We start from the raw sequence: 59695 nt of genomic DNA on the forward strand, positions 1-59695 counted from the left end.
CAAACACATCCTTCATGCAGCCTGGCAGCACTTCAGACTGAGGAGGAAAAACACCAATAAACAATGAACACGAAAAGAAAGATTTTGTTGTCATAAGAGTTACAATAATTACAAACCGCACTGTAAAGACCACCGCTTGACTAGTTGAGCCCGCAAGATTACCTTGGTCAAGCAAAACATTCTGGTAGACCAGGTAAGTGTAAACAAGTCAAATAACCGTACGACTTCATTTACGGCAGTAGAGTCTGTTAACCCGCAGGACGTCATTGGGGCTCATTGTTCGAGCTTCACCAATCACGGCGTTCCCATCAGGAATGGGAATCATGGTTGGCTCATTGTTCCTAGAGAAAGCTTTCCTAAAACCACACACATAAAGAAAAAACAGTAAACTCTGAAGATTACGTTCCCCCTCCAATAAATACAAATAAAATCAAATTTGCACTGAGCTACAAGAACACTTACCTTGAATAGTGCATCACAGAGTTGTAATCATAGGGAGTTGCCAGATTATTGGTTTCTGTTCTCTTGAAGTTGTGCTGCCGTGCTGTTACAGTACACAGAAAAGTATTAAACACTATAAATGTAAGGTAAATACACAGTGAAATTAATCTAGACTCAATGTAACATGCCATGTATTATGCATTTTTGATTTGTTCAACACTTTATTTTGATGGTCGCTTTAACACATTCTGTTGACTATAAGTAACGCTGCACCTACATGTCAACTAACTCTCACTGGAGTATTAGTCTGATTAAAATCTGCTAACTCCTTTTTGAGATGGTGGCCCAAGATTATTTGATTTTTCAAAAGAAAAATACCAGGTATGATGTTCTCAAAAAGGATTTTGATGTGTTTGTCACGGTCGCTGCGGTTCTGTTCATGATGGAAGCCGAGAGCATGAAGGAGCTCGTGTTGAACAATATGGTGATAGACACACCCAGGACGCTGGAGAGAAACAACCTGTCCTCCACCTTGGCGCCCCAAATATGAATAGCAACTGTGGACCACACATATAACACAACAGCAATCAGGTTGTACATTCATGTTTTGGGAAAGCACGTTCACTACACAGAAATGGGAAAGAAATCAGATTTACCCAGAATCAGACTTTATGTAGAGAAAGTGCCTCTGCCCTTCGTGTGGTATGAATCGAATGCAGGAGACATCCGCAAAGGACCGTAAGCCTTGTTTAATCACTTGTATTTCCTTTGGAGCTGTGGCAGAAGTAAACTATTAAAAAGATCATGTGACTCTGATGAGATAATATTAAAAAGAGTGATCGTTGTCACTTACAGTACTGGTTGGACATCACGTAGGGCACATAGACTAATCCATCTCTGCTTCTCCTCCATTTGCATCCACGAGCTGTGCACGGATCTGCATTCTTGAACCCTTCTGATACAGCGATGTCTCCAAACGTGATCAAGGGCCCATCCACTTGCTGTCCTGTGTGGTACAGTATAATGCACAAAATCATTCAGGAATTCAATGAAGAGGAATTTGTTATACTGTTATACAAAAGATGTGCCTATACTATCAAATCATACAGCTTTCATACTCTTACCTGCATGTTTGTTGGACTGGATTATAGCTGACACTGGCATGTCGTCTTTCTCAGTGATGTTACCTGAGACATGAATCAATACATTATTAATAAAACACTATAAAAATTAAAAGTTAGCTTTTATTTTTCTTTCTGTGCATCTTACCAGTCTTCCCAGAGATCGTTTCGAATAAATCCTGTTAATGAATTTTAAACACGTTTATATTATAGATTATAAACTACTCTTAATGGGAAACTGCTGATTATATAATTTTTCATTGCAGATCTTATTGTCTGTTCTCACCTCAGTAGGACGACTCTGAGTGGGAACAGAGTCCAGCAGAAGAGAGACCACCACCACCAACAGGTACATGATGAGAGACTTCTGAGAAACTGTTCTGGATCAAACAGAGCTGTTATATACTCTTCTGAGAGTCTTAGATTATCAGTTATTTACTATTTTTTTATCACAAACCCCAGTGTGTTCTGTTGCAGCGCAGGCCTGGAAGAATAAATGAGCAGACACAGACAGTCGGTGCACTACCAAAGCATTCTCAACTTTATTAAGGAAGATGGTTCATATTTATACAAACAATATCCACCCAGATGTCTCAGACATCCAATCAAAGTATTCAGAAGTTACACATTACCCTATATGGATAGAAATAAATATAGTTGTTGGTTATAAGATGCAAGTAAGATGTACATGTGTGAGTATGTGCGTGTTGAGCATTCTAGACTGTGGTCTAGCAAGAAAAAAAAAAAAAACTGTGAGCACATATTATCGCGACTACAGTCATTTCAAGAACAGCAGATAGAGAATGCAATTTTAGAGTACTTCTCTTTTTAATTTCCCAGAATTGTGAGAAAATATAACAAGATGTCATGTGGTGGTGTTTTAAAATGAGCAGGAAGTTATATATATATATATATATATATAGAAATTCATGTCCCTGTTACGCTTAATGTTGTCACATTTTCTTGGTTAAATAAACATTACATAAAAATAGAGTACAAATACAATTCTATTTTGTATTTTATTAACATTATTTTTATTTTATTTAATAATTAAAATCCTAATTATACATTTTATAGTGTTTTTATGTATTTTTACATTTATTCCAAAATAATAACTAAAGGCAGTAACAATTTGAACAATATATTGGAAACACTTTACAATATGGTTTCATTAGATAACTACTTTAGTTAACTTGAACTAAGAATGAACAATACTTCTACAGCATTTATTAATGTTAGTTACAGTGGGTATGGAAAGTATTCAGACCCCCTTAAATTTTTCACTCTTTGTTATATATTGCAGACATTTGCTAAAATCATTTAAGTTCATTTTTTTTCCTCATTAATGTACACATAGCACCCCATATTGACAGAAAAACACAGAATTGTTGACATTTTTGCAGATTTATTAAAAAATAAAAACTGAAATATCACATGGTCCTAAGTATTCAGACCCTTTGCTGTGACACTCATATATTTAACTCAGGTGCTGTCCATTTCTTCTGATCATCCTTGAGATGGTTCTACACCTTCATTTGAGTCCAGCTGTGTTTGATTATACTGATTGGACTTGATTAGGAAAGCCACACACCTGTCTATATAAGACCTTACAGCTCACAGTGCATGTCAGAGCAAATGAGAATCATGAGGTCAAAGGAACTGCCTGAAGAGCTCAGAGACAGAATTGTGGCAAGGCACAGATCTGGCCAAGGTTACAAAAAAATTTCTGCTGCACTTAAGGTTCCTAAGAGCACAGTGGCCTCCATAATCCTTAAATGGAAGACGTTTGGGACGACCAGAACCCTTCCTAGAGCTGGCCGTCCGGCCAAACTGAGCTATCGGGGGAGAAGAGCCTTGGTGAGAGAGGTAAAGAAGAACCCAAAGATCACTGTGGCTGAGCTCCAGAGATGCAGTCGGGAGATGGGAGAAAGTTGTAGAAAGCCAACCATCACTGCAGCCCTCCACCAGTCGGGGCTTTATGGCAGAGTGGCCCGACGGAAGCCTCTCCTCAGTGCAAGACACATGAAAGTTTGCTAAAAAACACCTGAAGGACTCCAAGATGGTGAGAAATAAGATTCGCTGGTCTGATGAGACCAAGATAGAACTTTTTGGCCTTAATTCTAAGCGGTATGCGTGGAGAAAACCAGGCACTGCTCATCACCTGTCCAATACAGTCCCAACAGTGAAGCATGGTGGTGGCAGCATCATGCTGTGGGGTGTTTTTCAGCTGCAGGGACAGGACGACTGGTTGCAATCGAGGGAAAGATGAATGCTGCCAAGTACAGGGGTATCCTGGATGAAAACCTTCTCCAGAGTGCTCAGGACCTCAGACTGGGCCGAAGGTTTACCTTCCAACAAGACAATGACCCTAAGCACACAGCTAAAATAACGAAGGAGTGGCTTCACAACAACTCCGTGACTGTTCTTGAATGGCCCAGCCAGAGCCCTGACTTAAACCCAATTGAGCATCTCTGGAGAGACCTAAAAATGGCTGTCCACCAATGTTTACCATCCAACCTGACAGAACTGGAGAGGATCTGCAAGGAGGAATGGCAGAGGATCCCCAAATCCAGGTGTGAAAAACTTGTTGCATCTTTCCCAAAAAGACTCATGGCTGTATTAGATCAAAAGGGTGCTTCTACTAAATACTGAGCAAAGGGTCTGAATACTTAGGACCATGTGATATTTAAGTTTTTCTTTTTTAATAAATCTGCAAAAATGTCAACAATTCTGTGTTTTTCTGTCAATATGGGGTGCTGTGTGTACATTAATGAGGGAAAAAAAATGAACTTAAATGATTTTAGCAAATGGCTGCAATATAACAAAGAGTGAAAAATTTAAGGGGGTCTGAATACTTTCCGTACCCACAGTATATGCTATTTACACAAAGTGAAAATAACTATTCTATTTACACTGTTATAATAGCAGGATTTTCTGCTAATTTATACTACTTATTGCAAAACTTGGTTCCGTGATACCTTAAACGAGCATTGTGTGAATCACGCTTGGGGAATGATGTCCAAAAGCGCTATGCTAGGGAGAGGCCCTTAGGAGTGTCTACAGATCTCAGGTCGGGATGGCATGAAGGTGAGGTGGGTTCAGTCTCCTGGCTTCTCTCAAGAACTTAATGACTCAGCTGCGAAAGCTCCCATTGAGGGGCGAGAGATGAAGGCTCCACATCTCGGGTTGGGGGTGCCATAGGGATCCTCTCGCTTGGGAGAGAAAGTCCTTCCTCAGTAGGATCTGCCAAGGAGCTGCCAATGACAACTGTACCAGCTCAGGGAACCACGATTGGTTCTGTCAGAATGGTGCCACTAGAAGGACTGAGCACCTGACCTACCTAATTTGTCTGATGACCTAAGGGAGCAGAGCAATCATGAAAAAGGCATACCGGCGAGCATTGGTCCATTTGTGGGCCAGTGCATCTTGTTCATTTGAGAAAGGACTGCTCCCTTCAGTGTGCCTACAAGAGGCGGCACCTCACCATTCTTAGAGGGACCAGGTTCTGAGACCACCCTGGCGAATTATAAAGGCTACCATAGTTATGTTGTCGAAACAGAGGAGGATATAGTGCCCTTTTAAGGCTGGAAGGAAGGTTTTGAGGGCCAGAAAAACCACCATCCTTTCCAGGAAGTTGATATGCAGGCTGGACCAGTATCCAAACACCAGTCTGCCATCACACAGTGCCCCCGACCTGAGTTGTAGGCATCTCTCATGACTACCTTTCTTTTGGAGGTCAGTCCCAGTTGGATGTCCGCCCGGTACAGGCATGGGGCCTTCCAAGGGGCCATGGCTTCAACTCAGCAGTGGGTCACCGTCCCTTATACCAAGCACGGGATGGGACACAGGCTTTCAGCCAGTATTGAAGGGGCTGTTTATGGAGCAGGCCCAGTGGTACCACAGAAGATGCGGCTGAAAAGCCTCTACTTTGAACGCTGAATTCTCAGTGAGCATTGTGGCATGAGCAGGCCTGTATCTGTGCCGAGTCGAGAACTTCCCAGTATACAGCCCTTCCATTCGGACTGTCTCTGGCTCCACACACGTTTACGAAGTATATGGTCGTGGCTCTCTTGTCACTGAGACAGAATTATCTCAACGACTGGCTAGTATAAGCCCGGTCGGAAGAGCACTAGCTCTGCTCCTCAGTCACCTGGAGCGCCTTGGGCTCAGAATCAATTCAACCAAAAGTTCTCCCAGCCAGTGAGTCGCTTTTCTTGGGTAAGCCATCCTCTCGAACGTGAATCTCAGTAACAGTCTGTGATAAGGGGCTATCAGAGAATGTAAACATTGTTGTCCTGGACCGAAGTTTGGATCACACCCCTTCCCAGGCCTGAAGCCAGGCAGCAAGGGGTCTGAGTCTGTTGAGTGGCAGATCGCTGCACAAGAGCCGGGGCTGACATTCTTGTCATTGCAAAGACAAGTGCTCTGTCCGCTACAACAGTGATGGATTGTGTGGGTGTGCACACATCTAATGGGGCAAACCCAGTATTGGCGATAAACGCATGCTCCAACACCCGGATCAGGACCAAGAGATGAGAGGCACACACAAGCCTTCTTATATAATAAAATATCTAACTACATAATACTACTATTGTTAGAAATTGCAACAAAATTAAAATAGAAATATAAACTTTTGAACTGCGGGTTTCGTCTGGTCAGAGGAGAACTGGCCCCCCGACTGAGCCTGGTTTCTCCCAAGGTTTTTTTTTCTCCATTCTGTCACAGAGGGAGTTTTGGTTCCTTGCCGCTGTCGCCTCTGGCTTGCTCAGTTGGGGACACTTAATTTCTAGCGATTATCGCCGATTTGATTGCACAGATACTATTTAAACTAAACTGAGCTAGACAATGACATCTCTGAATTCAATAATGAAATGCCTTTAAATGAAAATTGAGTGTTTAATCTTATCATTATACATTACTGACACTCTATCCTCCAATTTGATACTGTTAAGTGCTTTGACACAATCTGTATTGTAAAAGCGCTATATAAATAAAGGTGACTTGACTTGACTTGACTTCTTGGAAGGAGGTCTCACCGCAGCGGGACTCAGCCTTTCCCTCATCACTCCTGATGCATGAGGTGTGCTTCGGCTGTGACTCTGGGACCAGCCTGGGGTTCGGGAAGAGGGTAGTGCTGTCTGAGCTCAGGCTCTGCTGTAGGAAAGTGAGGGTGGTCAAGACTGAAAAGTAGGTGCAAACTGACCACTCCATCCTCAACATACTTGGCTTCTTCTTTGGAGTCAGCGAGGAGATGATCTGCACACTGAAGGAGAAAGATTCTGATGAAACGGCACTCGTCAGAACATAGGCAGTCGGCCATGCCCATTTTGGTAGACTGAAATTCCATTGGTTTGTGCAGCTGCACAAATGTTAACAAATCAGGCTTCAGTATTCAGAGAAAATGTAGTTTCCCCCAAGCATGATTTACATAATGTGAAAGACCATTTCAAAAGGGAACTCGTGTATATCAGTTTTATTTCTCAACATTTTGTCATTTATACTTACATCCATCTTCTTCTGCAGGTGAAGGCTAGTTATAGTCTCCGCTGCCCCACTCAGGCGAGGTATTCAGGTTAAGGGGCGAAACATCTGAGATCCCTGCTGACGATGCGGAAGGTTTTCAACAATGTGGATGCTCCAAGGAATACCATCTCGGAAGAAGATCTGCATCACCATGGTTAGTTTAGTTCCTACAGTTGCAGCTTGTGGCAAAGCATCTCTGATGTTTACTTCACCTTATTGTCGAGACCATGGGGAGAGGCCCATTGGCGGTGGGGGAAGACCCACGGACATCCGTGAAAGAACGGACGACAGCTCGGAAAGACGGCATGCAATAGTGTCAGGGCTAGCACCCCAAAGCACTGCAAAAAAAAAGCTAAGAGTTCTGAACAAAGAGAATACCCCCAGGCGGACCGAGGAGGGGAGGATAATCTGCCATCGGACGGATCAATGGTCAAAGACCCGGACAATGGAAAAAGGACTATGAGAACGGATATGGAAAGACAGAAGGTCGAAGCCAAAAGAAGATGCAACGTCTGTGGAGGGCTTTTTAAGAATGAGCGTAGTGTTAAAATCCACCAAGGCAAGTCCAAGTGCAAAGAGCAGAGTCAGCAACGCAGAGCACCTGAGCTTACGCAGAGTAATCTCTCTAAGTTTGTTAAGGGTGTTCATCAGTCGGTGGAGGAGGTCCAGGGCCAGGAGGCAAACCACAGTGCCCCAGACCTCCCTGCTCAACCTACTCGGAGCATAGGAAAAGCCGGTGAACCTGAAAGTCCGAAAGACTTCGAGAGGAAACCATGCTTGAATTTACCACCAGCAGCAGACTTCAGATGGGCCCAACTGGATAACGATCTAAATACCATCCTGGAAAATATCCTGAAAGGAGATGTAGTCAAGAAGATTAAGACCATGGTTGAAGTTGTGTACCAGGTGTGCCACAAAACCTTTGGCGCGAAAGAAGCTAAGACTCTCAGGCCACCAGCAGGGCCTAGCAGGAGACAGTGGCAGATCAAGGAGCTGCGAGAAGAATTAAAGACATTCAGGAGAAGGTGGCGGGAAGCAAGCGATAAGGAAAGAGTGGCCCTGGATGAGATTAGCACAGAGATGCGGAAAAGGCTAATCCAGCTTCGGAGAGCTGAGACCACACGGGAGAAACAGAGGGAGAAGCGTAGAAAGAGGAAAGCCTTCTTCAACAACCCTTTCTAATTTACAGCAGACCTATTAGGAAAGCCCAAGGGTGGGACTCTGTCTTGTGCAAAGGAGGAAATAGAAAACATTGTGGCAGCCGCGCATGGAGACTCCTCCAGAGATTTTCCTCTGGGTGAATGTCCTTTCCAATTGCCGATTCTTATACCACACACCCCTTTTAACATGGCAGATTTCACCATGGATGAAGTGAGGGTAGTGGTGACAAAAGCACGGGCGGGATCAGCCCCAGGACCATCAGGCACCACCTATAAAATCTATAAATGCTGCCCACTGCTGCTGAAGAGGCTCTCAAAGCTCCTACGGACACTGTGGAAGAAGAAGCTGGAACCCGGGCTCTGGACTCTAGCTGAGGGCTGCTTTGTGCCAAAAGAGCTCAATTCCACAAGACTCGACCAGTTTCGTGAGATTTCCCTGCTGGATGTAGAGGGGAAAATCTTCTGGTCCATCATCGCCAAAAGGCTAACAACATACCTGCTCGCCAGTGAGTTCATCGATCCCAGTGTCCAAAAAGGAGGAGTACCGGGATATTTCGGCTGCCTGGAGCATACAGCAGTGATTAGCCAGCTCATCAACGAGGCCAAGAGTAACAATCCAAGATCAAAGGATCCGATGCCTTGGAAAGCAGACCGACAGCTCCCTAAAGGACAGGGGCAATCTCACTAATACCAAGGCCCAGCTGAACACCTGGCTTAAGGCAATCGAGCACAGCCAATTACTCGGGAGGTTTAAAGTCTGGTGCTTTCAGTATGGCATCATACCCCGGCTGCAATGGCCCTTCCTACTTTATGACTTTCCCGTGTCTCAGGTGGAAGGAATGGAAAGACTGTGCAGTAAGTTCTTGCGGAAATGGCTGGGAGTCCCCCAATCATTCAGCGCAATCAACCTGTACAGCAAGACCTCCAAGCTTCCCTTGCCAGTTTCATCGGTGGTCGAGGAGTTTAAAGCCGCCAAGGCAAGGGCAGTCAGTACACTCCTCTCATCTGAGGACGGGAAGGTAAGACGCGCAAGCAAGACCATCAAATGCGGCAGAAAGTGGAAGCCCCAGCAAGCCGTGATGGAAGCAGAATTCCACTGGAAACACCAGGAAATCGTGGGCGTGGTATGCCAGGGACGCCTGGGCCTTGGACATTATAGTGAGAAGAGGTGGAGCAGGGCTGATGCCAGAGCCAGAAGAGGCCTCGTGGTGCAAAGAGTCCGTGAGGCAGCAGAGGAGGAGCGTCAGGTGAAAGCGATCGGGCTTGCCTCTCAGGGTCGATGGACGCAGTGGGACCAGGCACAGGAGCGACCGCTGTCCTGGAAGGAACTGTGGCAGATTGACCAAGGGAGGTTGAGCTTTCTCCTGCGCTCGGTGACCGACCTGTTGCCAACACCAAGAAACATAAAGATCTGGGGTGGAGAGGAAGACCCATCATGCAACCAATGTGGAGCAGTCTCCTGTACACTGAACCATATTTTGACTGGTTGTCCAAAGGCATTGGCAGAAGGGCGGTACAGATGGAGGCACGATAAGGTCCTCATGGAGATCGCCAAATGGGTGGAACAGCAGCGAGTAAAAGCCAATAACAAGCAGGCCCATCTCCCCGAAGCCATAACCTTTGTGAGGGAAGGAGCTCGTAAGATCGGCATGGTGGTCAAGAATCCACCCTCTTTCTTGCAACGAGCCTCTGACTGGGAATTGAGTGTGGACCTGAAGAGGAAGCTTGTCTTCCCACAGGACGTGGCAGTGACCTCCCTTCGACCAGATATGGTCTTGCTATCCAGGAGCACAAAAACCATCATAGTTGCTGAGCTCACGGTGCCCTGGGAAGAGAGGCTAGCCATGTCCCACCAACTGAAAAAAGCTAAGTACCAGGACCTGGTTGACGAAGCTGTTGTAAAGGGGTGGCACGCAACCAGCTACCCTATTGAAGTTGGCTGCCGCGGGTTCCCAGCAAAATCAGTGCGCTATTTCCTCCAGAGGGTGGGCCTGGAGCCGAAACAACTGAAGAAAGCCACCAGGGACATAGCCGTAGCAGCCGAGTCCAGCTCAAGATGGCTGTGGTTGAAGAGAGCCCACAGTTGGAACCCTTCTGCAGATGAAGGCTAGTTATAGTCTTCGCTGCCCCACTCAGGAGAGGTGTTCAGGTTAAGGGGCGAAACATCTGAGACCCTGAGATCCCTGCTGACGATGCGGAAGGTTTTCAACAATGTGGATGCTCCAAGGAATACCATCTTGGAAGAAGATCTGCATCACCATGGTTAGTTTAGTTCCTACAGTTGCAGCTTGTGGCAAAGCATCTCTGATGTTTACTTCACCTTACATCATACATCTCTAGACTTTAGACTTTATTGTCCCTTTAGGGAAAGTCTTCTTCACAGCATCATTCCATTCCACAGACAGTGTCACCATGACACAACATCATGTCATAAGTATTACACATGTCAAAAAAACTATGTTAGCAAAGTCCGCCCTATATAATTGTCTGGTCTTTTCGGTGAGGCCTTTTGTTCAGGGAATCGACCCCTTCTGCACTTTAGTACCTACCTCCTGAAGGAAGTAGGGTGAGGTACCAATTTAATGGATGCATAATGTCCTACTCAACTGAAGTCACTATACGTGTAATGGCCCTATTATTTAATTCTGTCAAATTTGACATGGGAAGACAAATTATTTTGGAAGCTATGGTAGTTGGCCGTTGTAATAATCCAGTACATAGTTGTTGTCTGTAAGCAGAGCGAGGATGGCTGTGTCATCTGAGTATTTAAAATATGTGGTTGTGGGTGATGGACTTCCTCAAAATAAATTTTCTCTCATATGTGTGTGCAAGCATGTGTGATGCCCAAATATGGAAATACAACTTTCAGAAACTACACAGAAAAGAACAGAACAATATTTGTCTCTAACATCTCTGTAAAAATTTTGATTTGGAAAACTTGTTTCATTAAGTGATTTTATTTAGTCATTATTATTAAATTATTTAACTATTATGAGTGACATCAGCTGTGTCCCAATTCGAAGGCTGCATTCGATGTGAACTGCAAAGTTCTGACCAAACATAATTAAGTTTGATCATCTTAATCGAGTTATATTCTCTGTGATTGCGTGCAACGATTGAATGTTATTATACTGTGAACAAGAACAGGAGGTTAAATATAAACAAAATAAATAAATAAATAAATAAACAAAATAATATTAAAAATAAAATAAAATCAGTCCAAGTAGGCTATTTCTCTGGCAGTAACTTGAGCTGGCCAGCCTCCACTTTGAAAAACACGGTTCTAGCCGCCACGTTATTTTGTGGTGCACGCATATACTACGCGTTACGGTAATAGCGTGTTAAAACAGATCAGAGGAAAAACGATCTTTAGCTTTCATTTATTGGGACAGTTTCTCCGTCAATGAATGAATGAATGAATGAATAATAAGTTTAAAACGGTCTGATATAAATAAATAAATAAACCAATTAATATGAAAAAACTAAAAGCCTTTTACAACTTGCATATAACCATTTTATATCTGTAAATTCACATAGTTATAAAAATAAAACCCCGTCTCCACAAAAAAGGTTTCACTTTAGATTAACAGTACACCAGCCCAGGGTGTCACTTAGTCAGTTTTAGGACTGTCTGACGTAGAATTACATAATAACAGTCCTCCAAAAACTCATATGACCAGTTTTGTCTTTGATTTTGGATAGCTCTAAAAATGAAACTCCCTGTTTCCACAGAACAGTTTACTTTTGACTGACAGTATATCTCACCAGAGTGTCACTCACACATTGACTAGACTTTCTGGCGTATCATTTCAAAATGAAAGCCCTCTAAAAACTCTCATGTATGCTGTTTGTTCTGTGAATTCAGATTAGGTAATAAAGGAAACCCCTTGTTTACACAGACCACTTTGAATTCAGATTGATAGTACACCACTCCAGAGTGTCACTCCAGCAACGTCAGGATTGGCTGATGTTGAACTGCAAAATAAAAGCCCTGGGGTAGTGGGCTGTGGTTCTGTGGAACCAGGGACTTTCCTTTTTAGAGCTATTCAAAATCAGACAAAACTGGTCATATATGAGTTTCTTATGTAATGCTACATCAGACAGTCTTAAAACTGACTGTGACACCCTGGGGTTGTGAACTACTAATCCGAATTGAAAGTGGTTTGTGGAAACAGTGGATTTTATTTTTATAACTACGTGAATTTACAGATGCAAAATGGTTATACAGAAGGGGTTCAGATAAAAAAATCGGCAGCCGATTTTTTGCTGAACCCTCTCTCTGGTTATATGCAAGTTTTAAAAGGCTTTTATTTTGTTATTTCTCATCAGACAGTTTTTTTCATATTAATTGGTTTATTTATTTATATAAGACAGTTCTAAACTTATTCATTCATTCATTGACAGAGAAACTGTCTCAATAAATGGAAAGCTAAAGATCGCTTTTCCTCTGATCTGTTTTAACACGCTATTACCGTAACGCGTAGTATATGCGTGCACCACAAAATAACGTGGCGGCTAGAATGACCGTGTTTTTCAAAGTGGAGGCTGCAGTGATCAACCTCACCTACCTGTGATTTTCTAATGATCTCGAAGACACTGATTAGCATGCTCAGGTGTGTTTGATTAGGGTTAGAGCCAGATTTGAGTATCCCTGAGCTATGGACACCCAATAAATATACAAATTACAACGTTTAATTTTTACTTATTTTAATTCCTCTGTAAAACCAAATATTTATTTTAAATGGTAAAAAAGAACATATTTGCTATTATAATTGCCCATAATTATTTTTTTTTTTAAAGTTTGATTATTTTGATGCCCATCAAAAGGAACACAACACAACACACATGAGAATACAGTTTCTTTTTATAAAAATTAACATTTACATCTGTAAACATACAAAAACATAGACAGCATTCTGTTAAAAATCTTTTCAAAAATCACTATTTACAGAGGCGTATTTTCCTCCTGACTGTGTTTGTGTTATTTGTAGAGCGAGAGCTGTGGGCAGTGGTAGAGACACATGTAGGAGTCACACAGTAAACGGCGGACAGGATCTCTGAGCGACGAGGCGTCCAGACGAGAGATTTCCTCCACAGACAGACTGAGATAACGGCCCACCTCCGGACACGAGCGCACCTGCGGCACGTTAAAGCCGTTCTCTTCTCCTGCGCGCACACACACACACACACACACACAGGGGTCATGAACTGAGAATCCAAAATTCCCTTGATCTTTGGACATATAAGAGGTCGTTGTGCTATAAAAGCATCCTGCAAGTTTCAGAACTCAATACTTTGTCATTAGTCTAAAAACAGCTCATATTGAAGGCAGTCTGCCAAAACAACAGCTTGTGGAATGTTCTACTCTGATGTAATAGTGTGGATAAGCTCCGCCTCCGCAGATGATCAAAGCCTGCTTCAACATCGCTGCCTGTTTAGTCCCGCCCACCGAATCTACATCGCTGCCTGTTTAGCCCCAATTTTTCTAAGAAAATGAGCATTAAAGCAAAATAATAATAAAACAATAAATAAAACAATATTGTATTATTAAGATAAAAATAAAATCACAATAAAGACAAATAATAAAAAGATGCAAATAATTTAATACATATTTTTGATATGATTAAAAATGAATAATACTAAATGTATTTAAATATGAATACTGTAATGAATCGTTACCCTCTCGGTCGGCCATGCTGTCGAAGAAGAGCCAGTCCGTGGCCCCGGGGCCGTGTTTGACGAAGCTGACGTAGTGGCTCGTCTCGATGCAGGTGACTGCGAACAGATCCATCAGCTGCCGGGCCCCGTGAACCGGCCCTTCCCAGCAGCCCCGGGGCCCCCGCACCTCCACTGGCCGGTGCATCTGACGCTTCTTATGAGCGTGAACCTGACGCAGAGAGAGAGTGAGCGAGTGTGTGTGTGTGTGTACAGCTTTATATATCCTGGTGGGGACCTAAACCTGAATATACACAGACTCATGGGGACTCGTGTCACGGCGGGGACCTAAATTGAGGTCCCCACGGGTAAACAAGCTAATAAATCTTACAGAATGAGTTTTTTTGAGAAATAAAAAATGCACAAAGTATCCTGTGAGGGGTAGGTTTAGGTGTAGGGCGAAAGAATATACAGTTCAATAACCTACTAGACTTCATCACGGGATGCATGCATGAGCTCTGTGGGTGTGTTTTGTTTGGTTTTCGCGATATACTCGATAATGTCAAATCATGCATTGTTAAAACAACAAATACAATATTAAATCACAGACAATATATATATTGCACACCCCTAGTGTGTGTGAGTGAGTGTGTATTAGTGTGTGTGTTACCTGTGTGTTACAGGTGTTGCAGTACTGTTTTAACTGTCCAGGTGTGATGTCAACATCCTCGTAACACTGCAGACATTCCCACTGCGCCACCGACTGACAGATACTGCACTGACGCAGAGCTGCACACACACACACACACACACACACACAATAAAGATTTTCAAAATCATACATACACACAGTATATATACACATATACATACATACATATACATATATATATATATATATATATACACACTATAAAATAAATATAAAATAAAGAAAACTAAGTTCTTAAAATACTACAGAACTAAATAAGAATATAAATCATAAATAATGAAAATAAAGGGAAAAAATAAAAATAAAAACAATTGAAAATTAATAATATAATATAATGAAAAAATAAACAAAAACAAACATGAGTCAAAGAATAATGAAATATATCATGAATGATGATGATTTAGTAAAAAAAATTTTTTAGTAATAAAATTAAATCTCATATACAGTACATTTACTATAAAATAAAGGTAAAAATAAATACTAATAAATAAAGTGAATTTTAATGTAATTTTTAAAATAGGTAATTAAATAATGCAAATATTCATAAATAATGATAATTCATAAATGTAATAAATAAATGAATCATGAATTAATGAATGTTGATATGATTACTCTCGTCCAGCAGGTCGGTGATGTCGAGGCTCAGAGAGGGCAGGATGGCATCAAACATCTTGAACTCTTTACCGAATCTGGGCATCAGCAGCGGCAAACAGGACGGAGCCTGGAGAAAACAACAGGAACGTCTGTGTATCTCACACTGTGATGATTAGATGTGTGTGTGTGTGGGTGTACTGGTTTTTGTGGTTTAAGGGACAAAATTTGTATAATAACAGGGGTATGACAGAGGTATTACAATCTGAAGGTGGTTTATGAGGACACTGCCTATGTCCCCGTAATTCAAAAAACCTTTTTTTTTTATCTAAAAATGCCTGTAGTCTCCTGTAAGGGGTAGGTTTAGGTGTAGGGTTGGTGTAGAGCAATAGCACATACAGTAAGTACAGTATAAAAACCATTACGCCTATGGAGAGTCCCCACTTTTCACAAAAACAAACATGTGTGTGTGTGTGTGTGTGTGTGGTCACCTCCGTGAGCTTGAGTCCCGAGTGCATGAAGGAGGACTCGAGCAGCGTCTGGACGCTGGACACACGCAGGAGCCCCGGAGACACCAGCGGAGAGAGAGCGGGAGAAACCGGAGACACCGGAGGAGACGACAGAGAGACGGACGGAGGAAAGAGCTGATAGATGAAACACTCCTGCGCCTTCTGACTCACAGACCTGCACACGCGCACACACACACACACACACACACACACACACACGAGTCAGGGTTACGGTAAAAAAATACAAAAACATTATCATACAGATCAAAATCACTAAGAGCTATTTACAGCCAATAACCAGAAAAACAATCTGGTTACTAACGAAACCTCGGTTCCCTGAGACGATTCCCGTTCTGATCTGGCTAGGACCAGCCAATCGTGAGGTAGTTTAATATGCGGATTCGAGGGGAAAGAGCTGCGCCTATGCACTTCATAAAAGTGCACGGGGCCAGAGACAGTCCAAACGGAAGGACTGCATACGGTGATGGGGAGCTATGTGGATGTGAAAGTATGCGTCTTTCAGGTCTCCGGTCAAAATCCAGTCCTCGGGGCAAATGTGTGCGAGGATCTGTTCGGTGCATAAGCAAGCGGTTTAGATGTCCGAGATCCAGAATGGGTTTGAGCCCGCCATCTCTCTTTGGAACAAGGAAGTAGCGGCTGAAAAGTTGGCATGTTTGGGGCCAGATTTCTTTGGTATTTCTGATCCTTTTTTAAATATGTAAAACAATTTGGATGAATTTGTCTTTTTTATCAGATTCACCAACTGTTATAACATCTCTAGTACTTTCCTTTCAGGAAGACAAAGCTAAGCTAAAGCTTCTGGTTGCAAAGCAGTTGGAGAGTTTTTTTTGACTGCAACAATAATAAGTGAATTTCGTAGAGGAATCTTAAAATCGAAAAAAATAATAAATGAAAGGGTTACCTACAGCATTCATCTGATGTTTCTCTTCCAGCTTACACTCCACGTGCGCACATCCATGTTGCTGAGTAACGAACCCGCTTGCGGCAGAATCACATAATTTCTAATTTCTGATTGGCTGGTAGGTGGCATTTAACTCTGTATAACTCGAGAGTCGAGAGAGCTATGAACTCGGCAGAAACCTTACCTCCGTATTCCCTCATCTATTAATCGTACAGTAATTGTAGCGGGACAAGTTGTCCCTTCTCAGCGTGAGAAATACAAGGTGTGGTGTGAGAGCGTGTGAACTGGTTGAAATGCGTGAGTCTCGCGGTGAATGCGTGAGACTTGAGAGCCCTGCAGACACAGACACAGACACACACCTGATCTTCAGCAGCGGCTCGACCCGGAGAAGCAGGAAAAGCTGGTTGAGGAATTCCTCTGGATCTGAACACACACACACACACACACACACACACACACACGCTGTTGAACGGTCACTGTTTCTTCAAAACTGGAATAAAATACCACTAGAACAAATAAAACAGAACTGAAAAAATATACAAATATTAATTATGTCATATAGGAATTTCTAAGGAAGCGCACAAGCACACACACACACACACACACACACACACGCACGCACACACACACACACACACACACACACACACACACACACACACACACACACACACACACACACTCTCACCTTTCTCCTCGTTGGTGAATCCTGAATCTGCGGTTTCTGCTTTCAGTAGTTTGCGTAAGGCCATGGTTTTACTGGCACACACATATCCGTACCTGCAGGACACACACACACACACACACACACACACACAGAAATGAACATCTCTCACTGCCACAGTGACTGGAGATGTTTTGTATTGTAATAAGCGTGTTTTACCGCCTCAGAGGGTTGACGATCTCGCAGCGCAGCAGATCCTGAGCGCTTTGACTGATGGGATTGTTCTGAGGTCCAGTCGGCCAAAACAGCAGCCAATCGAACGAGCTGCAGCACGAGAACATGCTGACACACACACACACACACACGGATTAGCATTAATTAGAGTGTGTTACTTTTGTCACTTACACTATGACCTAATGCTGAAACTTCTGTTTTCAAGTATTTATGACAGTGTTATTTCAGTATCATTGATACACTATTATAGTTTTTAACTGATTGTTTTGAATTAAAGTTTATTTTTGTAATTTCTGCTTTCACTTTTAGTAAACTGATCTATGTGTTTTTTTGTCATTGTTTCAAAATACTGTATATTTCACTTGATGTTTATTTTATTATAATAAAATTATTATTATATTTAATTGTTTTAATTTTAGTTAACTATAATAACCCTGTGTCTTGATGCGGTTTAATGCATGCAACACAAAACTGCAGATGAGTATGTGTTTCTGATAAACGACGCTTCTGGAGAAAATGCCCTCCATCAGGCATCATTACTCGCCTGTTTTCATGAACATTATAATAATTCTCCTGACTGCACTGCTGTGAGCGTGTGGCACCTGAAGAGAGACGCGTCCAGGTAGCAGGAGTTGAGGTGACCCTGGATGCCCTTCTTGAAGCCCTCATACGCGAGACGGGCGTCTGGACCGGACAGAGGAGGTGTGTGCTCCTCCACACGCTTACTGCTCCAGTTAGCAAACGCTGGAACACACACACACACACACACACACACACGCTCAGCACACGCACTAGCGACACACAACACTGCACTGGTGCTAAATCAGATGCATATCTAAGACAATATTCCTGCAACATTACATATTTAGCAATTTTATGCTTTATATTACACTATACATATATTATGCATTAATGGGAAGTATACACAAGGTGAAATATGTTAAATCTGTTTTGCACATAAGTGAAGCGGTGCTCACCGATGGAGTTGCAGCGATCGACCTGATTGATGGGCAGCTCCGGCTCAGGAAACCTGGAGTCACGTCTGCAGTTCCTCAGCTTGACGAACAGGCCTTTGTTAGCAGGACAGCGGAAGTAACGCTCACCCAGATAACTGCCATCCGTAGCGGCGGACAACTCCTGATCCTGAGAACACACACAGTTAACACATCTATCATACAAAGAAGTTTAGTTATTTAAGAAATGTAATCATTTAATTACCATTTTTATGAATGTAGAAATATATTTTATACACACATACTCATTAATTATAAACCAATAATACATGTGTCTATGTAATAATATTTAATATACAATGTATCATTTATTTTATACATAATTTCTATAAATATATGAATGTGCTTTACAACACATGTATCCATGTATACATTAATAATCAGTTAGAGGTAGGAGTTTATATGAATGTATGTCTGAGGGGAAATTACTGTCTTTAGAAAAGTTTAGATGGTATTTTTTTTTCATCTTGCCTCTGTATAATTCATATTAAAGATCATAAGTGCAGCGCTGCTTTGTTTACAGCGGAAACCATGGAAACGCTGTAAGCGCCACCTGCTGGCAGAGACTGAATCTGCGTCTCATTCAGCTCGTCTGCTGTTTCGGTTTCATGCAGATATTTTTAATGTATAGTTTCACAAAACTGAAGTAAAATCATTCTGTTTTTCTCATGTTGCATGTATGCAGCATCTTTGTTTGGATGATGATTAAAATGCAGTGGTTGCCTCTAATTTGAAATGGAAAGAGCTCAGACAAAGCCTTATTTTGTTTATATGAAGAGATTTGTTTTATTTGTGTTACTTATTTATTTGATTTGGGGCTTGTTTTAAAATTTCAATTTAGTTTTGTTATTTACATTTACATTTTGTTATTTAGCAGATGCTTTTATCCAAAGCGACTTACAAACGAGGAGAATAAAAGCAATCAAAACCAACAAAAGAGCAATAATATGCAAGTGCTATATTATATAATATTATAGTGTTATATTTCAATTTCACAAAGAAACGTGCAGCATTTTGTCCAAGCAATAATAAAAGGACACATTTAATTTATAATTTGTCTTAAATCTGATTTTGTTAAAAAAAATCGTGAATCGAATCGAATTGCGAGTTGAGTGAATCGTTACATCCCTACTATATACATATACACACACACACATATATGTGAAATATATATATATATATATATATAAAAAATACTTGTTTTTAATTAATATATTTCATAAGAGTTTCTTTTTGCAAAACAGTTGTTTCTTGTATTTAAATGTATTATTATTAATAACTATTATTTTCCTGGTATTATTATTAATAACTGATGTATTTGAGCGTTGTCAGTGTACCAGCTCGATTCCAGCCACTGGTTCTGGGACGTTGTTGATTTGTCCAATCCAGCGAATGACTCCGAAGATGGGCGGGTCATTCACCTCCACCATAGACCCCACCTCCAGCCAGGGGCCAGGCTCCGCCCTCTGCTCAGCGATTGGTGGAGATGGCAGGTTGTGGAAGCCGTTGGAGGGACGTGGCTGGTCGGTGGGCGGGGTCAGGGGCGGGGCCTGTGGACCGGTGGGCGGCAGCAGAGCAGGTTTGGCTGTGGTGAGAGGAGGAGGTCTCAGAGCTGCTTTAGGGCCGGAGGAGGACGGAGGCTGCAGGGCTCTTCTGGCCGTCTCCAGCATCGAGGGCTGGATCAGCGGACGCGTCTCCGGCGTCGAGGACGGCTCTCTGCTGACCGAGGACGGCTGCGGGGCCGCTTTACTGGGGACCAGCAGCAGAGGCACTTTAGGGAGCGGTTTGGGACTCGTTACAGCCAGAGGAGACCGCTCAGATCTACATTCTGTACAACAAAACACACACATACATACATATATATATATATATATATATATATATATATGTGTGTATATATATAGTTAATAATACACACTACAAGAAGTCTGGAATAATTATGTCTCTTATGTTCACCAAGTCATTTATTTGCATCTTGCATTAATAATAATTTTATAGTGATATTATATCATAGCAGCAAATCAGCATATTAGAATGATTTCTGAAGATCATGTGACACTGAAGACTGCAGTAATGATGCTGAAAATACAGCTGCGCATCACAGAAATACATTACAGTTTAACAGATATTCACATAGAAAACAGCTAATTTTACATTCTAATAATATTTCACAATATTTTTACTGTATTTTTGATCAAATAAATACATCCTCGGTGAGCAGAAGAGACATAATAAAATTATATATGAAATTATTCCAAACATCATATGCACTTATTTGATAGTTTTCTGGTGTGTTTTGTTCATTCGAAGCTTGACATGGTTTGATGTGTCTTATTAGGTGCATTACTCGTTACCTGCGGTCACTTTAGAGAGGGGCAGTAAAGCTCCAAACTCAGGTGAAGAGATGGAGCACAGTTTGGTGTTTTTATAATATCCATCCCATAATCCCGCTGGATGATCCTAAACACACACACACACACACACACACACACACACACACACACACACACGTTAAACCAAAAGTTACCTTTCTGACTAAACTTTACACTGACCTCGGGACGTCGCTCACTCACCAGCAGAAGTCCCACGAAGAGCGTGGCCGGGGCCCGGCTGGGCAGGGGCCCGCAGAACTGGACGGTCCCGCGCTGGACGCTCTGGTCCTGTGTGAAGCAGACTCTCTGACCCACGGCGAGCGGCTGCGGGACGGACTCTGCGGCGCGGGACAGGACACTGATGCCGGACGACCGAGGGAGCGTGACCTCGCTGACCGGCAGGAACAGACCGCAGCCCTCCGGACACATGAACAGCTGATGCCCTTTATAGCTGCCATTGCATTTCCCCCGGCCTGCCGCCCATCCCTGAGAGAGACCGACCACCACAGAAGAAGACACGGGTCACACACACTCTAACATACACCATTATCATTCTACAAATCTTAATATTATATTTGTGACCCTGGAGCACAAAACCAGTCATAAGGGTCAATTTTTTGAAATTGAGATTTATACATCATCTGAAAACTGAATAAATAATCTTTCCATTGATGTATGGTTTGTTGGACAATATTTAGCTGAGATATAACTATTTGTAAATCTGGAATCTGAGGGAGCAAAAAAATCTAAATATTGAGAAAATCTCCTTTAAAGTTGTTCAAATTAAGTTCTTAGCAATGCATATTACTAATCAAAAATTAAGTTTTGATATATTTACGGCAGGAAATTTACTAAATATCTTCATGGAACATGATCTTTACTTAATATCCTAATGATTTTTGGCATAAAAGAAAAATGAACCATACAGTATAGAGTATATTGCTGTCTATTGCTACAAATATACTGTACCTGTGCTACTTATGACTGCTTCTGTGCTCCAGGCTCACATTTATTCGTTAAATAATTGAATGAAAAATATGCAATTAAAGTAGGTAACAATTTAATTTAAATTAAAAAGAATTAGAGATATGTAAAATATATTTAAGAAAATCTTTATAACACAGTATTATTCACTATACATACAATTAGATTTAATTAATTATATAGATTAAATTCAAATATGAAATTTTATAACTGATAACATGTATTTTGTTATAATTCTACATAAGATCTAATCTAATAATTATTCGTTAAATAATTTAATGAAAAACATGTAATTAAACACACATAATAATTTAATTTAAAAATAATTGTTAGAGCAAGAGATAGGTAAAATATATTAATATTTGTATAACATAGTATCCAAATATATATATATATATATATATATATATATATATATATATATATATATATATATATATATATATATATATATATATATATAAAATTGATAAATTATATAGATTTAATTCAAATGTGTCAACTTTATAATTGTTAACAGGTATTTTATTATAATTCATTATATATAGATTTTATTAATTAATACATAAAATAAATATTTTATAAGAAGAGATGTAAAATGTATTTAATATATACACGCACAATTATTTGTATAATTATTTATATCTAATTAAAATATGTAATCATAATAAAAGCATTTTATAAATAATAAATATTGTATTACAATTTATTTTCAAATATATTTTATTAACATTTAACTGATATATTGAAAAATAATTTTAGAAAAATATTTTATTATAATTTGTTATTTCTTTGTTACTTTAAAAAATTTGTTTCTTGTTTTCAACAAACTACACTAAATTGATTTATTATTAAACGCATAATTTATTTAAAAATGTTTAAAAAAAAACTGAATTCATATAAATATATATATATATTTTTTTTTTCACCTGAAAGGTCTGATAACAAGAAAACAAGATAACAAAATATTGATCAAGAAAATGTTGTTTGCAATGTATTGTTCATGTGACGTTCAAACTCACTTTCAGCTGAACCCCAAAATAAACGGCGGAGCTTCCCCTCGTCAGCGGCCCTCTGTAACGAAGCTCAGCCTCTGCGAGCTCTGATTGGCTGCGGCTCCAGATGACCCTCACCTCTGACCCCAGCACTAGCGAAGCCATTCGCTGCAGGATCTGCGGCCTGGACAGCAGCTTGACACGGGCCTCGAGGTCAAGCACGGGTTCGAGGAGACCGGCGAGATCAGCTGGGACTTCATTGAGAGCCTGCCTCTCCACCTTCACCACGCAGTCTTTATCAATCACCTGAGAAACAGAGCTGCTGTCACTTTAAGAGCTTCCTCCGAGCACAGAACAAGCTGTTCTGAACATCAACACCTGACATCAAGGAAAACCACAAACGATTCTCAGCTGATGGTGGCAGATAGAGGAATAGGGGTCCGTTTTGGACGATTTTATTTTGTGAAGAACGATTATTGATAACAGGCTAAAGTTTGATCAAAATAAAGATGCAATCATTAAAAAAAATTCAAAAACACCAAAGATTGTTTGTGCTTAGGACGCTTAACTCTTTTAATGAACCAGAGAGTCTTTCTAGAATTCATTCGTTTAAAGTACCTGTCCTTTTCCTTTATTTGCTGGTTTTCTTCATTGTCAACAAAGAACACAAAACGTTTGCAAGGTATTGTTAATATGTGCTCCAAATTACGGGTGTTTCCGTGCAAAGTCTCATTATGAACAGCAACTGATGAGGATGGCACATAAAATAATCGGAGACAGCACACAAATTCACCTTTCTGCCTGAAGCAACACGCTTTTGTAACAGATTTAGTTTTATTAAATCCTTGATTTTACCAGAATAGTCCCATCGAGATGCAAAATCTCTTCTTCCAGGGAGTCCTGGCCAAAACGGCACCACAGAAAAAGTTACAAACACATAAAACTAACAACATTTAGCCCTGCACTCATGCCATAACAAATCAGAAAATTACAGAAGTTTAACAGTAGATCCAGTGCTAGAATTGCAGGTATAAAAAAACTAAAGCTCACAGATATAATTGACCTAACAATGCCTTGCAATAAAGCATGTGCATTTTCCATAATCTAACACTGAGAGGAAACAACTCTATATAATCCTCTTTCTTGCTTCAAAAGGAAAACAGAAAGTCTAAGCTTTTTTATTAACTTATTAGATTTTTTTCACTTTTATCTCTGTTTTTTCCTCATATTTAGTATGTATTTGGTGTATTTTGAGTATCTGTACGCGTGTGTTAAGTGTTGTATGTGTGTGAAGCACCAGCACAGTCTCACCTTCACCCAGATGTGTTCTCCTCTGGAGCTCCGGTGCGCTCCTCCCTCCTGCTGCTGACACAGATGCCCCCGCTGCAGCCGAATGGTTCCTTCCAGATGGTCCTGCACTTTGAAGTCGGATGCTACCATGTACATTTTGGGGGAGCGTTGTCTTCTACTGTGATGTGCGTCGCCGGACATACTGATGTGAACACCTCCGAACCTGTGCGTTCACGAGACAGTCATAACATCTCACTCACAGAGCTGAACAGATCAGATTACTGAAGTACTTGTAATCAGATTACATTACTTTTTAAAATACTCGTAATCAGACCACAGTTACTTTTTATGGATTACATATTATTTACACAATAGCAATAATTTATTGATTCTTTCTAATTCCTCTTTTAAATGCTCCTTTCTAAGATAGTCTACAGCTTATCTACACTCAGTAGTCTTCAGTTGTGTGGACGTTCACACAGAGATCAGTCATTATTCAGGAGGATACACAGCATTTAAACACTGGGTTTACAAAAATCATTTCAGGTTTAAGAAGTGTTTCAACATTGCCGACACATTCATCTTTATTTGAAATATCACATATTAGGCTACTCTGGAAGGCGTTTGTCTTTCATACACATCAAAATGTACAAATTCACCAACTTTTTCTGTCATCTGATCCTCTTTCACTTAATATATTTTTATATATTCATATATTTTAAGTCTATGTTCCATGTTCATGGTTCTCTGACATGGGTTATGGTCACGTGACAGGCAGGTAAACAAATAAAATGTTTCATTTTTTCAGTAAGTGTTTTATTTTGATTCATTTTATTAAATTATTTGCTTTAACTTGTCGTTTTTATGATTTAATTGATTATTAGCTCTTTCCTTCACAAACTCAGTTGAGAAACCCGGACTTGACGTAATTTAATTTGTATTGCACTTCAGTTGATAACAACAAATGTTCTAATGTTCATTTTTATATCAGTATGGTACAAGATTATCATATTTAAATCGAAGTGAAACACAAGATAGGTCAAAAGTAATCTAAAAGTAGTCAAAAAGTAACCTGATTATATTACCTGAAGCGTAACGTTAATGTTAAGGGATTACGTTACTAACTACAAATTGTCATGTAATTTGGAATCAAAGTAACGGATTACAGTTTGTAAGTAATCTACTCAGCTCTGGCCATTCAAGCACACGATCCAACACGTTTCATTTGATCATTTCGATAAAATACTGTTCGTTAAGAACGAAACTAGAGTTTAAATCGTTTCAAACAGCGCAAAGTGAATTTAAAACACTTCCTGCTTCATTAAACCTGTTACTGGCGGCTTGATCTCGGTTTAACGTCGTTTCGAGTGTAAACGCTATGAAACAGGCAACAAACGCTCACTTACCGACAGAGTCATCACCTCGGCTTGAAGTGCGACACTTTTATCACAATAAAGCCTCACTTTGACCGAAGCAGGAAGCGAGATGACTGACGGCTGCGTGGACCAATCAGATCGAGGGAATGTTCGGGTGGGCGGGGCTTCGCGCTGAGGGAAATTCCACTGTTGCGGTTTGTATTTTGGTCGCAAGAAATGACTTTTTTCTTCTGACGGACATTTTACTCATCTTCCGAGAATTCAAGGGTATAGTCACTTATGTCAGACAATTTCTATATTCATTCATGACAGTAGATTTGAAGCGATATTTCTGAAGAAGGCCCCCAAAAGGAGTGCAAAAATTATATTTCATTTTCCGTACCCACGCGAAACTTTGCACTGGCTTGCAAAAAAAATTTAATATATAAATAAATTTACCCACCAGTTATTATTATTATATTGCAGTCACCAAAGTTTCTCAGAGGAATGTTTGAATGTTAAAAAAAGAAAAGAAAAAAGGATTTAGGTCATAATTAAGTATAATTTTAATTTATCATATGTTCTCCATCACATCTTTTTAGGGGCTCCATACGTTATGAACTAAACAAATTAAGAAATTAATCACATTTTAATTTAAAAGAGTCTACTTTTTTATTTTCTTGCAAGTTAACCATTTTATTAGTCACTAAATGGTTAAAAGATTAAAACAAACAACTTTTTTTTTTTATGAAACATTTTTATACATAATATTATACACTTTTACTTTTCACATTAAACATACAAAACATTAAATGCATATTAACAACCATTAATAAATAAGTGCACAAGGGAAAATACTAGAAATTCAATATAAAACTAAAGTCATGCGGGAGTTTGGAAATGTTGGCAACTTTGCATTGTTTAAAAAAATAGATTAACTTCACAAAGAAAAAACATTTTCGCAAAGAACAGCAAACGCTAATCTTCCTTCATTAGAAGTACTAGAATTGGTTAAATCTGGCTCAGAGTTACGCTGTAGCCCAGCGTTTGAGCCACCTGCGCCGTCTCCTCCGTCACCTGAGAACACAACAAACACACCTGAACGAGATCGTCTGGAGCTGTAAGATGTCACGTCCACGGTCCCTTGGCTGAACGTCTGATGCATAAGGCTCTATAGGGCTGTCAAAATGGCTGAAAAACTAAATTTTGAACTTAAATATTATTCAGCGGGTGAAATATGTATTGAACGTCACAATTTTTCCCAGTAAATATACTTCTAAAGGTGCTGTTGACTTGATATTTTCACCAGATGTTGGTAACAACCCAAGTAATCCATACATACAAAGAAAACAAAACAAATACGTTCAGAAATTAAGCTTAAAGTGGAATGACACAGAGAAGAAGTATTGAATACATGAAGAAAGGCAGGTGCAAAAAAGCATGGAAAGCCAAGACACCAGCTGAAATCTCTCAGTAATTAGAAAGCAATCCTGCCCCTCGTCAGTGGAAATTAATATTAGCTGCTTCAGTCCCAAAACAGCTACAGAACCAGGACGATGATGATGAAACAAGACAATGATCCCAAACACAGCCAAGCAAACTCTCGACGGGTTTCAGAGAACAGCCAGACAATCACCTGACTTCAATCCAATAGAAAATAAGAAAGATCAGAGTTCATAGAAGAGACCCACAGATCCGTTTGTGTGGAAAATGGGTCAAAATCACACCTGAGCAATGCATGCCGCTAGTTTCTCCTCTTGAAGCTCTCATTACCAACAAAGGCTTTTGTACAAAGTATTAAATACATTTCAGTCCCTTACAGAAAAACCACATAAATTTAACATGTGATCACATGTGTCCATATATTTTCCACGTTATCACGTCCATACATATATTTTTCACATGTGATCACATGAAGACAACATGTCACCACATGTTGCAACATAAGAGCACATGTGGATCACATGTGGAAAATGTTTCCTTGTGTTATAATAGGTTTTCACATGTGGATCATATGTTAGCTACATGTAACAAATACTGTGCATTTTCAGCTTCACATTGTATGTTGACTTTTAGTTTGTTCCTATTCCCTGCTTCCCATTGTAGTCCCTTGTAGCTTTCTTTATTTGTTGTAATGTAGGCTACTGTAGTTGCAAAGTTACTTTGGCTATATAAGCTAGTTAGTAAAATAAAAGTTAAATAAAATAAAGTTCATACTACTGATATATGATTTATCAATTATACGTTACATACCATTTATGATTAATAAGTGCTCATTTGATACACCTTGTTATTAGCTTGTACCTGTAATTGTTGATCATCAGGTAGCATAATAACTAATACACACACACACACACACACGATATATATATATTATAATATGTATTATATATATTATAAGCTTTACCTAATTTTTTTTTATTGAGGAACATCATTACAAAACAATTTTAATAAAATTAATATTATTAACATTACAATAATATCATTAATAAATTCATCTTCTTCTTAATATTATTAATAATAATAATAATCACAAGACGCAAAATATAGATACATAATATTTTACAATTGATGTGCCTTTAACATTTTTCACAACCCCTGAAAAAAATATATAAATATTTATTAAAATAAATAAATAAATAAATAAATAAAAATAAATAAATAAAATAAAAAAAGCTCATTACAGAAAGGAAGATTTTGAATTTGCGAGCATGGTGATGACGTAATTTCCTCTCATCCAACGGCTGCTGCTGACAGCCACAATGATGCCGGGGAAGAAATGATCGGAAATAAAACATACATTCGAGACTGTGTATTTAAAAATGGTAAATATTTGGTCGAAATCATATTCATAATGCCAAATAGTCTTTAATAACGCTTATTCCATTTTGAAATGTTGCCTGAAGAAGCGGGAGTTCTGCGCGTGCTCATCATTCGAACTATAACGGTCATCTAGCACTGGACGCTGAGGGAAAGGTAAGCAAACATGTCTTTAATTAGTAGTGTTTACACATTTAATGTTGAATTTCAGTTTTTATAGCTGAAATGTGTTATATTTTAAAACATTTAATACTTTTCTGCATCAAACGTTTGAAACTTAGCGTCCTGTTTGCCAATTGTATGTGCGGTCATTTACCAATTTAAGCGCGGTCAGTCACCGTTGGTCGGCGAATTTTCACGCGAATGTCCCACTTTGACCGCAGGAGAAATCAGTTTGGGACAGAGAGTAAAACCTTTGCACTGCAAGAGGCAGCTGCCACTCCATCAGCCACCACTGTCCGTTACCGCTGAATGAATGAATCAGCTGTTTGATTACTCGCTCGCCACATGCTGGCTGTTTTACACTATTTAATGTCTAATTTCCTGTTTCAACGATTTTATGTAGCTGTTTTCAAAACGTTGTATTTAAGACAATGTTTTAAGTATTATGCAATTATAACTATGTGAGTAAACTCAGCAAGTAGATCACGTGCATAAATTCATCAGGCCTCTGTAACTATTTTAACACTTTAAATGTCATATATATACATATTGTCAAATCTAGCCTAGTCAATGCAATAATGCTACATTAATTTACCAGGTTATTCCTTCATTTAAATTACAGTTTTTCTTTTAGGCTCTTGCTCGCTCAAGTCGTTGAGACATGGCTACATAAATAATTAGCAACTAATTGTTTTGAAGCAATATTGACAAGATGGTTGATATTTTGTCTTTTGCTATTTTTCTATTCTGGTTGCATTAAAGATGTGAACACGTTATTTCTGATTGGAATATTTAGTATTATCAACATTTTATTCTTGGTTTTTCTACATCTGTGTTAGTATATCTGTGTTGTTTTGTTCAAACTAATTTGCCATTTATTTGAAAGGGACAGCTCACCCAAAAACTTAAATTCAGTCACATGCGACTCATGGCTCCTAGAAGATTTTGCACATACTTTATGTTCTGAGGTGAATATATCTGTTGTTTTCTGCCCATCAGAACAACAAATCAAGTTCTTGCATTATTTTGGTCTGGAGATCTTCACCTCATAAAAGACAATACATGAGTAATACTTTTGAGTTTTCTGAGAGTCATGTTTTAAACCTTGAAATTTTTACAATGTTCATCTTTCCTTGGTGAGCTGAAGTGAAATGTTGAGCAAATATATTCTCACAAACGCAGTCCTCCACACCGGACCAACAGAATTTTTCAAATAAAAATTTGTTTGATTTTTCACCATTTCTTAATTTCCCCTTTTGTGGTATCAAAAAGAAAGGCCATATGGCATAAGAGTAAATAATGACTGAATTTTCAATTTCGGGTGACCTTTAGCTTGGCATCAGTCTTTGTGAGATTATTTGTCAAAAACTATTTTAAATTAAAAAAAAAATAAAAATAAATTATGGTTAAAAAAATAATTAAATTGAACGCTACTATTTTTGGACACCATGGATTTGTTTGTGATTTGTATCTCTCTTTCATTCATTCATTTAGGACAAGTCTGATGAGTGGAGATGTTGCCGTGGCCCTCTTTACAGACGATACAAATTTCATTACCAACCTGTGAAAATCTCATGTCATTATGGAAATGTGACTCAAGTTGTTATAGCTCTAAATACAACACAGTTACAAAAGAGATTAATAAATATTGTGTTAATTGTTCTTAATAGTGAATCGGTGTACTTTCAGGTTCTATGAACTTCATGCCATGGGAACTATGATTGAGTAACTTTTTATTTATTTATTTATGAACAAATCTGAAATGGCACATTCCCAGTTATTATAGAGATAGTTCACTCAAAATGAAAATTCTGTAATTAATTACTCACCCTCATGTCGTTCAAAACCCATAAGATCTTCATTCATCTTTGGAACACAAAATAAGATATTTTTGATGAAATCCGAGAGCTTTCTGACCCTGCATAGACAGCAATGCAACTGAAATGTTTAAAAATATCTCAATTTGTGTTCCGAAGAAGAACGAAGATCTTACTAAGATCTATTTGGAACAACATGAGGGTGAGTAATTAATGACAGAATTTTCATTTTTGGACAAACTATCCCTTTAAGATTTATATAAATGCTTTAGACTGTAGTTATTCTTTTTAAATTCTTCATAATATGAATAGTGTATAAGGATTGCTTAATAAAACGTAATGGAATTTTACTATACAATTGAGGTCTTTAACAGAATTAAATGTTTTTTGAGTGTATATTGTGCACGAGTTAAATATTGATTAGAGTTTTTAAAGTCATTTCACAATGACATTGCAACACAAGCAGGTTTATAATATATGTTTCACATGGGATTCACAAGTTTCACATGGGAATTTACATGTATTTCACATGTTATCTCATGGGTTTCACATGGCAATATGCGTGTGTTCCACATGGGAATACACATGTGTTTCACATGTGATCTCATGTGTTTGACATGTGATCACATGGGATTCACATGGAAATTCACATGAAAATGTTCCAAAAACACACATTTCCCATGTACAAAGCACATGTTTTACATGTGCAAAGCACACACTTCAAATGTGATTTTCACATGTGCAGAATCAAACGTATATGTGGCCACTGGCCACATGCGCTTTTGCACATGTGAAATTCATGTGGTTTTTCTGTAAGGGGTAGTTCAATACTTTTTCTCTGTGTCATTCCATTTTATCACATATAACAATTTCTGAACTTATTTGTTTTGGTTTCTTTATATGTATGGATTACTTGGGTTGTTACCGACATCTGGTGATTTCATGTCAACAGCACCTTTAGAAATACATTTACTGACGTGTTCAATACATATTTTACTCGCAATAAATATTTGAATTACATTCGCATGTAAAAGGCATAATTTCAGTTAGAGAGGGAAAAAAAAAGCTCTTGGCTTCTCTCCTGAGGCCACAAGATGGAGCATCAAGCTAAATATTACTAATGCACATTTATTAAAGCAATAAAATCTTTCAATCTACACTGTAAAAAAAAATTCCATAGAAAAACGGATAATGTACTGGCAGAAAATTACCAGGACATTTTCTGTTAAATTTACGGACATTTCCTTCCACATTAAAAAGGAAAATTCTGTAGATTTACATTTTCTTCTGTACCATAAACAGACAATCCGTTTCGCAGAAATTTCTAAAAAATTATAGCATAGGCCTATCTTTAGTAGCAAATAAATCCAGCACAATATATACAAATTGAACATGGTTTATTTTTACCTCATATAAACATTCTTAAAAGTGCGTTCAGTAGCTTTTATTTGCTTTTAACAGGTGAAGACAAAAATATTATTACATCAATTAATTTAACAATGTGTTTTAGTTTTAAACCGCACCAGGCAGAAAAAAGAAAACATGAGCAGCTACTTGTACAATATTGGTGTTGCACCAAATAGTGGTCACAAACTTCACTGTGAAACAGTCAAGATTCAAAACATTTTCAGATACATGGGAAAAAATTAATACAAAGACAGGGCTGTCATTAATAACAATTGCTACATACTTCTAGTCAATAGTCAAGTGAAATGTTATTTAAAAGGACAGTTCACATCAAAAAAATGTGAATTCTGTCATCTACAACTGACATGGTACTGCAAAAAAAACAAAAAAAAAAAACTTTGTACATCATTAGAAAATAAAGAACAAAGATTCATGCACTCATGCCTGACATTTCAATGGGAAACTAAGAGAACTATACAATCTAAATTAAGAGCAGGGCTCCAAGTGTTTGTGTGCTTTTAGTATCTCTTGCCATGTGCCAGCTTGGGGAAACTACTTCTTTTTTCCTTCTGCTGCATGTTCAGTCCAAGTTCCATGTTGAGATCTGAAAAAAGCTCAGATTGTACATGGATTCTCGAAGTTGTTCATACACGAGTCTTGGAAGCGTCGGTTCCCTTCATCTGAACCGTCGACCCTCGTTCAGGATTTCTTCACAGGAAGACTAGAAATGACAAGAAATTAAATGAATGAAAGTGAAGTATAGACTAACGTGCAGAACAGGTTGAGATTGAATTATCAAGTTCCAGTTCAAACGTTTATACAATGCTAAACTTGCATTTCCAGTGGTCTCCAACTGTATTCAAATTCAAGTTTATTTCTAAAAGCACTGAATAAAACAACAAGGTTGACCATAGTGCTGCACAAACAGTAACACAATGAACAGGAGACAACATTTAAAAGGGATCATATCCATCTAAATGAATAATATAGCAGAGACCTTAAAACAATCATAATACATTTTAAATAAGATCAGAAAAACCATATATAACACTAGCAACCTTCGCACTTATCTTAGATCGAACGCTATCATAAAAAGGTTTTTTTTTGAAATGGCTCTTAAACTGACCAAGTGTCGGTACATCCCTAATATAAAGCGGCAAGCTGTTCCATAATTTAGGTGCGGCGATCGCAAACGCACGATCCCCTCTAGATTTCAGCTTAGACCGAGGAACAACAAGAAGTTTCTGTGATTGGGATCGTAAGGATCTCGTTGTCCTTTGTTCCTTGATTAGATCAGCAATATAAGACCGTGTAGCGATTTAAAAACAAATAATACGATTTTATAGTTAATCCTAAAAGAAATGGGCAACCAATGCAATGCTTTTAACACCGGGGTTATGTGATCTAATTTACGCGTACCTGTGAGCAATCTTGCAGATGCATTTTGGACCATCTGCAATCTGTCTAAAACTTTATTTTGAGTACCATAATATAATGAATTGCAATAATCTAATCTCGAGATGATGAACGCATGAATAACTTTTTCCAGATCTTTCTGGGATAAAAAAGGCTTAATCTTAGAAGTCATCCTCAGTTTAAAAAAACTCTTTCTGACGATTTCATTTATCTGCTTGTCAAATTTAAGTGCGCTATCAAAAATCATCCCCAAATTATTTACATGATATTTCCTAACTTGGCTCAAGGGACCCAACTTAGTTTGAGACGCATTATCAAGTTCAGAGGGACCAAAGACAATCAATTCCGTTTCGATTCATTTAGGCTCAAAAAGTTCATAGACATCCATGCCTTGACATCATCAAGACAAGCCAGCAATCTTTCCATGGCAGTGTAATCACTTGACTTAAATGGTACATATAGTTGAGTATCGTCTGCGTAACAGTGAAAGGACACACAGTATTTACGCAGGATCGAACCTAAAGGGAGCATATAGAGTGAGAAGAGGAGCGGTGCTAAAACGGACCCTTGAGGAATACCACATGATAAAGGTGAGGAAGTTGATGTACACTCACCCAAACAAACAGAAAAACTTCTATTTAACAGATAGGACTTAAACCAGTTTAAGGCATTTCCAGAGATGCCTGCCCAAGTTTCAAGACGGGAAATAAGAATATGATGGTCAATTGTGTCAAACGCTGCTGTGAGGTCTAAAAGCAAAAGTGCTGTCATATTGCCTTGATCGGTTGCCAAACAAATGTCATTAAAAACCTTTAATAATACAGTTTCTGTGCTATGGTGCTTTTTAAAACCTGACTGAAACACTTCACAGATATCATTATCATCAAGAAATGACTCCAGTTGAATAAGAACACTTTTCTCTAAAATCTTAGCCAGAAATGGAAGTTTAGAGATTGGTCTATAATTGCAAAGAACGCTCTTATCCAAATTTTATTTTTTCAACAAAGGCTGAACTACAGCGTGTTTGCAGTACTCGGGAACGATCCCTAGGAGTAAGCTTTTATTTATTATAGAAACTATATATGGACCAACCGTGCGATAATTTGCCTTAAAGTTGTTGGAATAATGTCTTGGGGGCAGATGTAGCTTTCAATTTAAAATGTCATTAAAAGTAGATATGGAGATAGGCTCAAATTCAGATAGCATAGCAGGGGTCTCTGGTGCATTCAAAGGCACATATGTACACTGCTGAATATTATTTCGAACCTCTGATATTCGACTGACAAAAAATTGTAAAAAACTTTCACATAATTCCACAGACGTATCGGCAGACACCTCTAATTTAGGGTTCAAAACAGAGTCAATCGTTGAGAAAAGAACTCTTGGATTTTGGCGATTTTTCTCAATAACATTTGCAAAATAGCTTGTTCTAGCAGATTTCACAGCCCGTTGAAATTTAGACAACGATTCTTTCAGAATTTCATAAGAGATTTGTAGTTCATCTTTCTTCCATTTCCGTTCACATCTTCTACAATCCCTTCTTAGGGACCTGATATATTCATTTAACCATGGAGCTGACTTGTGCTTTCTATGCACCTGCCTTAGAGGCGCCACTTGATCTAGTGTATCCAGGCAGACAGAATTAAAACTATTTACCGCCTCCTCCACGCTAAGGTAATGTGATAAGAGGTCCATTTTTACATTCTGCAGAGAAACCATAAAAGTTTCATTAAAGTCCACATATGTAGTTGGCTTTATCGAACGAGCCAACCTCTTTATGGCACAAGCTTTCTTCAGCTGACATCGAGGGAAGACAGTAAATAGAACAGGATTGTGATCAGCCACCAGGAGATCATCTATGATAATGTCACTGACTGATAAACCAAGTGACAGAATCAAGTCCAGCATGTGACCATAAGTATGAGTAGAACCATTAACCATTTGCTGAAGGCCAACAGAATCAATGAGATTTAAAAAATCCTTTGAAAAGGAGTTTGTCGGACAGCATATGTGAATGTTAAAGTCCCCTAATATTAATATTTTGTCATCTCACAACAATGTCCATTAAAACAGACAACTCTGGAATAAAATTCTTATTAAATCCCGTGGTCGATAGACAACAGCACATAGCACAGGAGCTGACAGCGGACTTCAAAAACTTGGAGTTCAAAACTTGAGAAAACCTCAAATTTGAGTCTGGTACAAATATAAGTATCCTTAAAAATAGAGGCCACACCACCTCCCTTCCGTTTCTCGGGAGTATTAAATACTGCAAAGTTACTTGGCGCCACTTCTCCAAAAACAGACATATCCCCAGCGTTTAACCATGTTTCAGTGATAAATAAAAAATCTAAATTACGGGCTCTAATGAACTCATTTAAGATGAAAGTCTTGTTTCTCAATGAACGGACGTTAATCAGCGCCAACCTGATCGCTGGTCCCGTATCATCCACCACGGCGTCGTGAAACTGCTTCGAGCCACAGGGTACAGGGCGAAGATTCTGTAAATGAACTCCATTCCAATGGAGATACGGGGACGCTGAAGACAGGTCACCACGGGGCCTGCCGGTTCCACTGGCTGAACCCACCGCGGCATCACGTTCTCCGAGCGCCGATATAACACCCGGCCGCCACACCATCCCCATAGTAGCGCATCCACTAGACAAGGCGTTCTCGGAAGAGAGACCAGGTAGGCTTTAAGTTTCACCAACTTTCCTCCCCGCTTTCCGCGACGGCGACGTTTCTTTTCCACAGGAGGCCAGGGCTCGTGTTTCAGCCAGGTGGGAATAATCAGCTGCGGCTTAGTAGTAGGGAGTTGCAGCTCACCTCTTCCTTCTTTAAAAAATTTCTCATATGAGCTTCGAATATTTAAAAGTGTATGGCGATCATAGATCAGTGCGGAGGTAGCATCATGTATAAACAGTGTTACTAAAACAGTCATAAAAAGCAACCAGGATAGAGCAGAGAGACGGCAACTGTATCCGTCATGTGATCTTGTCAACAATGTTTTATGATATACTTAAAGGGTTACTCCACCCCAAAATGAAAATTTAGTCATTAATCACTTTCCCCCATGTCGTTCCAAACCCGTAAAAGCTTTGTTCGTCTTCAGAACACAATTTAAGATATTTTGGCCCAGAAAAGTTTGAAAAGCATCGTCAAAATAGTCCATCTGCCATCAGTGAAGCCAACTTTATGAAGTGATGAGAATACTTTTTGTACACAAAGAAAATAAAAATAACGACTTTATTCAACAATTCGTTGCATCTGTGTCACAGTAGCGCCATTTTGGAGAATACCCGCTGAACACAAACTGCGTACGCTGTTCTGTGTCAGCCGCACCACACGGATACGCTGTTTTCGTTAAATAACGACTTGATTAAAGTTGTTTTTATTTTCTTTGCATACAAAAAGTATTCTCATCACTTCATAAAGTTCAGATTGAACCACTGATGGCAGATGGACTGTTTTAACGATGTCCTTATACTACGTTTCTGTGCCTTGACCGTGTAAGGACCCTTGATGTCTATGGAGGGTCAGAAAGCTCTCAGACTTCATCAAAAATATCATAATTTGTGTTGCAAAGATGAACGAAGGTCTTATGGGTTTGGAACGACATGATGGTGAGTAATTAATGACAATTTTCATTTTTGAGCGAACTAACCCCTTTGATTATTTTCAACTAAACAGCAACACAAAATGCTTTATACACAGTTTCATTACATATGTTCCGTACATTTGTATGAATTCCAAAGTAGGTGCCATCTCCTCTGGATGTTTTATGTTTAAAATAAAATGAAGAGAATGTGTAGCTCAGCCACAACGGGGGAGGAAATGATAAGTTATTGAATGACAGCAATCTGGAATCATCAATAACAATAAAAAAAATAAGAAATTATAAACACATTGTAAATTCAGAAAGCCACTCCAAACATTGATTAAATCTTTCCTACACAAACAACTTCAATAAAGTCAACTGAGTAAACGACTCAATTACTAATTTTGTCAGTATTGAACATCCCTAAAGGTAAATAAAAATGGAAGCATATGGGTAGCAAAATTCAATTTGAAATACACAAAATGGCAATGTAGTTCTGTACTTTTATTTACATTTTGCCACATGTGTCCAAATTTTAGTGCAAAATGAAAATTCAGTTATATAATTTACATTTGCCATTTTCTACACTAGTTTTAATATGCAAATTAAAACATATTTTAACACTTTATAAGTTAATTATTCACAATATTAAGTTAATTAAAACTAAAATTCTTACCCAAATTAATTAGATGTGTTTAACATGTCCAAGCAAAAACTGTAGCAAAATTATCATTTAAATGCTGTTTTTCCTAAATGCATTTAGACTTAAGGACACTTGGGGTTGCATTTCCATCATAATACCGCATGATAATTGTAGCAAAATGCACTGAGAATTTGAGGACGCATTCTGAGCCAAAGGTGCAGCAAAATGCTGATTTAAATGTCTTTCATTTTTCTTAAATGCATTGACACTTACATGTAAGACATTTCAATAACATTTTCATTTAATACCCTGCAATGAATAAGTCAATGTGGAAAGCGTTTGGTTGACGATGAATATTGACCTATTGTGCGTCCTGTTGCTGAGCCCCACCTAACGACTGACAGGTCAGGGGCGTGTTGCATTTTCAAATGCATTTCAAATCCACATTGACTTTAAATTCATAGCAAGGTATTAAATGAAAATGCAATTGAAACGTCTTATATGTAAGTGTCAATGCATTTAAGAAAAACAAAAGACATTTAAATCAGCATTTTGCTACCCTTTTGCTGCACCTTTGGCTCAGAATGCATCCTCAAATTCTCAGTGCATTTTGCTACAATTATCATGCGGTATTATGATAAAAATGCAACCCCAGGTGTCCTAACCCCGAAGTCTAAATGCATTTAGGAAAAACAGCAATTAAATGATAATTTTACAGTCTTGGCTTGGACATATTAAACATATCTAATCAATTTGTGTAATACATTTTCATTTTGCAACTTATAAAGCGTTAAAATATGATTTTATTTAGCATATTAAAGCTAGTGTAGGAAATGGCAAACGTTAATTATATAATTGAATTTTCATTTTGCACTAAATATTGCACAGATGTATGGGAAAATTTAAATACAGAAATACATTGCCATTTAGCATTTCAAATTGAATTTTGCTCCCCATATGCTTCCATAAATAAAACTGTAGTGTTAATAAATAAAACAGAATACAAACCCTTGATAAGAATGCAGGGGGTACTTGGGATGCACAACACAGCAGCAATTACAACCTGTCATTAGAAAAGAAAACAGAAGAAACAATGAATGTCATGAACTGCTGTCCCTTTAAAACATGACTCACATCTGACACATCCCAACTTTACATCAGTCAAGACATTTTAACTTATTTAAAACTGTCACTAGCCAAAAATGGTCATTTTGACATAATTGTGTGTGCTTTTGTCCGTGCAAGAACTCGATGCGCTCCTGACGCGCGCGTTCACCGACAGCGTGCCAGTAACGTTACCGAACAAACTTCTCGCGCGCGCGTGTGTGTGCGTGTGTGTGTGTGTGTGTGTGACAAACAAGACAATAAAATGTCTAACCTACCTCGTTTGGCAGAAAAGGTGCGTTATCCTTGAAGAATTCCGCGATGTCAGATCTTCACCTAGTCGTAATCTCTTTTAAAGAATAAAAAAAGTCGTAATGGTATCTTCTTTTCTTGACAATTGCTCTGCCAGCTTCTGTTGGAGGCACACAGCGCTCTAAACACAGTTGTACGACACTTCAGATTTAGCTGCTTAACATCACCTCAGTAACGTTAACATGCCGGATGCTTTACGGCACGCGCAGTAACAAATACACCGCATCAACAACAATTAAAAGTTAATAAACTTATTTATAAAACTGAAAGTGAGCACACTGTAACACGTAACTTACCTCCACGTCGAGTGAGATGTGATGGTGTGCTGAAAATGTCAAATGCGACGGCTCCGACATTCGTTTGGCAAACAATGGAAGACATAGTTAACGTTACAGTTTGTTACATTTAACAAAATATAATTTACCACGGAAGTGTAAGAACGGTTCCTCAAACCCGAAATCCGACTTTAAAATAAAATTTTTACCGAGACTGTCTCTGTGAATAATGGCGTCTGCTCAAGTACTGTTTTCGCGCCGATAATCGACTGAGCTTCTTCCCACAATGCAAAGCGTAATTAAAAAAATACGGAAAAACACCTGTAAAAACTAAATAAGGAAAATTCCTTCAAATTATTACGGTATATTGTACTGTATTTTTACGGATTTTTTTTACAGTGTGTGAAAAAAGTGCATAATGTTTATAAACCAAATATAATTAATTAAGTTGCTTAAACAATTATAAACAAAACAGCATGTTTAATGCAAAGGGACGAAAGCCAATCACAGAGTACTTTTTTTTCATTTAAAAACATGAGATGCAGTGAGCATGAAGTCTCGAGACTTTTAAAAAAGTTGAACTTATATTAATTTTACATGGCTTTCTAAACATGTGATCTCTTGTGTAACAGTGATAGACGCTTGTGTAACAGTTGTGCGCCACTGATAAAGCTGCCTGATGCCCCAATATTATCCGTCTGCAATACCGGAGGCCGCACTTTCAGGAGTTATAGTTGTTTAGTTGTAGGACCGCATTTCTAGGACCCTACTTTTTTGTGACAGCGCCACCTACGGAGTTGGAGAACCACAGTCTCAGGAACGCATTTCCAGGACCCTAGTTTTGGAGGACCGAAAAAAGTGCCAACAAGGCAGTATTTCCACACAGTTTTAACTACATTAGAGTTTTTTAAAGTTTTATTACACCCAAAATACTACTTTCTTTTTTGCAATTAAACCTGGTTCCTAGGAATGTTGAGTAGTTATTGGGTCTAAGTAGCATAATATAATAACTCAAGTAAAATAAACAAGGAACCACAGTATAGTCTTTTCAGTCTCTAGATCAACCACATTTTCAAGTACAGAGGGAAGACACAAGGATGACTCTGGGGGTAGATTTAAGATTGTGTATATTTTATAAAATAATATATTACAACAGTTGAACTTGAACACACACAAAAACAAATTTGTTCATGACGTGAACCACATAGAAAGAACTTCATGGACGACGTCTTCACTGACCCCTAAGAGAAAGAAAGAGAGAGAAGTGAATGAAATAAGAACATGTTCTACCATCTAATTTTAAATCTCATATTTACACACACATATACGATACAAAAATAATTATATCAATCTTCATACCAATTAATGTTCATAATACTATTATTGCATACTGTTCAAAGATTTGGACAATTTTATTTTGATGTTGTGGGAACAAAGGTTCTTGAAACATTAATGTCAATAAAGCCCATCTGAACTAGATGCAAGAAATCTGAATAGAAATAATATTATTGACATGACTTTAAATATTTAAAGCACAGGTTGTGATGTATGCAGCAGCACTACACAGTAAAATCAGCAGTGTAATATTTGCAGTGTTAAAAGTTATTAATTCCCAGAGAGTTGAATTAACAATCTACAGTGTTAAACAGTGGTGTTCAGTGTTGTCACACGGTGTAATATTTATGTACTTTCACTTTTACACTGAAAGTGTAAAAAAAAAAAAAAAAACGCCAAATTGATCTGACTCCGCCCCTCAAGCACCGCGGCCTCAAAGCCACGACGCCATTTTATCTTCAGGCGACCGAGACGGTAAATTGGATTGCTTTTCTCTTTATAAATTTACACGGGAGAAATACTTTTTGTTGATAATGTTACTTAAAATTTGATCGGTGAACACATTTAGAAATTACTAACTGCGAGTGTTTTGTCAGGTTTACAGTGTTAAGTTCGTGAGGTGTAGAGATGCAACGTTAGCCTGCGTGAAAGTTTCTAATCCGGGTTCGATTTCCTGAAATAGGGTGATTTTACTTGTAAAATAATTTTTGGAATGTGTTTACAATTTATGTTATATATATATATATATATATATATATATATATATATACTTTTAGCTTCTTTCATTTTGGTTCGTTGGCAGACACATTTGGGCGGTTTTCTACTCAGAGGAGAGAATTCATCAAATGGTAAATTTATATTCGTTTTTGAAAGCATTGAGTGCTTTGAAACGGTAATAGTGGGACTGTTAAACATTTATGCGCTAACAATTTAGTTTTTGTGACTCATAACAGCATGTTAAAGTGTCGCGTCAAGCCTCTCTGCAGACGGAGCTGTGTAACGCGGAACATGTAACGTTACCAGTCATTTAATTGGCGTTATCTAATGCAAAACTGTGAAATTACAGCACGTTTGAAAACTTAAATCCATCAGTCTTTCAATTTCCTTCAGTGCCCATGCAGAGCATGCTTGAAACCAGTCTTTATCAATTCATATGGCATGCTATTTTGGGTAAATAATGTCCTAAATATTTCCAGATGTACAAAGTTAAGTTTTAATTTAGAAAGATATGTTTGACTCTATCTGTATTTTCTTTTCACATTATAAATAATAAATTAATAGTAAGAAATTCTAAACGTGTTAATTTATTCTAATGTAGTATACTATGTTCATTTTAAGATGCCTTACTACTCATGTTACCGAGTAAGATTGCAGACCTGGAGTAAGATTGCAGACCTGGAGTAAGATTGCAGACCTGGAGTAAGATTGCAGACCTGGAGTCTGATGACGCCGAGCGAGTGATGGAGGGAGCAGAATGATGAAGATGAAGCCAGAATTGTGAGTCTGTGTCATTTATACATTGTGTCATTCTGTGTACAGTAAAAATTTTAAACACACAAACGAATATGAAAAATTAAAATTTAACTGGGCAGCCACACAATATCTGCTTATGTTCACACCTGGAATTAACTAATTATTAATTTAAGATATCAAAACGCATAAAGCCCAAAAATGAAAACTTATCGTCATTTCTCACTCTCTGTCATTCCAAACCTGCAAGACTTTCATTCATTTTCAAAACACAAATGAAGATATTTTAAATGAAACCTTAAAGATTTCTGTCCTTCCATTGACAGTCTACATAACCACCACTTGGATGCTTCAAGGAGATCATAAAAGTAATCCAAATGAATCGAGCGGTTTAGTCACAATTTTCTGAAGAGACTCGATCGCTTTATACAATGAACAGATTGAATTATTATTTTTTTTTCACATTTAAACACTGATCAGGGATCATAAACGGAAAATTTGGACTAAACCACATGATACGTATGGATTAGATCTCTTTATGAATGATCAAAGTGGTAGTTGCGTGGACTGTCAATCAAGGGACAGAAATCTTATATTCTATTAAAATATCTTCCGTTGTGTTTTAAAGATAACGAAAGTCTTGGTTGAGTAAACAATGATGGAATTTTCATTTTTGAACTAACCCTGTAATAAAAGAATGTGGCCATGTGTGTCTTGTGCTTGTTCACTTGTGCATCACCCAAGATGCATGCTAATGCCAGGTGTGAGCCGAGCCGCTGTGTGACTACACAATCAGTTTAGCAGAATGGTTCCTGAGAGATACTGTCATTATTTTATTTATTAATTTTTTTCCAAGAAGCCAAGTTCCTGGCTTTTCCCAAGACCTTCAAGGACACGATTGACCTTGGAATCAGCTGTAAAGGAGGATGAAACCGATGTCTAAGGTTAGACTATATTTCAGAATAAGATTATCTATATTCACTTATTATCTATATTCTGTGTTCATGCATTTTTTGCTGAAGTTGTCATATCTGTTATTTAGAATGGGACAGCGATATTGCATCCATTTGATTCCACCATCACCACAAGGCTGCAAGGGACCTGGAGAAATGTCAACAAGTATCTTGCTGTAGTCTTTTTCAAAGCTACTTGTCATATTTGTTAATGTCTAGGTAAATTTGATGATTTTATGCGTTTTATTAACTGTTATGTTTCCGTGCAACACTTAATGAATGTGACTGACTAATTAACCTCTACACATCTGGTATATGCTTTAAAGTTGCCACTTTGCCCATTTGTTAAATAAACGTTGGAATTTGTACATCTGTCTGAAGACTCTTGATTTTATGTCTAATCTTGTACATTAACACCATACAATAGCATTTTTATTTTTGCACTGAAAAGAATACTTTATTATTAACACTTAAAGGATTAATACAACACCAGGGGTGTTAAATACCCCAGAGTGTAAAATTTGAACAACAATTGCAAGTGTAACAACTCACATATGGAGTGTAATTTTTCTACACTGTAAGGTGCTACATTAACACTAAAAATTCAACACTATGAATGGTGTACTTTTAGACCGATTGGGACCATATATGATCTTTAGTAGTGTTAAACTGACACTGCGTTTTTTACTGTGTACCTACCACCTGGATGCTCTCCCCTCTTTCCTTAATTGTTTCTCTATCACCCTATTCAATTCTGAAGCCCAGCCAGGCCATATATGATGACCTATCAAAATAAAATTGTTAATTGAAATATGCACAGGTCTGTACATAAGTAGCATAAGGTATAATATACATTAGGGTTTGAAAGGGCAGAAACATGCACAATACATTATATTGTCATGCATGCCTCTGGAAACAGAACACCACAGATTACCTGCACTTCATCCGTGAAGCTCAGCTGCGTAGGTGTTTTATGTAGTACTGACTTCAGAAAAGCAAAAAGGTTGTCCTGTTGTTCTTCACTGTCAAGCGAAAGGACTTTGGAGGATACCACTTGAGTACGTCCTACAGGCAAATTATTACAATTATTTTGTGGTAATAGGATTTTTAAGTGTATTGTGTGATAGTTGTTAGTGAAGGAACAACTGACTTTAAAGCTAGAATATGCAGAATTGGAGAAACGAGCAAGACTAAGGTAGATTTTGAAAGCAATCAACCGAAAATATTCCACCCCCTGACTGTGAGCACGTGACAGTTAAAACTGTTTATTTTAACTTAATTAAAATGAAAAAAAAAAAAAAAGAGTAATTAACAACGAACGTGCTACAGTTTATTGTGCTGTCAATAATTCAACACAGGCTTATCATGCAACAGTTTCGTTAAATGAATGTGCTAACAATTAATTTTACAGCATTAGAGGCTAATATATAATGGCTGCATTCAAGACTATTTAGCAAATCAGGATCACTTCGGCTATGCTAACTTAACAATGAAATGCATCAATGCAATTGTTTTTAATGTTAAACAAATAAAAATTTATTCACATTTGATACTCACCCTCTGACTGTCATCCATCTTCGCTGATCCTCTACTTCGGTAGGTGGCGTTGTCACTAAAAACCTAGGGTCCTAGAAATGCGGTCCTAGGACTGGGTTCCTGAAAATGCAGCCTCCGCTTTTGCAGGCAGATGCTACTCGCCTGATGCACACCTGAAATTCAAATGCAACATTTTTGCATTCGAATGTGGATTTTTATTTTAAGTTCGACGAATATTCGAAATTCAAATTTTTATTTGACAGCCCTATATAGCACATAACATTGGAAACACTTCAGTCGTCACCGGATTGGTTAAATTATACAGGATTTCCAGAAGATGTGTGTGTCACGTTCTTTAACGTACTTTAACGTACTGCCTGGAAACAAAGATGCCACGATGCCAAAACAGGTCCGTGTACTTTTGCGTCCATTCGTTTTTCGTTTTTTAACCCAGACCAGAAAAATGAAAAAAGAACGGTTATTGTAAATGCTATGCTGAAAACCAAAACTGAAATTAGAACCGTACACACAGGGCTGGTAGGGCGAGTAGCATCTGCCTGCAAAACCGGAGGCTGCATTTTCAGGAACCCAGTCCTAGGACCGCATTTCTAGGACCCTATGTTTTTAGTGACAACGCCACCTACGGAAGTAGAGGACCAGCGAAGATGGATGACAGTCAGTGTGTGAGTATCAAATGTGAATCAATTTTTATTTGTTTAACATTAAAAACAGTTGTGATGAATTTCATTACAGTTAACTTAGCCGAAGTGATCGTGATTTGCTAAATAGTCTTGAATTCATAGCCTTCATATAGCCTCTAATGCTGTAAAATGAATTGTTAGCATGATAAGCCTGTGTTGAATTATTGACAGCACAATAAACTGTAGCACGTTCGTTGTGAAAGCGTGAAATTACTCATTGTTTTTCCATTTTAATTAAGTTAAAATAATCTTAATGTTTTAACTGTCACGTGCGCATTCAGCCTGTTTAACGTTACCCCACAATACATGTTATGAGTACGTCTCTTCATTTTGACATGGTTTTATAATGTTGGTTGAGACATATGACATTTTGATAGTCAGACATAACAGAGAGGCCATAATAATAATTGACTGTTAAAATACCACGTGTTAGATTGTGTCATTTACTGTGTACTGTACTCTATATGAAGTGCTTTCAAGGACACAGCTCAGGGCAGGCAATAGTATGACAAAAGATTAATAAATAAATTGGTCAAGTATTGGAATTGTTTTCACACAATGTCCAATGTATCCTTTTTAAGCGTTAACAGTATTTCTGTTAACTTAGCAGTGATTATGTTCTCCATTTACTGTTTCAGTGAAGTGGAAGAATTAAATAGTGTTATAGAGAAACAACTGAGAAAAGAGGGGAGAGCATCCAGGTGGTGCTGCTGCATACATCACAACGTGTGCTTTAAATATTTAAAGTCATGTCAATAATATTATTTCTATTCAGATTTCTTGCATCTAGTTCAGATGGGCTTTATTGACATTAATGTTTCAAGAACCTTTGTTCCCACAACATCAAAATAAAATTGTCCAAATCTTTGAACAGTATGCAATAATAGTATTATGAACATTAATTGGTATGAAGATTGATATAATTATTTTTGTATCGTATATGTGTGTGTAAATATGAGATTTAAAATTAGAGAGTAGAACATGTTCTTATTTCATTCACTTCTCTCTCTTTCTTTCTCTTACGGGTCAGTGAAGACGTCCATGAAGTTCTTTCTATGTGGTTCACGTCATGAACAAATTTGTTTTTGTGTGTGTTCAAGTTCAACTGTTGTAATATATTATTTTATAAAATATACACAATCTTAAATTTACCCCCAGAGTCATCCTTGTGTCTTCCCTCTGTACTTGAAAATGTGGTTGATCTAGAGACTGAAAAGACTATGATTCCTTGTTTATTTTACTTGAGTTATTATATTATGCTACTTAGACCCAATAACTACTCAACATTCCTAGGAACCAGGTTTAATTGCAATAAAGAAAGTAGTATTTTGGGTGTAATAAAACTTTAAAAAAACTCTAAAATTCTAATGTAGTTAAAACTGGGTGGAAATACTGCCTTAGTGGCACTTTTTTCGGTCCTCCAAAACTAGGGTCCTGGAAATACGTTCCTAGGACTGCGGTTCTCCGGCTCGGTAGGTGGCGCTGTCACAAAAAACTAGGGTCCTAGAAGTGCGGGTCCTGAAAGTGCGGCCTCCGGTATTGCAGACGGATAATATTGGCGGTGGGCCGACGTACTGAAGGGGCCGACTTTTATTTTATTTATTTTTATTTATTTTTTGCCAAGGACCATAAGTCATGTCAAGTGTGTTCATAGAGGTTTCTATGGGCCAAAGCGAATAAATCTAGATTTAAATTCGAAAAGACACGATATTGTCAGACCTGATGTTTTTTATTATCCAGAACAACTCGATGATACAGATCTACACTAGCAGACACAAGTTATTGAACAGTAAGATGAATGTTTGAATGTTTTTTAAAGAAGTCTCTTCTGCTCACCAAGCCTGCATTTATTTTATCCAAAATACAGCAAAAGCAGTAATATTGTGAAATATTTTTACTATTTAAAATAGCTGTTTTCTATTTGAATATATTTTAAAATGTAATTTATTTCTGTGATGCAGCTGTATTTTCAGCATCATTACTGCAGTCTTCAGTGTCACGTGATCTTCAGAAATCATTCTAATATGCTGATTTTCTGCTCAAGAAATATCTATTATTATTAATGGATTCTTTAATGAATAGAAAGATCCAAAGATCGGCATTTATCTGAAATAAAAAAGCTTGTGTAACATTATACAATACACCATTCAAAAGATTGGAGTCAGTATAATTTTTGTTTTGTTTCTTGGGAAAGAAATTATGGAAATTAATACTTCTATTTAGCAAGGATGCTTTAAATTGATCAAAAATGATGATAAAGACATTTATAATGTTACAAAATATTTCTATTTCAGATAAATGCTGTTTTTCTGAACTTTCTATTCATCAAAGAATATAAAAAATATATATATATATACTTAAAATTACATTTTAAAATGTATTCAAATAGAAAACAGTTATTTTAAATAGTACAAATATTTCACAATATTACTGTTTTTGCTATATATATATATATATATATGGTGGTGGGCCATCAGGACCAAAAATTGCCAGGGCCGATTTTTTTGTCCCAGTCCAGCCCTGCGTACACACAAAATGTTACCCGAAAAAGTAAAATATTGACTTCTTTTCAGATTTTTTTTTTTAATGAATTTTTGCACTTTTAATAAACATTTGAAAAATGCACAAATTAATATAGAAAAATGTAGATTTTAACAGTTTTTCTTTGGCCAAATTTAGTAATGCTTCTCCTGCACCTTCAGTTGAGAACTAGAGCCATCTTTGGAACAATGCAGAGACTTAATACAAATATGATTTTTAAAATAGACACAGCAGAATCCTGGGAACTTTATCATCATGAAATTATATACTGGGATATAATTTTGGTAACACTTTATTTCGATAGTCCACTTTAGACATTCTACTAACAGTAAGTAACTTTGCAACTACATGTCAACTAGCAGTCATTAGAGTATTAGTAGACTGTCTGTTTAATATCTTCTAACACTTTATTTTGATGGGTCCACAACATACAACATACTGACTGTGAGAAACTTTGCAAGCATATATCAACTTATTCTACTAACTCTAAACCTACCCTTCTGAGAGTTAGTAGACATAGTTGCAAATTAATGAGAATTAGTTGACATGTAGTTGGCATGTAGTTACAAAGTTATTATAGTTAGTAGAATGTCTAAAGTGGACTATCAAAATAAAGTGTAACCATAATTTTGTCAAAATTGTGTGTGCTATCTGGGTCACGGTATCGGAGAGGACCATGGTGGCTCAAAGTACAGTAGGCTATATCGTGTTAGAGCGCTACACACGGATTAATATATGGGGTAAATATAGAAATATAATATAGAAATATATAAAGTTATAATCTCCAGATACAGGCAGGCCTGGTTCCTGAATCAAATCACTGAGGTGCTTCTGAAATCATTTGAAAATCTGAAATCATTGTCTTTTTCCCCCCTTCTCCCAAATCAGATTATAAAAGGCTACTGTTTCAGTTATTAAAATAGTTCAGTTTTGTATGCAATGGCAAAGTGATTATATTTCGTTTCGTTTTTTTTATTAGCTAAGTTAATTTAGAAAAACGTTTGGAGCATTTTTTTGTTCGTTAAATAAGTTTATTTCTTTCTTAAAGTAACGAGCAAGCGGCCAGCGGCGGACCTGCAGGCTGATCATAGCATGTTTGATCAATTCAGCCTTCTCAAATCATCACGACTTGCCTAAAATACAATAGATATATGCCTTGTCTTTGCTTTAACTGACCTTCTCTTGCTTTCGTTCCCTCTCCTGTAGAACTTGTCCAGGATACAGTTATTTGCAAAGAAATGGGCTATCTAATGTGTATTTCATACATGTTTTTAGGCATGAAAAATTATTAAGATCATAAAAATATCGAAGCTAAATGTTTTCATTATGGTAGCTACGTCAGTGTGAGAGGATAATGATCAGCAAAACAAGTAATGCAAATACCCTTTGAAACCCCAGCCGTAAGCATTCATGTCTTTATATTAATTAATCAAATTTAATACAATTTTCAGTACATGAACGCAAAATATGTTTGTTTGTAAAACTAGTTGATTGTTCTGTGTAAACCTTAAGCTCTCATTTCAGTAAAGATTGTCACAGTTTAACTAAAAACTATGCAAAATTTTAAGCTCTTTATTAAGTAAAGATTGTCAGAATATATAGCACATCATGCAAAATGTTGTGGTGACTTTTGCCATTTTGTTTTTCTGTATAGCCACAAGAAGGCAGCAGAACACATGAAACAGAAGGACAGCAGAAGAGAGTAAAGCTATTATACAGAAGTACAGACGGCAAGACACAGCGATACAGACATAGGGTAAACCTACCTGTTAAGCACACTTCCATTTTTGAGCTCAGATTATAAAATGAAAAAATAATGTATTTTCTTACTTGATGTCTTAATCAATTGATGTGTTTGTTACAATACCTCCTATAATTTCAAGTCCATCAGATCATTGCACGCTGAGATATGAGTCTCCATGTGTTCACCCTTATGAAAATTAACCATGTTTTTTTTTGTAGTAACCATGGTTTAACTATGGTTTTTGCAGTAAAACCATAGTAACTACAAAATGAACCATGGTTTTACCGCAGTAACCAAACTATGTTTTTTGTAGTAAAACCACAGTAACTACATAATAAACCATGGTTTAACTATGGTTTTAGTAGTAAAACCATTGTAACTACGAAATTGATCATGGTTTTACTGCAGTAACCATGATTTATCTATAGTTTTTGTAGAAAACCATAGTAATTGCAAAATGAACTATGGTTTACCACAGCATTTGCAGTAGAACCATTACAAAATAACCCATGGTTTTTCAACAGTATTAACTAGTTATTTCTTACTCTTAAAAAAATAGGGTTCAATAAAATAATCATAATCTCATGATTTCTGAAAATGAAACAATCAAATTTGGCAAATGTGTTGTCAGTTATTACAAAAAATACACTCTTAAAAAATGGTTATTTGGCAGGGTATGGTTCCATGAAGAACCTTTAATATCCAAAAGAACCTGTCCATTGCACAAAAGGTTCTTTAGACTATATAATGGTTCTTCACAATCAACATTTTTGTAAATATTTTTTTCTGGAAAGTGAGATCAAGTGAGCTAAATGTTCCTAGCTGCCTGGTCCAGAACTCATTCCAGACTCATTTTCTTTTAGTTGTGTTCAATTAAAGCTCAATAAAGTATTCATTTTTAGTTATAAATAGTGTTTAATTTAAAAAAACACCAGTAGATCAGTCCTTTTATACTTTTTACTCCTATTTTAATGCTGTTTTGCATGACTCAAAAAATGTATTATGCTAGTTATTTAGCAAAAGCAAAGTTTAGTATAAAAATCATGTTTTAAAATGAAATAAAAAGGCTGAGTGATACAAATCTTTTTTTTATTTATCCCACTATCATACATTTTGCACAAATGTATTGGTTGTAGAACTACAAAATGAGTTTCAAATTCGCGATTTAAAGAGATTTTAAGAGGGTAGTGAATGCTGCATGACTGTGGCGTGTTTAAATGGGCGCGTGCGCTGAATTCGCGCGCTCATTCAAACGCTGCAGCGGAGGGAGTTGCCATGGAAACGGTGCTTAACACTGTAACTGACGAACAGTAAATCTCCGTCTCTCCTGCTGTTTTCACTGCTTTCAGGTGAGTTTAGTCCCTAAAATCACACAAATATCACACACAACTGTTCCAGACACTTTCTTACATGTAACTGACATGTTTCTGTTGAATATTTACTTCACAGTAAATATTCCGCTAGCATCTGTTTTCAGACGAAGTATGTTAGGCTAACGCTGAAGCCTGAGCTCTTATTTATGAAAGTTTGGGCTTTTAATCACATCTTTATGTGTAGATGACAGGTTTTGGTAGCTTTGTAAAGGGTTTGCTGTCAGTTTGTCAATGGTTTATTGGAAGTTGTCTAACTTGTTTAGCCTAAAATATGTGCTTTACTGTTAATGGGTGACGTCACTTACATGAAGCACGAATTAACTGAATCTAACATTAGTTCAAAAGTGCTTTGATCTTTCATGGTAAACAAATATCGATAAAAAATTTTTTTTTTAAATTGTTCTGTGGTTTCAGGAGTAATAATATAATCTTTCTACAAAGGAAGAGAAGCTCCAAGATTTCAAAATTGCTGAAGGGAGCTGCTGACAGAAATGCAGAAAACACAGGTGAGCATAGAAGAAATATGCATTCATATGCATTTTTTTCACAACATATTTTCTTATATCACCATGCATCTGTTATATTACAGTTCATTAAGGAAGGCTTTGACAGATAGTGACACAAACCTAAATACATGAATGTTAATAATTTTATTTTAAGAAATTGTTTGTGTGTGTGTGTGTGTGTGTGTGTGCATGTACCGTTTTCTTTTCTGCGTTTCACTTCTGCCCTAGCTTGCTTCCTTTAAATAAAGCTAAATATCGTTGGCTCTGGGATAAATTGCATATTATGTTTCTAGATTATATGCTGATGGCCGTGCAGCAGAGGAGCGCAGAGTCTATGAACCATGTGACTAGTAAGTAAAACCTCAAACATACAGGACACTACTGTTCAAAAGTTAGAGGTTGGTATGATTTTTTTGAATGTGTTTTTTAAGTAAGTCTTCTGCTCACCACTACTGCATTTATTTGATTAAAAATACAGTAAGAACAGAAATATTGTAAAATATTATCATTTAAAATACCACTTTTTTTATGTGAATATATTTTAAAATGTAATTTTTTTTTGCTGTGATCAAAGCTGTATTTTCAGCATCATTACTCCAGTCTTCAGTGTCACATGATCCTTCAGAAATCATTCCAAGATGCTGATTTGCTGCTCGAAACATTTCTGATTACTACCTTTGTTGAAAACAGTTTTTGCTGCTTAACATTATTATGGAAACAATACCATTCAAACATTTGTGGTAAGAAAATAAAGAAATTAATACTTTTATTAATCAAGGGTGTATTATATTTATCAGAAGTAACAGTGAAGACATTTATAATGTTGGAAAAGATTTCTATTTACTAAATTGTTTAATACATTTAATAAATGTTGTTAATTGTACTTTCTATTCATCAAAGAATCCTGAAAAAGGTATCACCGTTTCCACAAAAATGTTAAGAAGCAAAAACTGTTTTCAACTGTTTTAATAAGAAATGTTCTTGAGCAGCAAATCAGCATATTAGAATGATTTCTGAAGGATCATGTGACACTGAAGACTGGAGTAATGATGCTGAAAATTCAGCTTTGATCACAGGAATAAATTACAATTTACAATATATTCAAATAGACAAGAGTTCTTTTTAACGTGTAATTATATTTTGCAATATTACTATTTTCTCTGTATTCCTGATAAAATAAATGCAGACTTGATGAGCAGAAGAGATTTTTTTCCCAAAAACACTGTAATGTTTCCAAAATCTTGACAGTTGCTGTATAATTGTTACTATATTGCTTAAATACCATTAATTGGATGGATTTGTGGCCCAAGATGCTGGGATAGGCTTCAGCCCCCAAGACCTTAGAGAGGATAAGTGGTTTAGAGAGTGAATAGATGGATGCATGAACTTCCAAAATACTTTGACTTGCTTTGATTTTGTTTCTATTCTGACTGCTGTTCAGCTTAAAAATACCTTTCCATACTCACAACCGGCGCAACGTCATAGAATGTCTCTGAACAGGTTCACGCCCACTTTTGGGGGAAAACAAACCGCCATACAGCATCGGATCGAGGAAGTGGACTAACCTTACAACATGCCAAAGAGTTGTTGTGTGGTTGGGTGCACCAATAATGTTTGTAAAAACCCAAATTTAGCCCAGGCTACCTGCCACCATCATCCATATCTTGCTGTTATGGAAATATTAAGAATTACGGATGATGCTATCGAAAGCGAAGCCAGGCTAGTTGTATGGCTGGACAGAAAAGTGCACTCAGTACTCTAAATATAAGGACATAATATATACATTTAAAGATTTTTACTTTCAAATGAAGTAAAATCATTCACTGGTTTACCTGGTGATTAGATTAGGTATGAGTAAATGTCCGGCAAGACACCTCTGGCCACTGGGTGGGGTTGTTACACCAATTTGACGCTGGGATAATGAGTTTTTAAATTGACCAAATTAAGTTTGTGGATGTATCTTTCACGCTCTATGGCAGGCAGGGTGGACATATAATTACTTGACATGATTAATCCTAGTGATTACTTAAGTTATTCACGTCTGTCGGCTGTGTATGGACGTTGCTTTTTGCCGCTATTTTGTATTGAAGCCTATGGGAAGTCTAGTTTGTTTTCCCCCAAAAAGGGGCGGTAACGAAATTGACAGTTAAGTTCCCGGATGTGCCGGTAGTGCGTATTATTGTTGTTTGTCATTTTGCATCATTATACCTGTTGTCACGAATCCAGTCGGCACTTCCATTCACCACCAGAGGTCACTCGCTCACCACATGGACTTTCACACCACACACCACACTGGACTTCATTTCCCATCATCCAACACTGGTCACAGCTGTCACCAATCACTCATTGCACTAATCACACGCACACCTGATCCCACGCACATACTGATCACACACGCTTTATAAGCCTTGGACCTTCTCTGCCTCTCTGCCGAGTATTGTATGCATTTACCGCTCCCCTAGCCGTAGCAACTCTACCAAGCCCCTGATAGGTTTCCCCGTGTTTGTTCTACCCGTGTTCCCTGGATTAACCCTTGCCTTGCTGTCTGGACACTGTTTACCCCGTATTGGATTCTAGCCCGTGTTCCCTGGATTATCTCTTTGCCTTGCCCACTGGATACTGTTTGCCGATCATCGACCTTTGCTTGCTCTAGGATTACTCTTTGTCTTGTCCCTGCCATGCCTGTTTGCCATTGTTTCGACCCTGCCTGTACGACCACGTCTCTGCCTAATAAAAGCTTGCGAATGGATCCGCACGTCTCACGTCTCGTCAGCCATGTTACACCTGTGCTAAACCTATTAAAATTAAGAAACTAATGAAAGGTTGTTTTTTTATTTTTTTAAGACAACCAAACCAAAAGTGGACTGTAACCTACCGGACTATATGATAGACTTCATAATGACAACTACTGCCATGTATGCAGCATCCAAAGGTTTTGAAAAAAGCCTATTTTAAAATATTATTATTTTAAATTTTTTTTTATTTGAAAGTAGACATTTCACTCTCTCTATATATATTTTTCATAGACAGAGTTTAGAAGTTTCTCGCTCAAGTTCACAGAGACCGAGACGGCAGAAAGCGCATCCTGTTTGCTTTAATTACTTTACAGAAGCGCATCGTTGTTATTCTGAGTGCACACAAATAAACGTAGAGTCTTTACAGATTCGAAAGATGTATTAGGCTACTTTTATCTGTATGACCAAAAATTACGGAGATTTATTTATTAACTAGTTGCTTATTAGCATACTAACATATTGGTTGTTTGTTATGTTATGACCAGCTCGTTTAAAAGGAGCAAACAACAAAGGATATCAATGCCAATTGTTTTATTTAATTGAACTAATCGAACAGCAGTCCGTAATAACTATAAAGCATAAGTCTAGGGATAATAAAGAAAACTAAAGAAATAAATAACAACAAAACTTTAACTACAAGATATAAGAAATGCCAAAAGAAACAAATAAGCAAAGAGACACTCCGGAGAAAACATCCCCCACAGAGTGCCTTCCTCAGTTAATAGATATCACACTTAAATACGCTACTAATCAAACAATTAACATAAGGAAGACCAATCAGAGCCTGCCACACTCTGCCCAATAGGATCTGGAGAAGACTCAGGGTCGTCACAGTTAGTGCTTATAAAGCACATATTAATGCCTTATTCTCTATGACCATATTTTAGATCCCTTAATCGACCCCATACCTAAACTTAACATCTATCTTACTATTAATAAGCAGCAAATCAGAAATTTGTTGAGGCAAAAGTCGTAGTTAATAGTGAGAACTGGACCTTAAAGTGTGATCAAAACATCTTCTGCCACAGAACCACAGTCACGGTCTGCTGTTTAACCATCATTTGTGTCTTTCACTGTCAAGTCAAGTCACTTTTATCTTTACTTTGTTCAGTGTTGACTCAGATTGCCTCAAGAACTGAACTGAGAGAACAGATGTCATTATGACTCTCTAGTAATGACTGAAGTCAACTTTTGAGGTTTTTGTAAAGTTACATACAGTAATTCCTTCTGATGGATTTGGTAACACTTGGGTCATTACTACTGTATTATCATGACCTTCACTTAAGAGCACTGTAGTCGTTCATAAGTGTTATTGTTTTCTTGTTTTGTTCTGGGTCCCACCCTATATATGCGAGGGTCTCTGTAACTCTGTTCCAGCAGTAATCATTGTCTGATGCTCTTGCAAACGCACTTTTACATTGCTATTTACATTGTGCCATTCCATAGACTATTACTGTTTGTGTACAGCTTATTATTATAAATACTGTAAATTAACCCTTTCTGTATTTGTACAATTGATTTCAAAATGTGTATATTCTTGTTTTATATGCTGCCAAGCAGACAGACTGGTTCTTTCTGCACTGCTAATGAACAAAAGTATCTTTTTAAGATTTCGCCACAGCAGTAAGGAATGTCTGGGTTTTTGTTGTAACTGTAAAACAAATAGAAGGTAATAAAACAGAACATAAACCTAACAGCAAGGCGTCATGGTATTCAGTACTGTTCATAAGCTCAGTTCGTCAGCTTTAGCGCTCAATGCCGCCTTTCCTCAAACAGAGCCTTTAAAATGAAAAGAAATGTAGAAATGTGTTTTAGGTTTCAGGAAATATTGTAAACGTAAAGTAGAATAAAAGTCAAGAAAGAATGGTGTAAAACGCAGATTTTATTTTCTGATTTCATTGTACAAGAAACACATTAAAAGTTTAGTAGGCCCCAAAGTTAATAATAATAAAGTAAACCATTACTTTATAAGCAGAAAGAAAAACATAAAGGTTATAAAAACACACACATGATTTGACTATATTTCTACTTTGTTTGTTGTTACATTAATGATTAGACTTTTTCTGTTCCTGGTGCTCTGCTATGCTGACTTCATTCACATCTCAAGCTTATGCTATGGTACAATATGAGCTGTATACTTCTTTTTGCTTTGTTTCTTTTTGTTTTTGTTGCTTTGGTTTTTTTTTTTTTACTAGTTCAGCAATGATTTAATCTTTTTCCTTCACAGTTTTCTTGGTATTGTTGAGCTCATTAGCCATTTGAAGTAGTTATACAGCTGTTTTGATTGTGTGTCATCATGGCTTCAATCTTCCTCATGAGGAGACTGACTTGTGCACAGTCCTTCTCTCTGTTGTTAAATGCATGGTACCTGCCCTCACATGCGTCAATCACATCCTTTATCTCTGGAGTCTTGCAAATATAGTCTTTAATTGTCTTCTCTTCAAGATCGTCTTCCCTGGTGAACAAGACCATCATGTGTTCTGTTGCCTTAGTGCCAAAGACTTTCTGGATGAGTGCAACTGTGTTTTTTTCCTCTGCAGTGAAGCGGCCGATGGAAAGGACGAGAAGGAAGACGTGAGGACCTGGAGCTGCAAGAGGGATGCATTTAACAATCTCTTTCATCACTTCATCATTAGACAGGTTTCTGTCATATAGACCAGGAGTGTCCACAACAAGCACCTCTCTGTTATTTATTATCGTTTTTCCAGATTTGCACTGTTTATTGCTCGATGCAGCTCTTGCTTCAGAACTGAACACCTTCTCACCGAGAATAGTGTTTCCTGCGGCGCTCTTGCCGACTCCTGTTTTACCCACCAGAACAATACGAACGCTGTTTTGACCTGTTGACAATTATAACAACATGTAACACTCAGCATGAAACATTTCTTGTTATAACTGAAATAGATATAACATTCAGAACTTACTCATTGTGGTGCTGTAGCGCTGCTGCTGATGATTTCTTCTTCAAACTCTTCAGAATATCAGAGGGCTTTATTGTGTAGATTTACTGTGTAGACATCAGTATATAAACTCTACAGAGCTCCTCCTGTTTTACATAATTAATTAGCAATATGCTCAGCTTCTGTTTTCTGATTGGATAGAGAGTGGGTTTACTTTGACAATTTAGGAAGGCAGATGAGAGAAACTAAATCAAACCGATTCAATTGAAGACCTGCTTTCAGAGGGTAAGTGTTTGTCATTTAGCATTATTTGCTCTATAGAACCATTACTCTTCACATGATTGTGTGATGAGAGTCAAAGGAGGTAAGCAATAAGAGGATTACATAACATTTATACTACTAATAAAGGTTCTTTATTGATGTCTTTTTACTGTAGTGAAGCTTCAAAAAATTGTGAATTTGCTTAACCAAAACATTGTGGGAAAAGTACAAATAAATAAGATAAATTGGACCTAAATGATATACAATCCCATATAGTGAATAATTGTTTTGTTACTACTTAAGAGAAGTTAGTGTTATAACATTTCAAAATTAGAAGCACACATTTCCCTAGAATATCATTATATGCTTAAACATTAAGATTTGTACTCATGGAAATTACTAAAGTAGTCAAACCTGTTCATTAGAAGGGGGGGTGCCAATACTTTTGGCAATATAGTGTATATATATATATATATATATATATGTGTGTGTGTGTGTGTGTACTTGTTATATGTATATATGTACTGTATATATGTATTTGTTTATTTATTTATTTTTACCATAGGAAATATCTTTGCTTTCTGGAAGCTGTGACAGTCTACCTTGGTTATGGAAGCCAAATATACATTGCAAGTTGTCCTTCTTGGGTCAACTGGCTCTGGCAAGAGTTCTTCAGGAAATACCATACTTGGGGAAAAACTTTTTAAATCTTATGCATCCACTCAGTAACATGATCATACCTGTCTGAAACAAGGACCATCAATGGAACAGAAGTTACAGTTCTGGACACTCCTGGATGGCAATGTACTAAAATGTCTGTGAATGAAGTTGAATCAGCACTGAAGGATGCCATCAGGTCACTTAATGGGCCTTATGCTTTTCTCATGGTCATCCCTATCGGTTCCTTTACACATAAAGAGATAGAAATTATTTCAAATCTGAAACAAGTCCTAAGAGAAGAATTTATGAATCACACTACCATTCTGTTCTCATTCTCTGATAACCTTGAGTCAAAATCCTTTGATCAGGATGGAAAAAGGAGAATTGCGTAGAATCATTGAGTGCTGTGGAAATCGAAAGTACACATGGAACAAGAAGAATATATCAACAGTGTGCAATCTAGACGAGATGTTGCAGGATCTGAAAGGAACTGAATGACAATTCAAAGAAGTGTTACCAGACTAAACACTGATTAGTCAACAAGATCACAATCTAAACACATTTGATGAGACAGGATTTTCAGATGTTCATATGAAGAGGCAGAAGACAGAAACTCCTCCGGAGGAGCCAAATAAAGAAGTCAGAGTTGTAGTCCTGGGAATGGCTGGAGAAGGAAAGACCTCAACTATCCGGACACTTTTGGGACAACATTTCCACATTGAAAGAAGCAACCCAAAAGTTCACTTGACCAGCAGATCTGGGATGAATTTCAAGTTGATTGATTCTTCTGGCTTTAGAAATGCAAACAAGGTGGAAAGTGTGATCTCTCAGGCTTTTTCGCACGCATCTCCAGGGCCACACGTCATTATGATTGTAATCAAAGTCGGGCGAGTTACTGGGGAAACCTTCACAATGATAAATAACATACATGCTTGTCTTGACAATCCTACAAAACACACAATGATCATCTTCTCCAGAAAGGATGAGCTAAAAGGGAAACGTATCGACGAATACATTAAGGAGAGTTCAGAGCTCAAGAATGCTGTAGAAATGTATGAATCAAAGTTTTCTGCACTGAATAACAAGGACATCCATGATCAGACTCAAGTGGATGAACTGTTTGAGAAGATTTCAGCAATATACCATCACAATGATCGTCACTTCGTCAAAGAAAGATCCAGACAGCATGGGAGAGTAAATCCAAATCATGTAAACACAGAACACGAGCAGTTCAAATTATGCATGAAATAATCTTGAAATAACTCGCTGTGGCTAAGTTTGTGATTATATGTGTGTGTGTTTGTTTGTTTCATTTCAGCAACAACAACAAAAAGAAACAATCTTCAAACGCTAAAAGGTATCATTTATTTACATATTCAAACACACATTATTCATTCTATTGATTATTCATTGATTATCTGATTGATTCTGCAAAAAATTCTGCCATTTTGTTCTCTCCTAGACCGTTAAGGCCGACACTAATGCAGTGCAACACCGGGAAACAGATGCTTTCAAAAGTTTAGCACATATTCTTTTTAATTTGTGGGTGTTAAAATAAGCAGTAACACTTCAGAATACTATTCCATCATTAACAAGACTCCAAATGAGCGACCCAATATTACCATTGTAATAACAGCTATGAATTAACAATAATTAGTAATAGCACTAAGTTCAATGAGGTAGTTCACCTTTGGCTAATCAATAACTACTATTTTTTCATACCTCCTAGAGGACTACTAAAAACTACTGCATACAGGTTCATAGCTGATGTGAATAATGCAAAATGTGTAATTAATTAAACCCACTAATAATGACGATATGACCA

General features: G+C 37.5%; 3 protein-coding genes and 4 long non-coding RNA genes across 11 annotated transcripts in view; 3 read left to right on the forward strand and 4 right to left on the reverse strand.

Moving 5' to 3' along the window:
- Positions 1–2093, reverse strand: part of LOC131544088 (low choriolytic enzyme-like) — a 2166-nt gene extending 73 nt beyond the window's left edge. Inside the window, exons 1-9 of one of the 2 annotated variants that reach the window (XM_058782068.1) lie at positions 2020–2093; positions 1849–1937; positions 1711–1741; positions 1566–1628; positions 1295–1447; positions 1098–1215; positions 820–998; positions 463–544; positions 1–356 (exon numbers count right to left, since the gene is read on the reverse strand). The exon at positions 1–356 is cut by the window's left edge and continues 73 nt beyond it. In XM_058782068.1, coding sequence (XP_058638051.1) covers positions 227–356; positions 463–544; positions 820–998; positions 1098–1215; positions 1295–1447; positions 1566–1628; positions 1711–1741; positions 1849–1917 — 825 coding nt within the window. In that variant the 5' untranslated portion in view covers positions 1918–1937; positions 2020–2093 and the 3' untranslated portion in view covers positions 1–226. Of the gene's footprint in view, positions 357–462; positions 545–819; positions 999–1097; positions 1216–1294; positions 1448–1565; positions 1629–1710; positions 1742–1848; positions 1943–2019 lie in introns of both variants that reach the window. The other variant, XM_058782069.1, reaches the window with a different exon arrangement.
- A 10996-nt stretch (positions 2094–13089) lies between these two features.
- Positions 13090–26892, reverse strand: si:cabz01101003.1 (ubiquitin carboxyl-terminal hydrolase CYLD). 2 transcript variants are annotated; one of them, XM_058783328.1, is made up of 16 exons: positions 26640–26892; positions 24208–24409; positions 22924–23202; positions 21119–21403; positions 20900–21005; positions 19883–20373; positions 18510–18675; positions 18135–18276; positions 17518–17640; positions 17323–17414; positions 16994–17057; positions 15695–15887; positions 15225–15333; positions 14571–14689; positions 13925–14132; positions 13090–13411 (listed from the first exon to the last, which is right to left on the reverse strand). In XM_058783328.1, exons 2-16 carry the CDS (start codon positions 24385–24387, stop codon positions 13227–13229), a joined length of 2742 nt encoding a protein of 913 aa, XP_058639311.1. In that variant the 5' UTR covers positions 24388–24409; positions 26640–26892; the 3' UTR covers positions 13090–13226. The 2 variants fall into 2 exon arrangements, with proteins under 2 accessions (XP_058639311.1, XP_058639312.1); XM_058783329.1 differs by lacking the exon at positions 26640–26892 and adding an exon at positions 25593–25710.
- Positions 26893–28280: 1388 nt separating this feature from the next.
- Positions 28281–30152, forward strand: LOC131544606 (uncharacterized). The gene is made up of 3 exons (XR_009272167.1): positions 28281–28366; positions 28448–28517; positions 30018–30152. It is a non-coding gene; the product is annotated as an uncharacterized LOC131544606 (long non-coding RNA).
- A 1745-nt stretch (positions 30153–31897) lies between these two features.
- On the reverse strand, positions 31898–39347 carry LOC131544578 (uncharacterized). The gene is made up of 3 exons (XR_009272165.1): positions 38787–39347; positions 38413–38467; positions 31898–32468 (listed from the first exon to the last, which is right to left on the reverse strand). It is a non-coding gene; the product is annotated as an uncharacterized LOC131544578 (long non-coding RNA).
- Positions 39348–41828: 2481 nt separating this feature from the next.
- LOC131544609 (uncharacterized) lies at positions 41829–43208 on the forward strand. The gene is made up of 3 exons (XR_009272169.1): positions 41829–41927; positions 42757–42844; positions 42943–43208. It is a non-coding gene; the product is annotated as an uncharacterized LOC131544609 (long non-coding RNA).
- A 7392-nt stretch (positions 43209–50600) lies between these two features.
- On the forward strand, positions 50601–56726 carry LOC131544058 (uncharacterized). 2 transcript variants are annotated; one of them, XR_009272037.1, is made up of 4 exons: positions 50601–50724; positions 51163–51254; positions 51548–51604; positions 56590–56726. It is a non-coding gene; the product is annotated as an uncharacterized LOC131544058 (long non-coding RNA). The 2 variants fall into 2 exon arrangements; XR_009272038.1 differs by having other exon boundaries at positions 50665–50724; positions 51190–51254.
- On the reverse strand, positions 55914–57652 carry LOC131544055 (GTPase IMAP family member 4-like). Of its 2 annotated transcripts, XM_058781996.1 has the most exons (3): positions 56974–57652; positions 56815–56889; positions 55914–56637 (listed from the first exon to the last, which is right to left on the reverse strand). In XM_058781996.1, exons 1-3 carry the CDS (start codon positions 56975–56977, stop codon positions 56300–56302), a joined length of 417 nt encoding a protein of 138 aa, XP_058637979.1. In that variant the 5' UTR covers positions 56978–57652; the 3' UTR covers positions 55914–56299. The 2 variants fall into 2 exon arrangements, with proteins under 2 accessions (XP_058637979.1, XP_058637978.1); XM_058781995.1 differs by having other exon boundaries at positions 55914–56889; positions 56974–57647.
- Positions 57653–59695: the final 2043 nt, after the last annotated feature.

Source organism: Onychostoma macrolepis, chromosome 07 (assembly GCF_012432095.1).
Source record: "Onychostoma macrolepis isolate SWU-2019 chromosome 07, ASM1243209v1, whole genome shotgun sequence".
NCBI lineage: Eukaryota > Metazoa > Chordata > Actinopteri > Cypriniformes > Cyprinidae > Onychostoma > Onychostoma macrolepis.

What these genes read in the sequence shown, in the direction of transcription:
- si:cabz01101003.1 (XM_058783328.1), bottom strand. Translation starts at nt 24,387, where the DNA reads ATGTCCGGCGACGCACATCACAGTAGAAGACAACGCTCCCCCAAAATG. An exon ending in GAGCCGCTGCTGAAGATCAG is followed by an intron (nt 15,888 to 16,993) that starts GTGTGTGTCTGT and finishes GCGCGTGTGCAG; the next exon opens with GTCTGTGAGTCAGAAGGCGC. An exon ending in CGGGACTCAAGCTCACGGAG is followed by an intron (nt 15,334 to 15,694) that starts GTGACCACACAC and finishes TGTTTTCTCCAG; the next exon opens with GCTCCGTCCTGTTTGCCGCT.